The sequence below is a fragment of the Oryctolagus cuniculus genome, chromosome 10 (assembly GCF_051225735.1).
Source record: "Oryctolagus cuniculus isolate XC-2025 breed Fujian yellow rabbit chromosome 10, ASM5122573v1, whole genome shotgun sequence".
Taxonomy (NCBI): Eukaryota; Metazoa; Chordata; class Mammalia; order Lagomorpha; family Leporidae; genus Oryctolagus; species Oryctolagus cuniculus.
The window spans coordinates 55,230,508-55,302,596 of record NC_142876.1 but is presented as its reverse complement, the minus strand read 5'-3'; the positions used below and the strand labels follow the sequence as shown (position 1 = coordinate 55,302,596).

The 72,089-nt window shown below is 43.4% G+C and overlaps 1 long non-coding RNA gene across 2 annotated transcripts; it reads right to left on the bottom strand.

Annotated features, from left to right (window-relative positions):
* Positions 1–17,641: 17,641 nt before the first annotated feature.
* On the bottom strand, positions 17,642–65,730 carry LOC127492307 (uncharacterized). Of its 2 annotated transcripts, XR_011379198.2 has the most exons (5): positions 65,330–65,730; positions 24,884–25,189; positions 23,766–23,909; positions 21,319–23,543; positions 17,642–20,380 (listed from the first exon to the last, which is right to left on the bottom strand). It is a non-coding gene; the product is annotated as an uncharacterized LOC127492307 (long non-coding RNA). The 2 variants fall into 2 exon arrangements; XR_016214113.1 differs by lacking the exon at positions 21,319–23,543 and having other exon boundaries at positions 17,648–20,380; positions 65,330–65,716.
* Between the last annotated feature and the right edge of the window lie 6,359 nt (positions 65,731–72,089).

The following is a 72,089-nucleotide window of genomic DNA, read 5'->3' as shown; positions in this document are numbered from 1 at the left end:
AGGGGGAGGAAGGGTTAGAGCGTGGTGGGGGAGTATCACTATATTCCTAAATCTGTATATATGAAATATATGAAGCTTGTATAACTTAAATAAAATTTTAAAAAATAAAAAGCAGGCTTCTTTTTTCTTTTTACAGACAGAGTAGACAGTGAGAGAGAGAGACAGAGACAGAGAGAAAGGTCTTCCTTTGCCATTGGTTCACCCTTCAATGGCCGCCGCGGCCAGCACGCTGTGGCTGGTGCACCGCACTGATCCGAAGGCAGGAGCCAGGTGCTTCTCCTGGTCTCCCATGGGGTGCAGGGCCCAAGCACTTGGGTCATCCTCCACTGCACTCCCTGGCCACAGCAGAGAGCTGGCCTGGAAGAGGGGCAACCAGGACAGAATCCGGCGCTCGGACCGGGACTAGAACCTGGTGTGCTGGCGCTGCAAGGCGGAGGATTAGCCTATTGAGCCACGGCGCCAGCCCAAAAGCAGGTTTCTTTTGTGTTTCTCTCTCCCCATCTGTCTCTCTACCTTTCGAATAAGTAAAAATTAATTTAAAAATGAAATGTATGCATCTTTATAATATGCATTTTCCAAACAGTTTGCAAGTATCCCTTGTATGCACTACCATTTCCTATCCCGAGCCACAAATTGCATCTGTATACATTGTAGAATCAACTTTTCCTGTGTACTAAATGTGCAGACTTCTCAATAGGGGTTGGTTAATTACTCTATGTGTGTGTTCTTAGGATTCAGCCATCAACTTCACTCACTGGCCCAGTGGGTGAATATGGAGGATTCTTTCTCCAAGAAAAAGAGAGACAAATTCATGGATGGCCTGACGCTTAAGCACTGGGGTTAGCTTCTGATGTGACGCCAGTTCCTTCTGACGTCAGGATCTCCCTGTGACGTGCTCGGGGAAGGGCTGGCTGAGCTGGAGCTTCTCTCCAATATGGGGTGACTTGAATAAAAGCAGCTTTGATATTTACACAATAGAATTCGGAACATGGTCTCTGGCACCACTGATTGGGCAATGTGCATTTGAATTTCCAGAACGGTTCTTGTCTCCTACAGACAACAACTCTAAGCAGAGGCTAGCAATGTGCACAGATAGGAGCAGGGTTCATTTAACAGTGAGGGAATAAACAGTTCTCATGCGAGTGTGGGCCACCCCACACAAACACGAGGGCGACTGTGAAAGAGAAAACATGAGGGCAGTAGCTCTGTGTGGGCCATGGCGAACAGAGAGCTCCCCCCTGTTCCCCACCTGTTCTTATGAGGTCGGGGGTGGCACCCCAATCAGATATACAAATAGGGTGGTGTCTTAGCATGCACCCTGGATGAGACAGGTGCATTCTGGGAAGGTGGGGCTAGCAAGCTGTCAGTTAAAGAGGCAATCACTACTTTGTAGGCTAACAAGAATTCCAGCTTACCAAAAGTTTAATCAACTTCCTAGTTACACCATATCATAACTAATGAGATGACAATACACAAGAGAGTGTATTATAAAAGCTCATGGAAATGAAATTGAAAGATAAGTTATTTTGGTGCAAATGATTTTTGAAATCCATGCATACAAGCATCATCAAAAAGTTCAGGAAAATTTATATTATGAAAAAAACTAATTTTGTGCCAAAATAAGCTTATCTTTTAATTCCATTTTCCATAAATATGTTGAAGTACCCTATATATTAGTGCAAATATTACAAAGGCAACATACACTCAGCCTCATTACTCCACAGGGACAGTATTGCTGCCTATGTGTATAACTTTGCACTTGAGGGTAAGTCTGTTCTGTGCTCCCTGGGAGCTATGAACAAATAGAGAGTAACACCCAACTCCAGAGAAAGTTCTGGTTAGGGGTGGAGTCTCAAACAGTCTTCCCCATTTTGCTAGCAGCAGGATGCTATGAATGGATTTTCTTCCCCAGAGCATTTCACAACCATTTAAAAAGGGAGGTTAAATAGGTTTGAGCCTTAGCAAATTTGTTGCTCTAATCATTGTGTAGTTATTTGTGAAACTCAGATATTACTGTGCTCTATTATTCTGCTTTCTCTACCCTACGTGGCTCTTCAAACAAAAATGTTCAGCCAGGTTCTTACCCTTTGGTTCTCACTCAATGTAAGGCATATTTTTAAAAATTTATTTGAAAAGCAAAGTGACAGAAAGAAAAGAAGGGAGGGATGAAGGAGGGAAGGGAGAAAGAAAGAGATCTTCTATCCACTGGTTCACTCCCCAAATGGCCAAGAACCTTGAGCTCCATCCAGGCCTCCCATGAGGGTGGCAAGGGCCCAAGTCTTGGGCCATCTTCTGTTGCTTTTCTAGGCATATTAGCAGAGAGTTGGATCAGAAGCTGAGCAGCTGGAGCGCCAACTGGCACTCTGATGTGGGATGCCAGCGTTGCAAGTGGAGGCTGAACCCACTGCGCCACAATGCTAGCCCTACAAGGCATATTTTTGAAGGCTGATGTATCTTCAGAAAGGCGGCTGATGTATTAAGATGGGGCTTCAGTAGTTGGCACCATTACACCAACTACTAGTTCTCTACATTTAAAAGGCAACATTACTTTTCTGAGGTGTGTTATTTAGGCTTGTCACTTCCCACACTGTGTCTGTAGTCTTTGCCTGCTCTTGGCTGACACAGCTTCACCCCAGACATAAGGGAGCACACTTCAGCCAAGTACAGCAGCCTCAGAGAGCAGCCAGTGAGTTTGTTCTTCGGAAGCAACCTTCTGAAATGCTTCCTTAGAGAAGGCTAGAGCCGCTCAAGTTCTCTCCTGCTGGGTTATCAAAATCCCCTGGGTGGACATGGAACACCAGCAGCAGAGCCTTGGATGTGACCCTTGCTTAGAGGAATTATAGACTCTCATTCTTAAGGTCAATTAAGTAGACCCAGTGAAAGTCTACCATCTTCCTTTTGGACATCTTGGTTGTGAAGGACAGATGTGTGCTTGGGTAAGAGAGAAAGACCATAGCAGAACTAAATCTTCTACCAGCCCAAAGGGAGTTTTTCTAAAGAAGCAGTGAGAATCTCTGGGAATTCACCAATCTCTTCCAGTTTGTACAGTGGCAGTTACTCTCAGAAGTGACTTAGGATGAGTATCTCATTTAAGCCCACAAGTGTGTTGGTTATACCAATACAAACATTCAAGCCCTTGGTGCCTTTTGTTTGTAAATTCCATGTGCACTTTATGTCCCCCAGAGCAGATAAACAAGATGTGTTCACTAACTAGTGTCAGAAACCTCTCAGCCCCAAATGTCTGGAAAGCCCCATGTTCTGTTTGTTATAATACACACACATCAGCCATAGGGATGTGTAATAGCACAGGACAATAAAATCCCTTCATGTTTTCTGTTTGAGGGAAATCCTGCCTGGTTGCACGAGGGTCATAAACATTACTAATGTGTTTTCTCATGGCTCTAGGCCATCTCACAGGCCCTGTGCAGTGGTATTGCACGCAGCCCGTAATCACAAACAAATGTATTCCACAAGCAGATGAGCTGTTATATGAGAAAGTGTGAGAGGTTAGAGCTGGAGCCTTGGTGTCAGCTATGAAGCAGGTCCCTCCGCAGTGGAAGACCCCTGAGGCCATGCAAATGGAAATGACAGTGCCTGGAAGGAAGCCGCCAAGAGGGATGAGGTCACCGCAATGAGGATCCAGCTCCCCTTGGAGTGGGAAAGGAGAAAAAGCTTCAACTATGGGGCTATTTGCACTGAGAATGGGCATGGAATTCGTGGGTCAGGTGGGGTGAGGTGTGGGAATCCCATAAGGAGGAGACTGGTGACATCAGAGGGTGTCCCAGCAGCAGAGGTGACTGCACATGGAGACAGCCATCCTGGCGCCGGCCCTATATCAGTGGGGGAGCTGGGCTGTCTCTCTCCACCCATGCCTACCCCATCAGTGGAACAGGAGGCTGGCAGGAGGAGGCGGGCAGGCAGCTCAGGGCCCAGGGGTGCCGTCCCCCACACGTCTGGCTTGGAAGGACATTCATGGTGCTTTCAGGCCCCAAGTCTCCTGGTTGAGAGAAATTCTCATGAAGAAGTTGATGTGTTTTGTCTCAGTCTCCACAAAGGAATGTTTGAGCTGTGAACAGTGACATTTTCTCCAAGTGAGTTCGTGTGAAAAATAGGAATGTTTTCTGGAATTCCTAGAGGAGGGGGAAAAAAATCCCATCGGGCCAATCATACAGTCAGACTCGCAGTGGCTGTGCCCAGCAGAGTGGACACGCACAGGTGTCCGTCCTGGCTCTGGCACTCCCAGACTGTGAGCCCTGCACACCTGCGTCCTCCTGGAAAAAACGGGAAAGTAATGCCTGCTTTAAGACTTGTTGTCAAAATCAATCTCACTTTCTTCCCTTCTCTTACAGCAACAGTTTCCAGGTCTCCCCAAATTTCTCTTCCGAGTTCCAGAGGAAACCCACATCCTTCAAGATCTTCAAACTCCAATGTCCATACTGCTTTCACCAACCTCACAGACATGCCTGTATTTTTATTTTATTTTATAAATATTTATTTATTTGAAAGGGAGGGAGGGAGAGAGAGAGAGAGAGGGAGGGAATCTTTCATTTGCTCGTTCATTCCTCAAATGGCCGCAATGGCCAGGGCTGGACCAGGCTGAAGGTGGTCTGGTTCTCCCACCTGGGTGTCAGGGGCCCAGATACTTGGGCCATCTTCTGCTGCTTTTCCCAGGCCATTAGCAGTGCAGCAGTGGCCAGAAAACTTAGCTATTTCCCTGATTCCTTCCCCGTCATCACCACTTTCACACCAAATAACTCCCCAAGTTCTTTTGACTCCTGCTCTTTCAAAGCTTCCTAGTTATCTCCATCCCTAACCCACGACTGATCATTACGAGTCTCCTTTCTCTACTCATGGCTCCTCCTCCCAACCTGCTCCCCATAGTCCATCTGGAGAGCTCTTTGGGAAGCGTAGGTCTGTCGGGTCCACTACCAGCTGACCTGGCTTCCCCCTGCCCTTGGGATATTTCTCGTCCTGGTTTGCCAAGCTCTTCCGCTGCTCCTTTCCTGCCACCTGACCCGTCTGGAATGCTCTGAGCTGCTGGAATCCCGGAATCTCCCTCTACCAACCTCTGCAGCTCCTTGGCATTTAAGCTCTCTCTGGCCATGCTGGACTGTTGACTTCCTCTTATCTCTGATCCTTTGCCAAGACTGTGCTCTGCCTGGAAGTGGCTTTCCTCTCCCTGTCTCCCTTCCCTTATGTAATTCTTCCTCACCCTTCCTGTCCCAATTCAGATATTACCCCTCATGAAGTCTTCCCTGTGCCCAAAGGCTGGGTGCCACACCTGGGATGCCACAGTACTTTACCATCTCCATCACATAAGCACGACGAACTCATCACACTGGGACACACGTGGGCCCTGCACGTCTCCTCTACTACGTAGCCAACTCTTTGAGGACAAGAATTGGGAGCTATAGTCATTGTATCTTCAGTGGCAGAGTCCAGGTCACTCACTAACTATGGAGGAAGGAGGAAGGAATGGGATGTAAAGCAGCGAACACACAGTCAGCCATTTATCAACAAATGTTAGTCTCCACTGTGTGCATATCTACTTTTATAACCGGCCACATAATTCATTTTTTACACTCCTCAAAGCGGTAAAGTCCCTTCATATCCAGATACACTCAATCTTGAGAGCCAGCCACATGTTCCCAAAGCTCAGCAGGCTCTGTCACTTCCAGAAGCCTCAACACTTAACCTGACACCTCCAGGACGTATCTAAGGAAGCCCACCTGTTTGCTCCAAGTCTCACCCATCTCTCTGTAAAAGTAACATAGTAGAAACCAGCACTTGTCCCTGCATTGTCAAGAGGCCCCCTGTTTTTGGTAGTGCTCCAGCAGACAGCAAGCACCAAGAGGCAGGGGACATGGTCTTGTTCATGGCGCAACCTCAGGCCAGTGCCTGGTACAGCAAAGCTGCTTAGAAGACACCTGTTGAGAAAGCACGTGGGCACATGCTACTTTCTCTTCCAGAGCAGCTCCTTTGGGGCCGGCATTGCTGGTGTGAGCTCTACACGGTCAGAATCGCTACCTGTGTGTTTGCATTTGCCTATCTAGACTCGGAGCTCTGGGATGCAGGAATCCCTGAATCTCCCTCTACCAAGCCTAGTAGCTCCTGACTCATAAAAGATACCCAGTGAATGTGTATTCAGCAGTACTGAACCACTGTGTCCAGACACGTGGATAGCTGCTTAGGTTCAACATGGCTACTCATCTCTCTGCCGAGAACAGTAAAGTGTTTCGTGTGTGTTTGTCCTTTTCCTTAAGCAAACTATCATAGCAGTGGGTAGGTAAGAAATAGTCATAGCCACACTGTAAAATTGAGAAACCTGAAAGGGCCACAAAAATCCAGTGGTTTGTCCAGGGTCCAATGGAAAACTCTCTGCCAAAGATCTTATGTGTGGCCCCAAGCTTCTTTCACTGGCCTTGCTTATGATCCCCAGCCTACAATGGCCTTAAGTCCTACTGGTCAGGTATGGTTACTGCCAGTTCATGTACAGACCATCTCTACTTTCTAGACTGTGTTGCAGTGCTGTCTTTAAAATAATACTAAGTCTATCTCAAAACAATTCTTGCTTTCCTTTTCCTTTTTTTTAAAGATTTATTTATTTATTTGAAAGTCAGAGTTACAGAGAGGCAGGGGGGAGAGAGAGAGAGAGAGAGAGAGAGGCAGTGAGGGAGGGAAAGAGAGAGGTTTTCCATCTGCTGGTTCGCTCCCCAGATGGCTTCAACAGCCGGAGCTGGGCTGATCGAAAGCCAGGAGCCAGGAGCTTCCTCAGGTTTCCTATGTGGGTGCAGGGGCCCAAGGACTTGGGCCATCTTCTCTGCTTTCCCAGGCCATAGCAGAGAGCTGGATCAGAAGTGGAGCAGCCAGGTCTTGAATGGGCGCGCTGTGGGATGCTGGCACTGCAGGCGGCAGTTTTACCCACTATGCCACAGTGCTGGCCCCCCACAAGCCTCGCTTTTCTAAAGTTAAGGGCAAAACAGGAGGCATGACCAACAATAAACCATCACAAAACTTGTACTGTTCTTTGTTTTTTAATCCTCTTCCTGAAGTGGGACTTGGAACTCATCTTCTGGTTGAAGAGTTCCACGGTTTCTAAGTGCAGTAGTCCAGTCTCAACCACAAGCAGACCTGGGCACTTCTGAGGGCCACTCTAGGGAGCCCTTCTTGTGGATGTACCTACGTGTGCTTGTTTAAGCCTTGTGCTAGAAACATAAAATCAATCACAATGAAGGCGCCACGGACTGGGTGAACTGGAAAGGATTTTATTTCTAGTACTTAAATTGATTTATTTGTCTGTTTGTTTATCCAACAGTGCCTTCGACTTATCCCTGTTGCAGCAGTTTAAAGGATTTAGGAAGCCCATCCGAAAATGTCTTGAACACGATTGGATGGAGACCTTGGTGCCCTTCCTCCCCTCTACTCTTGTCCTCTTCCTCTTCTTTTCTTTCCTACTCAGAATCACAGACAGAAATCTTGCAAGAAAAAGTATTCCAGCCAATTTAGCAAAAATGTTTCTGCTCCGATTTTCTTGGGCTCTCAAAATACAAAAAGCTAACAGCAGGGTTTGTGCAAAGAAGAAAAAAAAAAAAGGAGAGCTATGCTCCGAATGAGTGCTGGCTGAGTTCATCAAGAAAACATTTTGGTTTCAATTACTACTTGAAAAGTAAAGTAAAATAGTAAACATACCAAAAATCACACAAACACAAAAGGAAGCGCAACATTAATACACAAGCAGACGAGGAAACATCTGCAATCACCAGACCTCAGCAGGTAGCAGATGGTTCTACACCGGCAGCCGGCAGCCGCAGCCGACCAGCTTGCTCCAATTTGAGGGAGAGGGAGGGGGAGGGCCTGAAGGGAAGGGAAGGGAAGGGAAGGGAAGGGAAGGGAAGGGAAGGGAAGGGAAGGGAATTTGCCAATTTTCAGGTCAATCTCACCCCTATCCCTAGGTAGATTCTAACTAAACAATAAAGATTCCCACTCCTGCTAGATATAAATGGGATTGATTCCAAGGGCTACAACACCGTCTGCCTCTCTCTTTAATTCTACACTGGTGTTACTTTTTTTAGTTTGCTCTCTATAGTATTCACATTTGCTTTAAAAATTTGATAGCTAATATTTAGCTTTGTAAGAAAACAAACTGTCTTCCAAAGTGGTTGTACTTTTTTGCATTCCCACCAACAATGAATGAGCATTCTTATTGTTCCACATCCTTGCCAGCACTGGGAACTTGTCAGTGTTCTGGATTTTCATCATTCTATAGGTGTGTGGTTGTATCTCTGAAGATCATCTTTTCATATGCTTATTTACCATCTGTATATCTTTGGTGTATGCCTTTTCAGGTCTTTTCCTTCCTAAAAACTGGGTTATTTATTTTCTTACTGCTGAGGTGTAGAGTTATTTGTATATTTTAGGTGCAAGTCCTTTATCAGATATGTGTTTCACGAATATTTTCTCAGTCTGTGATTTCTCTTTGCAGTCCCTTAGTCTTTTTTACTTTTGAGGGATAGTTTTGAAGGAAATAAAACTCTAGATGAGTGGCTTTTTTCTTTCAGGGGTTTAATATTTCCCTTCACTTTCTTCTTGTATGGTTTCTGACAAGAAGCCCAGTGACATCATTTTGCTTATTCCACTGCAGGTCAGCTGTTTCGTTGTTCTAGTTCCTTTCAAGATTTTTTTCTCTTTGTCTTTAGTTTTGTGCAGCTTGAATACGATTTGCCAGTGTGTATAGTGTTTGATGTTTATCCTACTCCGTGTTCTCTGAGCTCCCGTACAGGTCTGTAGTGTGGTGTCTGTTCTTGACCATGCTTACTTTCATTATTCCCCTCTCCTTCACTCCCTTCTTCTCCTTCTAGGACCCAATTAGGCATGTTTTGCCTCTTGAAATCATCTACAGTTCTTGAATAATTGATTCATTTTTTCCCTTTGCATTTCAGTTTGGGAAGTTTATTATCATATCTTCAAGGGCACTTCGTTTTCCCTGTCATGTTCAGCCTATCGATGAACTCCTGAAGGAATTCTTTGTTATTTCTAGCATTTCTTATTTATTCTTTGAGTTTTCACCTCTCTGCTTACATTACTCATCTGTTCGTACATGTTGCCAACATTTGACCTACTAATGATAGTTATTTTTAATTTCCTAATAATTCCAATATGTGTGTCATATCTAAGTCTGGTTCTGTTGCTAGCTTGGTTTCTTCAGTCTGCATTTTCTTACTTTGTAACTCTCTATTGAATTCCTGATATGATGGCTCAGGGAGTGGTGGGAAGTTTTATGTTAATTTGGCAGGCAGTTGGGTTGTGTTTAATGTTACTGTAGCTATAGGTGCTACAGACTTCAGATCCTCTTATATTCTTGTTTTTAGAAAATACCCATATCGGATGTTTTCAGTTTTGTCCCTAGTTTTGAGCTTGGTTTGGCACAAAATGTCCACTGAGAAAATGAAGAACAACCAGCAAAGGAAAATGATAAAAGAAGAGCCAATGACATAAAAGAAAAGCAAGTATCATGCCTAAAAGTCAAGTAAAGAAAGTGCTTTAAACAGAAGGGATGATCCATATGTCAACCGTTCAGATAATTCAGCTACAGTGAACCCAAGAACTGACCCCTGAATTTAGCAATGGAGGGCACCGGTGACCCTGACAATCACAGTCCCTTGGTCATACAGGGTCTTTCTTTAAGCAAGAAAAAAAATAATTGCATATAATTCTAAGTTAAAAAATACGGAAATGGGATCGATGTCAGAAAGCTGACATCTGTTTTACAAGTTCTGTGAGCAGTCATGGCGCCATATTAGCCTAGTCTCACCTCCTAGTGAAACCATAGCTCATGGATTATGGTTCAAGTTTGTTGGTGAGCTCAGAACAAGGTCCATCCATTCATCATGCAACCCTGAAGCAGTGCCCAAAATGACTTAGGTTTTCCCAGTATGAAAATAAATAGAATGATCACCATTCAACTGAAACAGCAAAGCCTGGGAGAGGCTGGGCTGTGGGAACAATGCTGGCACTGGGCTTTCTGAAAAGGAAAACACATTCCACAACTACCTTTAAGCCTGTGAAAATGGAATTTTTTTAATAGAGAAAAAGAAGAACACTGATGGAAATTCAAAGGGTGGGTGAGGTGGCTCAGCATAATTAATGAGGCTCTGTTCAGTAGATGAGGTTCTGGTAAGAGCGGACATTCCTCAATGGCATCATCACTTGCCACCATTTGGAAATCAGGAAGTGTTTTACAGGGAGTGAATAAATGAAATGAATCAACGAATAGGATTTATTAGTTTCCTTTCAGTAGCTTGCCCTGACTAATCTAACCACATTCTAGTCATTGTTTCTTGTTCCTCTGGCCCTCCAACTCAACTCTAAGTTCCTTGAAGACTGTAACTTGAGATTTATTTCTATATAGTCCCTACCACACTTAGTTCAGTCATAGAGAGCTAAGTTTTAATATATACTTATTGAATGAGGAAGAAATGTTAAAAAAAGAAACTTCTAACTTGAATTAAGTCAGGGAAACAAATTTAAATATTCAAGACAAAGAAATAAGGGAAACAACTCAAATAAAGCATGCAGAATTCAGATTACGATGGTTTTGTTGCATTAAATGAACAGTTGGTAAGAGTCTCCTGATGCTTTGGTATCCAATGTTCTTATCAAAAGACTTCCAGCCAATAATCAGAAACCTGGATCTGCTGTTGACAATCACTGGCTTCCAGTGACTCTAGTGATGCAACCTTATCCCACCAAGGGCCCCATGTCACTTTTTCTTTGTGTGAAGGTTTCAGTTGTTCTCTCATTACACATACTTTGGGGTGTTTCAGAGAGGTGATGCAACTACAGCCTTCCCCTACGCAACTTGACTCTGTGTACACCAACACAAGAAATCTTATTTGGCTTCCTTCCTTTTTGGCTCACCAAAAAAGTGGTGGAGGTGGTGGGGGAGGAGGGCATAAGTTTACATCAGTGTTTACATCTATAACTAAAAACCAACAAAGACTCTGAGAGACTTGAAGATTGTCAATCCTAGTGAAAGATGGCTTCACCCATGTTGTTTACTCACACTTCAGATACATGTTCATTCTCTCTGTGATCCACAGAAAGAGATTGATAATAACACGGTTACAAAGGGAAAGCAAAATGTTCGATACTAACCTAAGCAATACTACGCAATCTTCTCTCGAATTAGTAAGACAAACATCGTGCACTTTGAGACAATAGAGATGTGTATGTGGAAATAGCACGTTGCTCTTTTCCGTTCTCCCTGCTGCCCTGCTATCAGTAACTGGACACTTGAGGTTCCAGCAGGCTTCCAAAATAAACTTGCTCTTTAGAGTTTTCCAACAACGAGGGGCAAACCTCAGAAGGCTCAGAGACTCGGTCTAAGTGGGGAATTTAGGTCCCAGTGCCAATTTTCTGTGCCTCTGATTTACTGAGCTTAAGTTTGCACAACGGCCGTTTCTTGTCCGCTTCATGCTGGTGGCAGGAAATTACACACAAAACAAACACGTTTTTCTCGACACCCTCTCATCCATTCAACTCCTGGTCGTTTCTACTGCTTTGCCTATGCCTGGATTCAAAAGCTGAAAATAAGGAGCCTGAGGTTCAGATTTGCAAAGAGGAATTTGGAAGCACATGCTATGCACTTGCCTTGAGCCATGACACAGCCAGTCCTTCTTTGTCCCTCTTGGGGCTGGAAGCCTCCTCACCATGAAAGGAGGAGGGATTTCCCATTCTTATCCTTTGCAATGAGAGAAAAAGCCATAAACAGGGGTCATAAAAGATGTTTTCAGACTCACACTGTAAAATAAAATTCAAAAGGCCAAGTGCAAAGCGGGCAGTTGGTGGTCTTCTGGGTATTTGGATGCACGACTGGGCCCTTAAAGCAGTGTTGCAGGACAGTTTGTGATTCCCACTGCACCGGCACATTCGCGCGGCAGGAGAACAGAGCAGGCATTGTGTGCACACCCACACCGCACATCTACAGAGGTGAGTCCTCACCAGCAGGCGGAGAGCAAAGTGAGGAATCAGGGCTTGGATCATGATTCCAGCTTCTAAGTCACATCAGCACACTGCTTGGGGGTGAACTCTCCAGACATATAGATTGTTTCTTTTTATTTAGCTAAATGTTTTGGAAGTTACTGTCGAATTGTAAAAGTAGAATTTATACCTGGGTTCAAATTCTGATCTTGCCACAATCAATGGGCAAGTGATGTGATCTTTTTAAGCATGATTCTCCTCAACTATGTTCCTCTTTAATAAACAAAAAAGAAATAAATGCTTTTTTATAAAAGAAAGAAAAAGGGGGGGGAGTAACAGTACTATTCCTACAATGGTTGTAGGATTTAAAAGAATAATCAATGCAGGGCCGGTGTTGTGGTGTAGTAGGTAAAGCCGCCGTCTACAGTGACAGCATCCCACATGGGTACTGGTTCAAGTCCTGGCTGCTCCATTTCTGATCCAGCTCTCTGCTATGGCCTGGGATAGCTGTAGAAGATGGCCCAGGTCCTTGTGCCCCTGTATCTGCCTGGGAGTCCCAGAAGAAGCTCCTGGCTCCTGGCTTTGGATCAATGCTGCTCTGGCCATTGCGGCCATTTAGGGAGTGAACCAGTGGATGGAAGACCTCTTTCCCTCTCCCTCTCCCTCTCCCTCTCCTTCTCCCTCTCCCTCTCCCTCTCTCTCCCTGCCTCTGCTTTTTGTCACTCTGCCTTTTAAATAAAATAAATAAATCTCTTTTTTAAAAAAATAATAATTAATGCAAAGTAGAGAGCCTAATAAGTGCTCAGTAGGCTATGTATTTAATTGTAGATAAGAAAAATAGTATGTTTTCATTGTAGACAATGCATCGAAATATAAAGAAAACAGCCGCCACCCATAAATCTACCTTCCCAATGTAATCACTAACCACTACGGTGTATTTTCTGCCTTTGCAGATAGTGTTGCATGATGTATTTCTTTGTTAGGATGCTTTTCAAAGATTCAAGAATTAAAAGGTTAAATGTAATGAATACCCATATAACTTCTCTCTAGAGTCACTAATTATTTGTACTCTGCCATCTTTGCTGTATCTGTGTGTATGGGGGGTGTAGATTTTCCTACCAATGCCTTATGCTTTTCTGTGTTCTTATATTTCGCCTGCTTTGGATTCTCCTTGGTACTACTTCTAATTACAAAATCCAGGGAGTCTATGAGCAGGAGTCCATATGTACGTATTTTTTGCTTATATATTTGATTTTTTTATTCTTTTATTTATTTTTTGACAGGCAGAGTTAGACAGTGTGAGAGAGAAAGAGAGAGAGAGAGAGACAGAGAGAGAGGTCTTCCTTCCATTGGTTCACCCCCAAAATGGCCACTACGGCCGGCACGCTGCACTGATCCGAAGCCAGGAGCCAGGTGCTTCCTCCTGGTCTCCCATGTGGGTGCAGTTGTAAGTTGTAAGAAAGTAAGTTGTATTTATTATAACATTTTAGCCCTAAATATTTTTCTATGACTTTCCTAAAAACCAGGGCATTCTCCCACATAACCACAATGCCATAATCACAATAAAATATTAGTGATTATACCCAAATATCACTTAATATCCACTTCATACTCAAGTATTCTTATCTGTCCCCATGATGACTTTTCACTGTTCCCCCTCCCCAAATCAATCCAAGCATTGCGTTCAGTTATGCCCCTCTTAGTCTAGAACAAGCATCCCACCAATTTCAAGTTACTCTAAATATACTTTGTAATGATGCATACATTCCAGGGGAGGCACAGTCATAGCAGTCTCGGCTTAGACAAACACACGGTTTCCTCTGTTTTTCTACAAAACCAGGCTAAGATGAGACCTTAGTGCGTTAGCTTCTTTCACCTTTCCTGGGCCCTTCTGCTTCTTTACGAGAAGAAAAACAGTGAAACCCTTCCTTCATTTTAGCAGACAACGTTCCAGAAAGGTTTGACCCACTGCTGCCTCCCAGAGCACCCGAGCAGGCCCGGGGAAGGGGAAGCTGGGGCTCAGGCCGCCCTCCTCATCCAGGCTCCCTTCCCACAGGACATTTCCCGGCCCACCTGCGCGAGTTTCCCGGCTGCTTCCCTGTGCTTACTTCCTCAACTGGCTCCGCTCACTGAGGAACAAGGAATCTCTCACTGAAGAGGCTACAGTTTTCTTCTCAAATGGTGAAACTCAATGGAACTGTGTGCTTTCTGTATTATACAATTTCATAAAATCATAGCATAAAACGTCTGGCTCTTTCAATCCTTGCCAACACAATTCACATTATAATTCAATACTATCCTACGTACAGTAAATATTGTCATTAGTTTAAAACTGATGAGAATCTATCCCTCAGGGAACTCTTCTTATTTTAAAATAAAATAACCCAAACAGCCAATATTTGGTGGGTGGCTAAGTAAGTGTGGCAAACATCTATGATAGTTCAAGCTGTAGACATTAAAAACAGGTTCTTAAAGAGTTTTAATAACATGGGAAATACTTGTTAAATAAAGTGGGTGAAAATAATTGCTAGAAATTCAGAATGCTAAATATAGCACACACACACACACACACACACAACTAGAAAGATTTAGTTAAAGCTGCACTATGGGTGGCCAAAATTGCTTTTCTTAAGTATTTTTTTTCCTTCTGATCAAAACACAACAATGAAAAATGGAGCTTTGGAAAAATAGTATTCAAACATCCATGGCCCCTGCTTTACCAAACTACAAAAGAGCAAAATTTTAACACCAGACAATGTCTAACTTTTCAATCTGATTTTGTAGCATGAATTTGTGCTACTTTAATATAGAAAGACTCTGGCAAAAATCAGCCCACGAACCAACCAACCAATAGATAAATCTTTCATAATTCCCCACTTCCTTCTGAAGATGTTCAGGCATATCCTATTACCACAGCATTTATAATTATTCCATTTTTTCTTTACAGGCCCCTTGACAAAACTTATCAACACTTCTATTTAATCTGATGACATGCGTGCCAGTTGCCAAGCACGTAACAAACACCAGGTTATTCCACTGTCTTCATTCCGAGCAGAAATTGAAGCATACTTGCGAAGTATTGCCTGAACCCAGCGGCATACTCAGCACCGCACGGAGCAGCGGGCACTGTGGACCTGCGCCCCGAGCTGCAGACCCTCACAGCTAATGACCTGCGATCTACAGACTCATCTTTCCTCGAACCGCATGACTAACCTCCTGGACCCAAAGCCGAAGGAATTTATGGTTTTTCCAAGGAACATGATATTTGCTCTGACAGTTTTACATAGCTTCATCCTGAAGGCAGACAAAGAGCTGAGGTTTCGTCTTCGTTCGCCTTTCCTGGGATCAGGCCCTCTGATGGAAGGGGATCACTGGGAATCCATCCCTGGGCCTGGAGGTGTCAGAGGCAGAAACCAGATACACGAGAGTCCTGCTCGTGGGCCTCTGGGAAAATTTCTAACCGGCACTGCCCTCATCTGCCAGTCTCGGTTCCCCGTCTGTCTCCGAGGTTAGCACAATGCTGACGCCCCAGCATGGCCTGTAGCTAGCAGGGCTGGAGGCGTGGTCAACAGCCAGCGAGTGCCTCCTGCCCTGAGCCTTGGCAGGTCTCTGGATGCCCACCACTGCTCCTGCCTATCACCTGCACCCCTACCACTTCAATTTTATTTATTTGAGAGGCAGAGAGGGAGAGGCAGAGGGACAGACAGACAGGGAGCTCCTCTCTGCTGATACACCCCCCAAATGACCCCAACTGTTGGGGCTGGGCCAGGGTGGGAGCCTAAGCTGCCAATTAGTCGATACATCACGGCTGCCTCCCCAGTTCTGCCCTGGCAAGAGTTGGAATCAGGAGCTGGAGCTGAGAATAGAAGCCAGGCATTCCAATGCGGGATGTAGGCATCTTAATGGCTAGGCTAAATGCCCCTGCCATTCTAAAGTTACCGTCTCACATTCCATTCTTCTCCTCCATCCTGCAAGGGGATCTTCGCTTCTCTGACAGCTCCAATATCATCACTCCTTTTGAGCAGAGTTTTTATAAGCAATAGATAACACTAGACCCGGTGCATCTTAACCAGTTTCTACAAAGTGAAAGACAGACAGGAAACGTTATAAAAATCGGTGTTGTGAAATGGAACCAGACACAGTAAGTAGTAACCAGTAGGCACATTTAGTGGCCTAAAGGCTTGGTATCCCAAAGGACTGCTTTTTAAAAAGATTTTTGGAGACACAAACAGACAGAAGGAGAGTTCCCATGTGCTGATTCACCCCCCAAATGCTGCAAACACCCCTGTCTTCGAGAACTCAATCCAAGTCTCCCACAGGCCGCAGGAACTGAGTCTCTTGAAGTACTGCTGCCTTCCAGGGTCTGCAATAGCAGGGGGCTGGAGTCAGTACAGCTGGATACTGAGCCCAGGCGTTCCAATACAGGGCATAAACATCTTAACCAGTATTCTAATTGCTAGGCCAAACACTTGTCCCAAAATGGATTTCCCGAGGAATTGTTCATGGATTTTTTTTTGAGACAGAGATGTAGCCTTTTATAATGAGGTGGTAGCCATGCAGCAAAATGAGAAGAGGCATCTAGCTGTGGCCCCTAAGTACCTTCTAGAGCAGAGATACGATTTCTAGGATATCTATGAGTATGATGCAATCGGCTGTGGCTAGTGCGGCTAAGTGTCGGAGCTTCTCCATCAAGGCGCACCTGGCATGTTCGGAGACCCAGAAGAGGTTCAGAGGCTGGAAGGTGTGTGCGCAGGGAGGCAGGGAGGTGGGGGATGGCTGGAACAGGAAGGGCTGTTGTGAAAGGAAGAAGAAAGAGGCAAGCAGGGAAGGTTCACAAAGGGCCTTCCAGGGCCTGTTGAAGAGCTGGAAGTCGATCACGTGTTTAAGCAGAATTGCTGCGTTAACTGGATTCATGCTCTAGGAAAACTTCTCGCTGAAGCACAGAGAATGGGTTGAAGGGGGCAGAGTGGAGGCACAAAGGCCAGCTGCAGTGTTCAAGAACAGCATCTCAGGGGCCCAGATGAGGGTAAGGACCAGGAGGCTGAGAGGCATGTGTGGACTTGGGAGGCAGACAGGACCTGGTGATTGAGCAGTTTAGGGAACCAGTAAGGGAGAGAAGAGCCCAGGAGGACTGTCAGGTTCTGGTCAAGGTATCCCCACAAGGGCAGCCCTGAGTCAACATGGGAACCCTGGAGGAGCGGCACTTTAGGGATGGGGATCGCCTACTTGGTCAGGAAGTGCTGAGTTCCAAACACCTTTGGAAAATCTCCACAAGGGTTTTACCAGGCAGCTGGCTACCTCGCTCTGAAGGTCTGCCTTCCGTGCGTGGGGGCAGGAGCTGCCAGCACACACACTGTGAGTGATGCTGGAGGTGTCCACTGAGCAGAGACCCAAGGACACACCCGTGTATGTGACTTTTCTGTTAGTGTCAACTCATCCCACAGTCCCGCCCCAGGAGCACATTCTAGAAGAAGGCAGCATGTCACACTGGGGTTTGGGGGGGGGATTCCCAGGGTGGGGGGGAATAATCCTGAGGGTGATCTTCATTCCTGAGCACTTTAGCACCCACCAGGCCATGTGCTGTTATATACCCTTGCGCTATTGGATTTCACCTAATTCTGATAATCCTAGGTAACTATTATACTCCCCACCTTGGCAGCAAAAAGAGCTGGAACCTGGAGAGGCTCTGTAAATACACGGTAGCGGTAGGCATAGCATTCAGCTGTTAAGAACTTGAAGTGTGCAGTGGAAGAACTTCATCATTAATTTCATTTTAATTCAATTTTATTTCATTTTGAATAATGTTAATGCAAGTTCAGATTTAGTTTTTGGGAACCGTTTCAGTATGTATGGATTCACAAGAGAATGTGAATACGTTTTTGAAATCAGAATAAGTATTTCCAGTGAAAAATTAGCATTGGAATTGAGATGTGCCATATGTGTAAAATACATATCGGATTTTGACGACAGTGTGGAAAAAAAGAATATAAAACATCTTGTTAGTAACGTTTTATATTGATTACGTGTTGAAATAATACGCTGGCCAGATCAGGTTAAATAAAACATTATTAAATTAATCTCACCTGTTTTACAAGCTTTTTTTTTTTTTTTTCTTATATGGCTACTGGAAAACTTTAAATTCGCTACGCTGCTGGCTGCAGGTGTGTACCCCAGGCTGGGCGGCCGCCGGAGCAGCCCCTGGACAGGCCTTGGCATGGCAGGGCGGGGGAGGCGCGTCCTTGGGAGAGCGCGCGCACGCGCGCGTTCGTGCCGCTCGGCCGCTGCGGGATCGAGGCTCCCCAGGTGCCCACAACCAGCGGGCTTTCCTGTTTGCCTTTTTGAACTCTGTTTTCTCTGAGCCTTGGAGAGCCAGGGGCTGTGATGTCACTGTATAAACAGAGGGAAGGGCGGGGGCGAAAGTTGCCCTGGAGCGAGGCCGGCGGAGGAGGAGGGCTGGCGGGAGGATGGGGGTGGGGAGGGAGTTTTTTTTTTTAAAGGTGGCTGGGGCTACAGGGCGTGGGGGTAGCCTCCGATAAGGAAGGAGAATGGGACCGCCCGACCCTACGGTGGGGGCTGGGCGGGGGCCGGGGCTGCCAGGGCAGGGGCCTTGCAAAAACTATGGGACGCCCAGAGCTAATTCCCCTGATTAAAAATGCATTAGTTTGGAGGTGTCAGGGACACGCAGCTGTTTTCAAGGAAAGCCTGGCTCCACGCGGTCCTCCGCGGCCCGGCCGCCCGGCGGCTCCATCCCGGGCCGGACGTCAGCGAGCGCGCAGCCCGCCGACGCTTGTCCTCGCCGTGACAGGGCCCTGGCCAATGTCCTGCTGCTGCGGGTCGTGGTAATTTACATCCTCTCTGTGTACATTAACTTATCTGCAGCCGCGCTGGCTGCGCCCCTTCAGTCAGCCTGTCTCCGGCGCGGCCTGGGAGACTTCCCCGGCCCCGCGACCCAGCGAGCGCCCGGGGGCGCCGGGGGAGCGCGCCCGCCGCGCCCCGCAGCCCTGGGAACCGCAGCAGACTCCCAGTTCGGCCCCGGCCCGGGCGGTGCGCGCCGCGGGGCCTGGCGCTGGGGGCCCAGGCGGGGGCCGCTCGGGCTGCAAGCGAAAGAAACACTTAGTGGCTAATTCATGACTCATGACTCATGGGCAGGCTCCTCTTCAGTGACAGCCGGGACAGTTCCTGGTTATTTGTAGCCCCCCGGCTTCCATTTCGCTGTAATTAAGCAGTCATTGGAGGGTCATTTCGTAGCGGTTATAGGTTTCCCTGTTTTAATCATGCTTGAAGTTCCAGGGGGGCAACAGGGAGTGGAAGGGGAGGCTGGGAAGGAGGCGTGGAGGGCAAGAGGGTAATGGTCTCTGAGAAGGCGTGCACTTTGCATAAGTCTTTCGGTGACAGGCCCGGGTGTGCAGGCTGCAGACGCCGACCTGCCGGCCGGGCGCGCGCGCGGGCCGGGTCCTCTTCCGTGACACCGGCGGTCTTCCCCGAGAAGGGCTCTGGCCGTTGTGCAGTCAGATGTTGGATTTTCTTCCTTCCCCCTCTGGCACCACACTAATCATTCTCTTTAATCACTGTAGCTTTTTAATGAGGCCAAGTAGGTATTTATGGAGCCGTCTGTTCTCTAAACGCTAATGCTTGATAAGTCATTTATAACTTATGGGGGGAGGGGGGAGGCTGCTTTGCAAGGACCAAACCCAGAAGAAAGGAAGTGAGAATAAAGCCGAGACGAGTTCGCTTGGAAAAATCCACCGTATCGCCAACTCCTAGACGGTCCCAAGCCCTCGTGGGAAATGTTCAATCCATCAGGCGTAAGAACAAGGAACAAGCAGAGTCTGTCCCAACTTTCGTGAAAATTTTCTGGCTGTCATTCTTGATTTTTTTCATTCCCTCTACTTTGTTTTTTTCCTTCGGCTGGTTCATGTCTTCTTTAGATAGCATTTGAAGCTTCCACTCCAAGGCCAGTTCTACAAAGTTCTTTAAAGAACATTTGGAGAGCACACGGGTGCAAAATGCAAAGTCTGGGAAGCCATAAAAGACAGCAACACGAGATGCTGTCACTGCTAAGGGGAGGTGCCCCAGGAAGCAGCTGCTGAAGATGTGCTTAGAGCTGCAGTGTGGGGCAGCCTTGCCTGCAAGAGGGCAAAGGAGAGAGAAAACCTGTGCAGGGACGAGCAGGAGAGAGCAAGGACGGGATCCAGGCACACACCGCGGACCAGAGCGAATGGACGCATCAGCCAGCACGGGATGTTTAACGTGCGGGAAAGAGACTGAGAACTTCGCCACCAACAAAGGCAGGGAAGTGCTGATACATGCTGCAACCCGGAGAACTTGAAAACGGGAAGCCAGTTACAAAAGACCACGTATTATATGATTCCATCCACGGGGAATGGCCACAGAGGCAAGTCTGTGGAGAAAGGAAGTAGATTAGTGGTTCCCTTGTACTGCCGGTGGAGCAGGGGGTTGGGAGAGGAGGGAGTGACTGCTAGAATTGATGACAGCAATGGTTCTACAACTCTGAATATATAAAGCCTATACCCATGGACTTAGCCACTTTAAATGGGTGAATCATAGGGTGTGTGAATTACATCTCAATGAAGCGGTTACCAAAAAAGGTTTTCATAAAGTTAAATAGACGCAAACCCCTGTAAAGAGCTATTAAAAAAATTCTCTTGCTGCGTATGCTGCTTCCTTCTCCATCACAGTGTAAGCCAGCAGGTGATGTCCCTGAGGATGGCTGAGACAGGGCCTCTGCCTGGTTCTCTGTTTGGCCCACAACAATGATGCACATGGAAAGAACTCAACATGAAATTTGCAGAGAGGAGCATGCAAATAGCCAGACTGGCGTCGTTCCCACGTGCACCACACTCAGCCTACCCTCTCTGCGCTGTATCTTCTGGCTTTCCACAGTACCTGTTGTTTAGGTTTTTATTAGCATTACTCATATAGCCAGTCACAGAAACTAATAACACAATTTTGATAATTTTGTGCCATGCACTGTGCATATATTTACCTCTAATCCTTATAAAACCCAGCAATGTAAACCAACTGAACCCAGGTCTGTCTGGCTCCCAAGGCTTCAATCTGTTATAAACATTGCCTGCTAAGAATACTAAGCATGAAGGCAAAGAAGCGCATTGACACACATGCATAGCAAATCAGCCCAACTCACGTACAGAAGGGACCAAAGTACCCTCTGGTACCAAAGTCTGGTTTCTGTGTTGAAATTGAAAGAAGTGTCCAGAAACATCATAAACACCTTACTCAAATTACTATGAATTTTCTTTAAAATGATAGCTTTATAATAACCTTGGATTATACATGCAACAACTATGAAAGGCTTACCTTGTACATAGCACTAAGTCAATCCCTGGGAAGGGTGCCCGAAACAATTCACGTGGGAGCTTATGCTTGCATCTGCCATGAATACCACTGTGCCTTGTTTAAAAGAACAAATGAGTACCTAATAGGTTTGTCTAAGTAGTACACAGAAGGTCTGGATAAACATGAGCTGAAAAGTTCTGGTTTCCCAAGACTTCTTCCTAAAAGTAGAAACATTTTTATGAAATATTAAGGAAAAGACCCAGCCCATGCGTAAAGGGCTGCCTAAGTGGCCCCGCAAAAGTAGCTGGGGAGGAACACAAAGGCGAGGACGTCCAAACGATCTGAACACCACTGTGGTGTGTGCTTGGCCTTCAGCATGCTTCCTGGTGTTCGTTCAATGGTTAATGTTTCCACGATTCCAGATGCACAGCCCAACAAGACTCCCAGTTCCCAACTCATCTCATGAATGTTAGTTAGTTTATTAAGCTTCTATCTGTACTAATTATCACAAACACAAAGCCCTCCAATTAAAAGTTCTATTTTCTCCAATTTTGCTTAAGAATTTTGTCTCTAGGTTTACAATAGCCCACTTTTTATAGTTGGAAAAACCAAGTCCTTCCTGAAGCTATTTATTCAAACTGCTCTTAAAGATTCATGACAACATCAAGAAAAAAAAAATCTCAGCAAAGTTCTTCCTCCAACTGTTAGATGCACCTTTTCCCTCTCCTTCCCCAAACTGGTGAGAGGTGTTTGTACCTTCTGCTAAACAAACAAATAAAAAAACCTATCTATCTATCAATCCAATCTATGTCATTTATATATATATAAATTGCTCTGTGCTAAGTCTGGAAAGGAGGTACAATTCAACTCCTAAGTGTGGAAAAACAATCCATAGTTCTCCCTCTCTTTTTCATACGGGAGATTCCAGAAGTAAAGTGCCAAACACTTAGGCTGATGGGCTTCAAGAAATTTACTCGGGACTTTGGAATGTGCCTAGGTACCACTGTGTCTAGGGAACACACATCCATCCCTAAGCATATGTGGTTGTCACCCTCTAGTGGATGATCTATGATAATAGCTGGCAGCTTCCTGTGGGGCACAAGAGCCAATGTCATCCAAGAATGACCTATCTTGAAGAGGTAGATGACAGATAAGACTGCACAGAACTCTTGGGTCCTGAACGTGTACTTCCTAGGAAAATATGTGTTCGTGGGCTGTTTGCTCAGGCTGCAGCTCTCTGCTGCTTTTGAGTCTATGTTTGTGTTTCCTACTAGTGTTGGAGATTTTCAAGAACAATGCGTATTTCCTTGAGGGAGACTTCTCCTAAGCTGAGACTTTTTCCTAGGTAATTTATTCCCAGAGATTGTTTGCATCCAGATTGGGCTAGAATGCTTTCTTTATCTGCAGACCTACTGAGTACTTTCCCAAATTGAATGACTTAAGCTGGCTAGGGAAGTTGTGGAACAATAAATACTGTCTCGGTAGTCACCGTTGTGTAAGAAGCCTAAATATAGATACTTGGAGACTCTGTGATAGAATTTTAGAGGTAAAAATGGAAATCCTTAAGGCTTCAAGTCTCAACACCAAGCACTAGATCGGAAATGATGACATCCTAAAAATGATATCTGTCATGGAATTCATTAGTATTAGAAGAAACAAACTAGAGTGACATGATTTTCCTCTCCCCGTTCTGTTAAGTCACTGAAGAACTACACTTTTCAAACCGACTGGTACTGAACTGCTGCCTCACAGAGTTTCCAGGAGGGAAGGGTGGTAGCACAGGAAATGCCCCATATTCTCAGAAGCCTACACTGTGGGTGCTTGCATTTGCTCTGGGAGAACTTAGTGAAAGAATCCATTTCTTTGGAAGACGCATATGATTTCTTGAAGATCTGTTTATAGATGGAGGAGTTGTTTATAGGTAGAGGAGTTGAATGTTTGCAGTCAGGGATGACCTTGGTTCTAAAGCTGAGGTTGAAGGGGAATTAGAGCCTGGAGAAACGAAATGCCCCTTATTCACTTATTCTTGGTAGCTGAAGAAGCTGAGGCAAGGCAAGGTTAGGCAGAGTTCGCATAGCGCGGGAGCCACACGGCTTGCATCACACAGGAGCCCAGCTCTCTGCAGCTCTCCTGGGCCCTGCTCTTCAGTCTGCATCACCGTTGTCTCCTGGTTGGAATTTTCTTAGTAATGATGATGAGGAAATCAGGTTCCCAGCCCTATTCATAGCAGCATGTACTCCATTTGGCTAAAAAGAAAAGTTTTCTTGTAATAAAATACGTAATAGAAAACATATTTTAACCATTTTACACGTACAGTTCTGTGGTATTAAATACATTCACACTGCTATGCAACCATCGCTCAGCCCTTGGCAACCACCCTTGCACCGTCTGTCTCGATTCATTTGCCTGCTCTAGGAACCTCACATAACTGGAACCATACAGTATTTGATCTTTTGCTTATGACTTACTTCTCTTAGCATCATGTCCTCAAGGTTCATCCATGTTGTAGCTTGTGTCAGAATTTCCTTCACTTTAAAGGCTGAACAATATTCCATTGTGTGTATGCATACACACATTACATACTGTTTTTTTCCATTCATCCATTGACGAACCTTTGGGAAAATATTTTTAAAATTCATAACAAAAACAATACAAACATTTAAGATATAAAAGTACTTCTGTAAGAGGCTTGTTGTCATTTTTTTAAAAAAAAAAAGACTACAGGAATTGCTAAAGGATCATGATTCTGTGCAGAGTTATTTTAAATTAAAGCCATAGAACGTAGTTTGCTTATCTTCATATTCTCTACCACTGCTGCCCACCTCATCCCAACACCACATAGGGTCACCTGTGGCAGGCCAGATTTTCAAGTCAGACACAGGGAAAATCAAATGCTATCTCCCTTGTTATGGATTTTCCTTTTTCTTAAAATTAATTGATTTTATTTAGTAGATAGTGAACTGATTATTTCAGTAAAGCTAACATACCCATCTCTTCACCGTTACCATTTGTGTGTGTGTGCATGTGTGTGTGTGTGTGCGTGTTGAGTGCAATAAGAACATTTAAGTTCTGCTCTCTTGGCAAACTTCATGTAAACAATACAGTATTATTAACCATAGCCACCACGCTGTACAGTAGATGTCCAAAACTTCTTCATCCTACATAACTGAAACTTTGTATGCTTTGACAATACCATCCAATTCTCTTCCCATTCCTACCCATGATAACCATTTTCTGTGCTCTGATCCTGTGAATGCAACTTTTTAATATTCTCTATATAACTGAGGTCATGTCATTTTTTAAACAGAAAACAAAAAAAACTTTCCATTGATTATTCCAGAGAGGATACGAACATTCCTGGCAACTATCTGGTAGAAAGAGTATTCTTCTGGAAGAACAATGTATGAGCCAGCCTTTTTGTATTAACAAAGGCTCTTAGTTTAAAGAAGCTGAGCTAATTCTAACCAGTTGAGCCCAAAAGAAGTTTATTGAAAGAATATTGTGCAGCTCACGGTATTGCTGGGTGGATGGAGAATCAGGTTTGAAGCTTCCAGAAACAGTGCCCAAAAACATGCTCAAAACCAACCTGGGCTGGTGCCACGGCTCAATAGGCTAATCCTCTGCCTGCTGCGCCGGCGCTCCAGGTTCTAGTCCCGGTCAGGGCGCCGGATTCTGTCCTGGTCACTCCTCTTCCTGTGCAGCTCTCTGCTGTGGACCGGGAGTGCAGTGGAGGATGGCCCAAGTGCTTGGGCCCTGCACCTGCATGGGAGACCAGGAAAAAGCACTTGGCTCCTGGCTTCGGATCAGCGCCAGCTGCAGCAGCCATTGGGGGTTGAACCAATGGAAGGAAGACCTTTCTCTCTGTCTCTCTCTCTCTCACTGTCCACTTTGCCTGTCAAAAAAACAAAAACAAAAACAAACAAAAAAACGACCTGAGTAAGAAAATACCATGAAAAGGTGCAACAGACAGTGGGGCTCTTGCATGCATGGGTGTGAAGAGGTAAGTACAGCCAACCACCACTTCCCTCTTCTGCTCCATCTGAACTCTGCACCTGCTGCTGCTTTCCAAACCTGGATGCCTGGAGCACCACCTCAAAGGCCTCCCTGAAGTTGTAAGACAGGTCCCACACAAGTGTAGCCACTAGTGGGGCATGATCGCATGCCTGCGCCCGGGTACAAAGTGGCTGGGAAGTTTTGAGTTTTCTGCCTGGTGTAGAAGAGATGATGGGAAGTGTGTTCAAAAGGCACGAGGCAGCCCCTACTGAAAGTAAAAAACTATGAATATGTTCTCCCTAAGAACTGTAAGGTCAAGGAGCAGATAAAATCCTATCCAGAATAGTTAGAATAAGCAATTATTTTAAAACATCACTTACTCCCGGTGTGGAGAAAGTAGAAGGAACTGGTAAGGGTTTAGATTCGGCCACCACTGCGCAATAAACTTAGAAAGCATCATCAGAGGACTTCTTCCTCTAGAAACAGACTGAGCCTGGATAAGGAAAAGCAGAGTTCAGCAAGAACTGATAGTGGCTGAAATGTTTAAGGACCAAGCCATACCTTCTACTTAAATGTTTGAATTATTGTTCTTGTATTAATTCTTCTACACTCAGATAGTAAAAGTTAAGTATGTTGTCTCATAAAGTATCAAGTTGAAACAAAGCTCAAAAAATAAAAATAAATGAAAGTGCATTTATGTTGGAAAAGCAGAAGCTACAAATCAAATGTTAAAGCCTTTATTTGTATTTTCACATTTCATTGACTGACCCTTCGATACTCAACCAAACACCACCAGGCAAACAGACATATACCTGGAAGGAAATGTCCAAAGGGCTGGAGCTGCTGACTCTGACCTACTGGAGGTGACAAATAGGAAGGAAATCATGTGCATTGCCTTGAAACAAAACTTGGAATAAGCTATCAGAGTAAAAGCCTAGTTTCATCTGAGAAATTGTTTTTCCCCCAAAATGACCTCAAAAGAGCCAATTTCTAAGTATCACAGGTTGTCATAATTTTTTAAAAAGAACACTTTTATGAAAATCTATATTCAGAAAATGATCAGGAAATACCATTCATGACAGTTAAAGTCAAGAGCTAATCCCATATCAAAGAAATCCGTAATATATATATGTAATTTTCCGCTAGCATTAGTCCTTGAATTTTTCAATTATGTGATGCATGTTAGAAAAAAAGTGCTCATTAAATACACTAAATTTGATGGAGAGGCAAAATTTTAAATCTGTATTTCAAATATTCCTTGTACATTATTTGATTATGTGAACTGATTTGGTTATAAAAATGCTATTTAGCAGAAATTTTCTTCCTTTAAGTGGTTAAGGGCAATATATAAATTACACTTCTTAAGAGATTTATAATCTAATAAGTGCACCACAGGAAAAAAAAAGGAAAGTATAGTGAATTTTACTGACTTGTCCAAAGCAGAAAATGAAAATCATAGCTGGATTAGAAGAATCTATCCTGAAATAAATTTTCCAGATCATCTTATCCATGGTTGACAAATACATAGGGTACAAATAGACACTTTCGCAGTTTCTATCCAAGGCAGACAAGTAATCAATCTCAGTAATTTCTAACTGAGCTGAAACATACATAGTCTCAGAACTCTTTTTTTTTTAAAGATTAATTTATTTATTTGAAAGTCAGAGTTACACACAGAGAGAAGGAGAGGCAGAGAGAGAGAGAGAGAGAGAGAGGTCTTCTATCTGTTGGTTCACTCCCCAGTTGGTTGCAATGGCCGGAGCTGTGCCAATCCCAAGCCAGGAGTTTCTTCTGGGTCTCCCACACGGGTGCAGGGGCCCAAGGACTTGGGCCATCCTCTAATGCTTTCCCAGGCCCTAGCAGAGAACTGGATGGGAAGTGGAACAGCCAGGTCTCAAACTGGCACCCATATGGGATGCTGGCACTGCAGGCAGTGGCTTTATCAGCTACGCCACAGCACCGGCCCCTCAGAATTCTTAAAACAGACTGGAACTTTTAGAAGAGAGAGTCCAGTGGTGGTTACAGAGGCTGTGGGGAGGGATAGACAATGAGAGGGGAGAAGCTGATCAATGGGAACAAAGTCTCAGATGGGAGGAATAAATTCTGGGATTCTAATGCACATCACGGTTGCTATAGTTAACAATAATGTATTGTATTTCAAAGCAGCTAAATGATGATTTTAAATGTTCTCCTCACAAAGAAATGATAAATATTTGAGGTGATGGGTATGCTATTTACCTGCCTGGATCACCCCACAAGGTAGACATTTAGTGGATGCATCCTGAGCAGCTCAGCCCTCTCGGCAGCATTTTCAGTTGTTTGTTCTGGTATTTAATCCTGCATTTTAAATAATGTGCTCATACTTATATTTATCCATTTATCCATTATGTATTAATGGTTGACAGACATCTGGACTCTTCTACACACCCCTTCCCTCCCTTGCCACTCTTCTCATTTTAAAGTTCATGGGTTAATCCCATAATGAGTGTTTTCATCGTTACAACTACGAAAATATTCTTGATTATATTGCTAGATCTTCCAGTAAAGTAGTGCTCTGCAAGTTAATTTTCTTCCTTGTAAAACCTCTTTTGTTTTAGAGTGAGCAGTTTCCTCATTCTCATTTACTTGGTTTTCTTGCCGCTTACTTGGTTTTCTTTGCCGCTGCAGCCCAGTTTTCCCACTCGGGCAGCTCTGAGAAAGGCCTCTCAGTACAAATTTCCACGTAGGAGTAGCCCCATCCGTTTCCTTTTGCCAGAGACCTCCCTCCTGCACCTGCTCTGGTTCCCAGGGCTGCTCCCTGGGTCTCCGCACAGCAGGTTTCTTGGTGTGATCCCCTGCATCTCTGCAGTGCTAGATTCCCTCTCCCCGGGACTCCATGTCTGTCTGCCTTTTTTTTTTTTTTTTTTTCCCTTCTCCCTTATTTTGGTGTAGCAGCCTTCAAGAATTCCCCGGGACAGAATCCATGGAAGGTAACTTTTTCTGAGACTGTCCCTGTCTGAAATTACCTTTATTCAACTCTCACACTTTGATTGATAGTTTTCACAGGGTATCAAATTTAAGCTAAAATGTTATTTTTACTGAGAACATGGAGTCATTACTCATTGTCTCCAACTTCCAGGGGTGTTATTGGAAAGCTCATTCCTGATCTCTTGTGAGTGACCCTTTTCTCTACTTTTGACTTTTATATTACTTTTGTTTTCTGTATTCTACAGTTTCACAACGATGTGCTATCGTTTTGACACTTGAAAGGTCTCTGTTGTTCAGTCATAGGAAAAATTGTGTATAAAGATAATTCATACCTACGTTTGTTCTTTCCTTCCATAATGCTTACCGGTGAGATACAGGGTTGATTCTTTACTGTTCTCATCTTCTCTCTTTCGTTTTTCAACTCTGTTTCATTTCTGCTTTTCAGAAGAGTTTTGTCAGCTGATCTCTAGACATTTTTAACAATTTAAAAAAATTTCTGTTTAATTGATGGGAATTTTTATTCTTTTTATATCATCCTAGTCTGTTTCATGGATATGATAGCACCAAGAATACTGTAGTTTGATTTTAAGAAATTTTCCTCTTTTCTTGCAATGCCTCTGTTTCTTCCAAGCTCTTTAGCTTTGCTGTTTATTTTGGACTCCATCTCCTACTGCAGGCTTTCTTAAACCACCAGTTGCTGCTAACCATCAAATTCTATTTAAGAACGAAACACTAGATGCCTGATTAGGAGTTGGTGGTGGGTAGCAACTGGGCGACACTACCCTTGTCAGGTACTCCCATGCATCTCTAGCTCCAGGTCCCTCGTCTGGGTGATTCAGTGTCCCAGAGAAGAGTATTGCAGCTTTACCTGCGGATGCAGGACTGGCTGCTCTATGAGCTTGGGTGGGAAAGAGGATTGAGGAGTGGATTTTCATGTCATCCCTTGTTCTCCCTGTCTTTAGCCCATCCCCTGCTCTGTGCTAATTGACCTCCGTTTCAGTGGCTACAGGACTCAGCCTCTGTAGGAGCTAAGTCTCCTATTTCCTGTTGAGGGTGGGAGAATGGGCATCCAACTGCATCAACTGGGAGAAGGAATTCTGGGCCCTATAGCTCTTATGTGGATTTTTAACCGATTGCTACCGGAGGATGATTTTTGAGTGAAGAAGGGAGAAAAAGTTGTAGCTTGGTTATGTTGACAAGGGAGAACTTGCCGGCAAGTTGTTGAGCATCCTGTGCTCAAGCAAGGTGGCTTAAACAACAGAATTGTCTGGCCGTGCCATGCTGGAGGCTAAGCTGATATCAAGATGTCTGTCTTGGGCTGTGAGGGAGAACCTGGCCCATGCCCGTGCCCATGCCCAGCATCTGGTGATTGCTGGCTATCTTTGTCTTCTCTGGCATCTGTCGCATCATTCAGATCCTTGCATTCATCTTCACATGGTGTTCCCCCTGTGTGCATTCCTGAGTCCAAATTGTCCTCTTAAATTTTTTTCTCGGATTAAGGTCCTAAACTTAAGACTTGAAACCATCAAACTACATAGGGGAAACACTGCAAGACATTGGCCTAGGCAAAGACTTCTTAGACAATACCCCCACAGCACAGGCAATGAAAGCAAAAGCAGACAAATGAGAGTACATCAAGCTAAGAAGCTTCTGCATAGAAGAGGAAACAATTCACAAAGTGAGGAGACAACCAGCAGAATGGGAGAAAATATCTGCACACTATGCATCTGATAAAGGATTAATATCCAGAATATCTAAGAAGTCCAAGAAACTCAACAATAACAACAAAACCAATCCAGTTAAGAAATGGATAAAAGATATGAATAGGCATTTTTCAAAGGAAGACATCGAAATGGCCAATAAACACATGAAAAAAATGCTCATGATCACTAGCCATCAGGGAAATGCAAATAAAAACAATGATGCATCACCTCACTCCAATTAGAATGGCTATTGTCCAAAAATAAAAAAATAACAAATGCTGGTGAGGATATAGAGGAAAGGGTACCATAATACATTGTTTATGGGAATACAAATTGGTATAATCATTATGGAGATTCCTCACAAAACTAAAAATATGTCTACCATATGACCCAGTCATTCCTTGGGGTAGACCCAAAACAAGTTAAATCAGTTTATGAAGGAAGAACTTGCACTCCCATGCATGTAGCAGTTCAGTTCACAATAGCAAAAAGTATGGAATCAACCTAAATGTCCATCAGCTGATGACTAGATAAAGAAAATGTGATATATATATATATATATATGAATATTACTCAGCCATAGAAAGAATGAAACCCTGACTTTGCAACAAATTAGATAGAACTAGAGATCTTTATGCTAAATGAAATAAGCCAGACCCAGAAAGACAAATATCATGTTTCCTCCTTACAGAGACAATAAAAATTGTGTGGATGTCATATCATTTGGTATATAGTTACAAATACTGCTTCACTGAAGCTTACCATGCATATGATAATATACCCTTCTTTCCCCACATTATGATCATTATCCTGAATCTCTCACTTTGAAACATTAATATCTATTTTCAAGAAAATTAGTATATATGTGTATAATTTCTACATATTAAGTGAATGTGGCAAAATGTCAAAAATTATTCAATGTTTTGGCCGGTACCATGGCTCACTAGGCTAATCCTCCACCTGAGGTGCCAGCACTATGGGTTCTAGTCCAAGTTGGGGCGCTGGTTCTGTCCTGGTTGCTCCTCTTCCAGTCCAGCTCTCTGCTGTGGCCCGGGAAGGCAGTGGAGGATGGCCCAAGTCCTTGGACCCTGCACCCGTATGGGAGACCAGGAAAAGCACCTGGCTGCTGGCTTCGGATCGGTGTAGCACGCCGGTTGTAGCGGCCATTTGAGGGGTGAACCAACGGAAGGAAGACCTTTCTCTCTCTCTCTCTCACTGTCTAACTCTACCCGTCAAAAAATTATTCAATTTTTAAAAGATTTATTATTTTATTTATCTGAAAGGCAGAGTTACAGAGAAAGGAGGAAGTGAGAGAGATAGAAAGGTATCTTCTATCCACTGGCTCAACCTCCAAATGGCTGCAACAGCTGGAGCTGGGCCAGACCAAAGCCAGCAACCAGGAATTTCATCTGGGTCTCCTGAATGCATGAGACCAAGCACTTGGGCCATCCTCTATTGCTTTCCCAGGACTTGAACCAGCATCCATATGGGATGCCAACATCCAGGCTGCAGCCTTATCTGCTATGCCACAGTGCTGACCAGAGCTGGGAATTAACCCAGGAACTCTGATGTGGGATGTGGGCATCTCAACCAGAGTGTTAACCACTAGGGAAGTGCCTGCCTCTAAGTTCCCCCTTTTTATAAGTACACAAATCATATGGGATTACAAGCCCGCCCTAACTCAGTAGAACCTCATCTTAATTAGATCTTCAAGAGCCCTGTGTCCAAATAAGATCATAAGCAGAGGTACTAGGATTTGAGATTTTCAACTTAACTTTTTGGAGGACACAATTTAACTCATAATACATTCCATATTTGATGTCCTCTGATTAGAGTGACCCAATACCCCCCCCCCTTTTTTTAGAACAGTCTAGGTTCACACATTGTCCCTGCTTAGTTATTAACAGTGTTTTCCACTCAGGTGGAATGTCCAGGAATGTCCAACAATGATGTGTTCACCTACATATATGATCCTTCTACTTGTAGGAAATTCTCAACACAAAGGACTTTATTATCATTCCCAGTGGATTCTGGACACAAATATATGGGATCTTATTTTCACATTTTCTGTTTTGATTTTGTAGAGAAAGTTGCATATATGTGTACATGTGTTTGTTATTTCTCTTATGAAAAATATGACTATATAGGTATGTATAAATATATAACATGTATATATATAATAAATCATATATATGGCTTTAAAACACACAAAAATTTTGTTGTGATAAAATAGCAGGGTGTATAGCACAATATTGAGCCTTTAAAACAATTTCTTTACAAAAATGAAAGAAGAAACCAAACATAGTTTTAGGTTGCTAACAATAAACAAACTTCCAGCAGCTCAAGAAAATTGGAAACTCAGAACTCCCAGGGTTCATGGAGGCTCTGAATTTGGCCAAATCAACTGCTTTGAACCCATATTTGTTATGGGACTGGGGACTGCTCAGTTCTTTCCATGGCAACGGGCTGTGCTGTCATAAACACTACAGGATGGTCTTCAGATGATCCAGCAGTTGCTGGATTACAAGAGAGATAAGATCTTATTAAAAATACAAAAGTTGGAGCTCACACACTGGAATATGGAGATGTATTGACAAGAGGATTTGCATTATATACAAACAGTTCTTTCTCACTTGACCTCATAAAGAAAAGGCCCTGTTAGGTGAAAAGCAATATGGGTGAATGTTGGCCTTCCCGAAACAGTTCTTACACAAATTACCTACCAACAGAAAGGTCACAAGGAGAGGGAAAAGCAGATGTAAGTGCCCTCAGAAGTGTGATCTGTGCCTGTATTCAAGAGCACCACTCCACCACAAGGGTATTTCTTGGTTAAGAACTCTGTTTTTCGTGGAAAGATAAAGCTTGTAGAATTCTATTCTAATTAGAAAGCACATCATCATCTTATGAAATTTAGACTTACACTAAACATATACAGTAAAGTCACGTATGATTTTAGGTCACTCGAGAAGTTCTAGACTGGAATTGTGCTGGATATGGAGTTTGATATCTTCCCTATCTCACATGGCATTATGTCATGCGCTTGATCCCATGTCATTAAAAACGCTTGAAACATGACACAGAATGAATGCCCAATAGTTCATCATATGGATGCACCATAGTTTATTTAACCATTTTCATATTGTGGGTGGAGGTTGCTTCTAAGTAACCTAGTTGGTGAATATTAAAAGTAATGTAGTAATGAGCTTCTTATAAATACATCTTCATTCGTATTTCCTATCATCTTATTAAAATACGTTGCTAGGACCAAAGCTTTAAGGAAAAAATTGTGAGCACTTTTATGATTCTCTCACTAAAAACAGCTTTTTCACAGTTTTTTTCTATTCTTACTTATACACATTCCCACATGCAATTTATTTTAAATTTTCTCCTTTTCAAAAGCAGGTTTTTTTAGAATTTTTATTTGGATTACATTAAACCCATACATTTAAATGGAAAGAATTGACATTTTTACAATTCTCGGGAACTTCATATATATATAAAATATGTATCTCCATTTATTCAAATATTCTTTTATATCTCCCAATAAACGTTTTGTAGTTTTTTTTTCACATTGTTCTCACACATTACTTGGACTTTTACATTTTGTTGCTATGTGAATTCAATCTTCTTGTCACTGTACTGTTTAATCAGAGATTGCTAGAGTGTAAGAAATATGGGTAGTTACTAACTTTAGAAATATTATATTATAATCTTCAATTTATTAATCTATCTCATTCTGTAAATGAAGTTTCGAGTTGGCTGGTATGTGTGTGCATGTAAGTGTATGTGTGATGTGGTATATAATCATACCAGCTAGAAAGTCTTATATGTTGGCTTTTTCTTCCCCTGCCTTCTTCTTGAGTTCTTGGCTCTTACATTGGCCAAATTTTTCAGAGCCCTTGTCTAATGAATGTCATAAATGGCATCTTTGATTGGTACCTACTGGAGATGAGAATAACTTCTTCCATATTCTACTGTTAAATACAACATGAGTTCTTAAGTGTAAGACTGGAATAGGGTAATGCATATCTAAAAGGGCTGTGGGGGTTACAGAATAAGTGGAGCAGAGGAGCTATGAGACAATAGAACTCGCTGGGGACAGGGACAAACTGGAGAGTGCTCCGTGCAGGGATGGGGACCTTTTTCCTGCCAAGGGTCATTTGAATATTGATAACATCACTCACAAACCATATAAAATTATCAACTGAAAAATTTGCCTGCTGTTGATTTATTGAATTTTGAGTCCTGCCTGCAGTTGCTTTGGCAGGGCCAGACTGAATGATTTTGCAGGCCTCACAAGGCCCATGCTCTAGGAGTTCTCCACCCTTGTAAGGGACCTGCACAGCAGATACTTGGCTTATGTCTGTCACACCATATGAAAATGTGGGCCTATTGTTATTAGATCTTCTAGTTTTCCAAATTGGAAACCCTACTCTTACTTTCTCTCTCCCTCCGTCTCTGTCTCTTTTGTACATAACAGAAAACATCTGATTTTCACATGCCACGTCAGGCAGTCCTCCAGGGGGTGGCCTCAACTATCTCTTCCAAAGCTTTCCAGACAATTGCTCCTCACTGCAAATGGACTCTTCTGATTGATTGATGCTCTTCCTTGCCTTTGATCAATGTGGCGATGTCATGCTCTCCCAGGTCAGTCTTAAGCCACACCAGATGAGAGACAGACACTCTTTGCGTGAACAGGAGTGTTCTTTTTGCTCTGCCCGTGAGACCCTTATTCTACTGGTGGCAGGGTATGGAAGGCAGGGGTGTAGTCAACATCGAAAGTGACCACTTTTTAGGAACGCAGTGATTATAGCCTAAGTTCAAGAGAAAGTCTGAAGATGTTGTAATTCTTATTTATGCTCCAAATATCTAATGATAAATTTAGTATGTCCAGCCAATGATTTTGCCTCCATATTCTAACAGCTGGAATTTGTGGTGATCTTCACCGAAGCACAGTAGCAACCTTTGAGAGTCACGGAAGCCTATAGCATGGTGGCCTATCCAGCATCATGAGCAAAGAGGCAGCCAATGCTGAATAACGGCAGTAGGGACTGCAGAGGCAAGACCTGTTTTGTATCAGTGCAATTTCTGATAACCCTGGCATTTTAAATAGTGACAGAGTTTGTGGAAGAAAATATCGAATCAGCCAGTTAGTGCAGTTGTCAGTAGCATCACAAAGGAGTAGCTTCTGGGCTTGCACAGCAGGAGACAATGCCTGGACTGATGGAAAATCTTCATATGCACTGACAGCAGCATGAACATAAAGGGAGGCATCTCTTATTTACCTGTTATTCTAAGTCTCCACCAGTAACTCAGGTCCCTCACTGGGGCCCACACATTCGGGAATATTTAATCAAATTGCTTATACACATCTACCTAAGGTCCCACATACCACAGAGTTGCCTTGCCTGACCATATGTGTGTGAGTCTATTTTTCGACTCCAGTCTATTCCATCAGTTTAGATGTCTCTCCTTTCACCAACATTACATTGCCTTAATCACTACAGCTTTATAATAAGTCTTGACAACTGGACATGTAAGACCTTTAGCTTCAGTCTTCTCTGAAATTCTCTTGGATCTTCTTGAGTCTGAATTTTCATATACAGTTTACATTGGTCACACAACCCCACTAACCTGTTGATAAATTGATTTGGATTTTGTTGAGCCTATAGGATGGTTTGAGGGTTATTGCTATTTTTATTTTATTGAGAATTCCAATTAATCAACTCAATTTAGTCCCATCTTCATTATTATTCCATTTAGTACAGCCTTCTTTAAATCTCCTCAACAACATCACACAGGATTTGGTAGAGAAATCTTTCACATTTTATTCTAAATTTCTTTCTGGGTCTCCTGGGCTTAGTCTTCCTCTCTATTTTGTTTACCTGCTAGTATTTCCTAAGACTCTGTCTTCAGCTCCCTTTCCTGCTTCCGATTCACTCTCTTCTAAGTGGTCCCATCTATTCCTGGAGTTTGACATAGCTTCTCCCCAATTTACCCTTACTATACTTCCCACTTCTCTTCTGAATTCCGCAATATTCATGGTCTACTTAGATATTTGCACCATAATGCTCCACAAGCATTTCCAATTTTATAAGACCCAATGAATCCCCGACTCCCCATATAAGCACACGCCCCAAATCTCTGATCTAACATGAATCAACTTCATCTCAAAAACGTGCTCAATTCAGAAAGCCGTGAGTCACTCCTGAGACCCTCCCCTTCCTTCATTTCCATAGCTGATTCATGAGCAAGTTCTGTCAGTTTTACTTTTCAGGTAAGTAGAATTTGTAAGAAAGTAGAAAATCTCAATGTAAAATCAATAAATTAGATAAAATCGTTGAATGCTTACACCCTGGAAACAGAAAATACATGTTTTCTCAAGACTTCGTGGAGGGGCTGGTGCTGTGGCATAGCAGGTTAAGCCACCGTCTGCAGTGCCAGCATCCCATATGGGCACCGGTTTGAGACTCAGCTACTCCACTTCCGATCCAGCTCTCTGCTGTGGTCTGGGATACAGTGGAGGATGGCCCAAGCCCTTGGGCCCCTGCACTCACATGGGAGACCTGGAAGAAGATCCTGGCTCCTGGCTTCGAATCAGCTCAGCGCAGGCCATTGCGGCCAATTGGGGAGTGAACCAGCGGATGGAAGACCTCTCTCTCTCTCTGCCTCTCCTTTTCTCTCTGTGTAACTCTGACTTTCAAATAAATAAATAGATCTTTAAAAAAATACTTCATGGAAACTTCACAAAATTAACCCTATATTAAACCACAATTCAAAAAATAGAAATCACATTGAGAATTTCTAATATAATGTAATAAATTGAAAATTAATACAAGAAAAAAAAACAGACTCTAACATCTAAAAGAAATTAACTCTCCATAAACAACTTCTGGAGAGAAAATAAAATCAAATGTGAATTTTCTAGAAATACAGAAAATAATAATGAAAATACCATATGTCTAAATCAACGGATTATACCTAAGAGAGTGTTGACAGGAAAAACTTCAAATACTTATACTAATAAATAAGACAAAAAATGACAAATTAAATATTCAAATGAAGAAGTTAGAAAACAAGCTGTAGCCCAAGAAAACAAATGGAAAGAATTACAAAAAATAAAAACAGAGTTAAAGATGTAATAAGCATAAAAAGGCTAAAGCAATTAAACCCAGCTGCTGGTCCTTTGCAAATAGAAATAAAATGGATAGCCTGTTAGTTAATCTAGTCAAGATAAATGGAAGAAAGTACAAATGCCAAATTAAAATTATAAAGATGAAAATAACCACCAATTAGATCAAATTAAAATAATCCAAAGAAATTGGCCATGCCTAAGAAAATACATTTGAGAAAACGAGGGCATGATGTTTTCTAGAGAAATGTAATTTATGAAAACTGTCACTGGATGAGATAGAAGACAGGATTCAAACAAACAAGTACCATGGAAGCAAAGGAAGCTGTGAGAGAATCTATCCTCCCTTCCACTGCCCTCCCAATTCCTCACCTGAGAAAGCAGCAGGTCCAGGTAGTTTCAGAGGGAAGTTTTTCCAAGGTTTTAGGAAACAAATCGCTTTGGGGCTGGCACTGTGGTGCAGCGGGTAAATGCCCTGGCCTGAAGTGCCAGCATCCCTTATGGGCGCCGGTTCAAGACCCAGCTGCTCCACTTCCAATCCAGCTCTCTGCTGTGGCCTGGGAAAGCAGTAGAAGATGACCCAAGTCCTTGGGCCCCTGCACCCATGTGGGAGACCTGGAAGAAGCTCCTGGCTCCTGGCTCCTGGCTCCTGACTTCGGATCTGCATAGCGGCCAATTTGGGAGTGAACCAATGGATGGAATACCTCTCTCTCTCTCTCTGCCTCTCCTCTGTGTAACTCTGCCTTTCAGATAAATAAATAAATCTTTAAAAAGGAAAAAAAGAAACAAATCACTTCAATGCTATGGAAATGGTTCCAGAACTTAGATATATATGAGGAACACTTCTAAATTACTTTTAAAATGAAGCATAATCTCCATATCAAAAACTGACAAAAATGGAGCACACACACATATACACACTCAGCTGCAGACTGACCCCAGGTGTATCAATGGAGAAATCATAAACAAAATGTTTGCAAATAAATTCCAGTTTCCACTGTACAGGAAATACAACATAAAGCAGTATGACATGTCCCAGGAATGAAAAGATATTTCAGTATTGGGAAATCTGTCAATTCAATTAGCAACATTCACAGATCAAAAGAGGAATGTATAATCATCTTCAGAGGTACTGCCAAGCTATTGAAATTGCTATAACAACAGCTGGAATTCTCATACACAGCTGGTGAGAGCACACATTTGTATAGCCACTCTGGGAAATTGACAGTATCTGCAAAACTGAATGTATGCATACCTCATTACCTCTTAGATATATGCCACATGGAAATGCATACATGTGTTCACCAAAGAACCTTCCTAACAACTGGAAGGTGAGAACAACCAGCATTCATCAACAGTGGGATGGATAAATAAATTATTGTCTATACAACTGACTACAAATGCAATTAGAATGCACACACCACATGGGTTGATCTCATGAACAAAATGTTGAGCAAGCATCTATATCTAATCTATATATCTATATATATATCTATATCTGTATCTATACTGCATGATTCCATTTATACAGAATGTAAAACTTGACACAGCTTATCTATGGCATCAGAAGTCAGGATAATGGTTACTCTTGGAGAGGCTGTTGGCCCATGGTGGGTGTATGGGAGCCTCAGGAATACAGGGAATGCTTTAAAAAAAAAAAAAAAACAGGTTGTTAGTTACACAGATGTATTCATTTTATGAACCACAAGACCAACGACTTGAGAATTTTCCAATGTCTATTTCTCTACTTCAAGACAAACGTTTACACTTTTCAAAAAGGATACCTTGGGCCCCTGGTGTGCAGATAAGATCATCCCTTTCCTTCTGCTCCCTCCTCCCACCAACCATAGACACGGGTCAAAAGAAGACCTGCCATTCCGAAGCAGGACGCTGGCTAGGTGTGGCAAGGCTGCCACCTGTCCTCACTCTCCCTGCATCTCCCAGAATGGCCTCTGGAGCAGTTCCACCATGCCTTCGCTGGTGTTTACATCCATCTTCATGAGAAGCTCAGGACCCCCTTGCCACCCGCCACCCCCTGAACTCCAACCCTTTGTTCTGACCCCATAGCTCATCCCTCTCCAAATGCTGCAACCTTGTCACTGTTCCCTCTCTAACTCTCAGATGGTCTTCAGCAAAACCCTCAAATCTCAGCTTCTCTGAAAGTTGCCTCCAACTTCCTGCTCCCCCAGTCCCTGCCCTGGTCCTGAGGCCAGTGTAGTCCCCTCGCGTTGGGGACATCGCCTCACCTGCTCTAGGCAGGGTAGGGGTTTTCTGCACTCGAGTTGCCGTTTGGGGCCACCCTTCCCTGAAGCTCCTGGTATGCCACGTGTTCAGGCTGTGACACCTTTCTTGTCGCTGACGCATTCACCTACCAGTCCTGGGTCACTCCCCTTATCTTGGCGCTTTCTCTTTTGCCCCACTGTCACTTGCTCCAACACACCTTCTGTATTCTTGGTGTTTCAAGGCACACCGGGATGATCCTTGCAACATCGTGGTCACTTTGTTTCTTCGCCTGCCCTCATCTCCGCGGTCTTCTCTGGCCCTCGGGGTAACACCTACGGCTCTGCAATGATCCCAGTGGGTCCGTGCTGCTGGCACAGTGTCAAAGGCAGCGCCTCTCTGACCACTAGCGTCAGTCTTTTCGGCTCACTCCACCTATTACTTTGACTTCAGCATTTTTTTCCCACCCCTTTCCACGGAGACCTAGTAAACACTATCATTATCGTTCAGTCTCTCATTGTGACGGTTAAGTTTTCGTGTTAACTTGACTGGGCCAAAAGATGCCCAGCTAGCTGATAAGCGTTATTTCTGGGTGTGTCTGTGAGGGTGTTTCCAGAAGCGCCGAGCATTTGGGTCGGTAGACTGTAAAGATCTCCCCGATCAATGCGGGCAGGCATTGTCCAACCCAGAGAGGATGCCAAGGCGGAGAAAGGGCAAATCCACTCCCTACTTGGGCTAAGATGTCCGGCTCCTCCCTCTCTTGAACGCTGGCACTCCTGGTTCTGGGCCTTTGGACTCAGATCAGGATTTACACCATCCCCTTGGTCCCGCCCCCACTGCCTGGTCCCCCTTGCCTGCAGCTTGCCGATAGTAGGCAGTGGGACTTCTTGGTCTCCATAAACACGTGATTCAATTGCTACATAAATCTCCCATTATACATATCTATCTACCGCTATGCACCTCCTTAAGAACGTTTCGGTCAACAATAGACTACATATACAAGAACCATGGTCCCATAAGTTTACAATGGAACTGAAAAATTCCTGTTGCCTAGTGATGGCAGCCATCCTAAGGCTGCAGTACAATGCAGTACTCCTGTGTTCATGGTGATGCTGGCCTACCCACACCTACTGCACTGCCGGTCCTATAAAAGAACAGCACATACAATTATGTACAGGACATATGACTTGATAGTGGTAATAAACTACTGTGCTACTTTTTTATGTATTTACTATACTGTACTTTTTATTGTTATTTTAGAGTAAACTCCTTCTACTTATCAAAAGCATTTACTCTAAGACAGTATTCCTTGCTACACCTGCAGTGGCCTCATACGCCTTTGTTTGCGGAGTCTTTTCATTGCATCATTTCTAGTGTGCTTAATTTAATCTCCTGTAGTTTCGTTCAGCATGGCCCTATTGTTCATCACGGCCCTAGGAGCAACAGGCTGTCCTGTCTAGATTGTGTAAATACGCTATGACGTTCATCCAACGGCGAAATTGCCTAACAACACATTTCTCAGGATGTATTACAGTCATTAAGAGATGCACGACATGCATGTATTTTGTTTCTCTGGAGAACCCTGACTAGTACACTCTTTTTCTTATCTTCTTCCTTTCACAACCTAAATTCTTTGACCCATAACTATAACCAAACTCTTTCACACTCTTGTCCTTATTTCACTTCGTAGTATTAACACCCATACTTAAAATAGAATCTGAATTCTTAACAAAAAAAAAAAAGCAGGTACAGATTTCATACAGATGAGATTAAGTAAAAACACTGCAATCCTGTGTTTGAACTGGATTTCTTATTATAAACATGGTATCATAAAGCTATTTTTTAAAGATTTATTTTTTATTTATTTGAAAGACAGAGTTACAGAGAGAAGTAGAGACAGAGAGAGAGAGGTCTTCCATCTGCTGGTTCACTTCCCAGATGGCCGCAACGGCCAGAGCTGCACCGATCCAAATCCAGGAGCCAGGAGCTTCTTCCGGGTCTCCCACATGGATGCAGGGGCCCAAGGACTTGGGCCATCTTCCACTGCTATCCCAGGCTATAGCAGAGAGCTGGATTGGAAGAGGAGCAGCTGGGACTAAAGCTCGCGCCCATATGGGATATCGGTGCTTCAGGCCAGGGCTTTAACTCGCTGCACCACAGCGCTGGCCCCAGTATCATTAAACTTTGGAATACACACAAACACATTTCCCAGCACTATGCACTATTGGCCAACCCAATAGCAACGAATACCCCTAATGTCCAGATTGTAATTTCTAAAACTAATTTCCCACTAAAAGTAACAACCACTTCTTAGAGAAATATCCATTTCCAGTGAGGGCCTGAAATGTGCAATGTAGTCCTGGAGTATGGTCTCCTATGCAAAGAAGCTACCAGTGACTTCTATCATGTCTGTAGAACTCAGGAGTCGTTTCAAAAGTTTCTGCTGGCCAGCATTTGAGCAGCAATAAATAAGAATTCAACAGACTAAAACACATAAAATATGTTTCAAGTCCATACATTCATAATGATACCAAACAAAAAAGAACAACTCTCATTGGTCACTTTTGATGATGTTAAGAGCCAACTGGTTATTTTGAAAAACTCTACAGGAGGGGGAAAGAATTAGGTGCTTATTCCTTCCTTTCCTTTTTTCCTTTCTTTCTTTCTTTCTTTCTTTTCTTTTCTTTTCTTTTCTTTTCTTTTCTCTTCTTTTCTTTTCTTTTCTCTTCTCTTTTTTTTTTTGACAGGCAGAGTTAGACAGTGAGAGAGAGAGAGAGACAGAGAGAAAGGTCTTCCTTTTTCCATTGGTTCACCCCCCAAGTGGCCACTATGGCACTGTGCCAATCCAAAGCCAGGAGCCAGGTGCTTCCTCCTGGTCTCCCATGTGGGTGCAAGGCCCAAGGACCTGGGCCATCCTCCACTGCCTTTCCGGGCCACAGCAGAGAACTGGACTGGAAGAGGAGCAACCAGGACAGAATCCGGCACCCCAACTGGGACTAGAACCCAGGGTGCCAGTGCCACAGATGGAGGAGTAGCCTAGTGAGCCACGGCGCTGGCCTATTCCTCCCTTTCTCATATGAATATACTTCAGGTGACTGTAGCACAGGATACATAGCATTAATGAGGTAAGTATCTGTTTAGGAGTATCCTGACTAATAACTGGAAAAAAGATCCTCATTTTGTGAGCCCTAATGAATCAACAGATCTGGGAAATAATTATCCATGGTTTCCAATACCACAAAAGAAAAAAAAATCACATTATTTAGTCTGTCATTCTCTCCCCCAAACAAATCAAATGTTGACTTTTATCACATCCCTAGGTCTACTACCAACTTTCAGTAAATAAGGAAGAATAAAGGAATATGATAGCCCCAAGGGAAGCCAATCAGTAAAATCTACACTGTGAGAACCGTTACAGAATAAATGATCCAATTTCTTCAACAAAGATTTGCAAGGGGGAGAAAAAACCCTAGAGCACAAATCTACAGATGGCAAGAGCCTGCAGAGACATAGCACACAATTGTGGTGGATGCATTTCATTTAGATGTTAATTAAAAAACAATGTAGGGGGAAAAAAAACGTGTACATTGATTGCATACTTGAAAGTATCAAAAGTAGTAGAGTATTTTTTTTTAATCTTTTATTTAATGAATATAAATTTCCAAAGTACGACTCATGTGTTACAATGGCTTCCCCCCCATACCGTCCCTCCCACCCACAACCCTCCCCTTTCCCACTCCCTCTCCCCTTCCATTCACATCAAGATTCATTTTCGATTATCTTAATATACAGAAGATCAGCTTAGTATACCTTAAGTAAGGATTTCAACAGTTTGCTCCCACACAGAAACATAAAGTGAAAAATAATAGATGATTTTTTTTAAATGATGATGAAATCAGATCAGACCTATTGTCATGTTTAATCCCAGTGAGAGTCAAGTTGGGAATTGATAATTTCTTTCTTTCTTTTTTTTTTTTTTTTTACAGAAGATCAGTTTAGTGTACATTAAGTAAAGATTTCAGTCGTTTGCACCCCCATAGAAACACAAAGTGAAATATACTGTTTGAGTACTCGTTATAGCATTAAGCCTCAGTGTACAGCACGTTAAGGACAGAGATCCTACATGAGGAGTAAGTGCACAGTGACTCCTGTTGTTGACTTTACCAATTGACACTCCTGTTTATGGCATCAGTAATCTCCCTATGCACCCGTTATGAGTTTCCAAGGCTATGGTAGCCCCTTGAGTTCTCCGACTCTTATCTTGTTTAGACACGGTCATAGTCAAAGTGGAGGTTCTCTCCTCCCTTCAGAGAAAGGCACCTCCCTCTTTGAAGACCTGTTCTTTCCACTGGGATCTCACTCACAGAGATCTTTTTGCCAGAGTGTCTTGGCTTTCCATGCCTGAAATACTCTCATGGGCTTTTCAGCCAGATCCGAGTGCCTTTAGGGCTGATTCTGAGGCCAGAGTGCTATTTAGGACATCCACCATTCTATGAGTCTGCTGAGTATCTCACTTCCCATGTTGGATCACTCTCCCCTTTATTTATTCTATCGGTTGGTGTTAGCAGATACTAGACTTGTTTATGTGCTCCCTTTGACTCTTAGTCCTTTCATTATGATCAATTGTGAACTGAAATTGATCACTTGGAGTAGTGAGATGGCATTGGCACATGCCACCTTGATGGGATTGAATTGGAATCCCCTGGTATGTTTCCAACTCTACCAATTGGGGCAAGTCAGCCCGAGCATGCCCCAAATTATACATCTCTTCCCTCTCTTATTCCCACTCTTATGTTTAACAGGGATCACATTTCAGTTAATTTTCAACACTTAAGAATAACTGTGTGATAATTACAGAATTAAACCAGTCATATTAAGTAGAACAGACAAAAAAAAAATACTATGAGGGATAATGTATTTTGCAAACTATGCAACAGATAAAGGGTTAATAACCAGAATCTACAAAGAGATCAAGAAACTCCACAAAAACAAAACCAACAACCCACTTAAGAGATGGGCCAAGGACTTCAATAGACATTTTTCAAAAGAGGAAATCCAAATGGCCAACAGGCACATGAAAAAATGTTCAAGGTCACTAGCAATCAGGGAAATGCAAATCAAAACCACAATGAGGTTTCACCTCACCCCGGTTAGAATGGCTCACATACAGAAATCTACCAACAACAGATGCTGGCGAGGATGTGGGGAAAAAGGGACACTAACCCACTGTTGGTGGGAATGCAAACTGGTCAAGCCACTATGGAAATCAGTCTGGAGATTCCTCAGAAACCTGAATATAACCCTACCGTTCGACCCAGCCATCCCACTCCTTGGAATTTACCCAAAGGAGTTTAAATTGATAAACAAAAAAGCGGTCTGCAGCCTAATGTTTATTGCAGCACAATTCACAATAGCCAAGACCTGGAACCAACCTAAATGCCCATCAACGGTAGACTGGATAAAGAAATTATGGGATATGTATTCTTTAGAGTACTATACCGCAGTAAGAAACAACGAAATCCAGTCATTTGCAACAAAATGGAGGAATCTGGAACACATCATGCTGAGTGAAGTAAGCCAGTCCCAAAGGGACAAATACCATATGTTCTCCCTGATCGGTGACAACTGACTGAACACCAAAAAGGAAACCTCCTGAAGTGAAATGGACACTATGAGAAATGGTGACTTGATCAGCATAGCCCTGACTGCTAATGGACAACTTAATACATTATCCCTCATAGTATTTTTTTTTTGTCTGTTCTAAGTAGTAGAGTATTTTAAGATACAAAACGTCATTATAGTTGCTTTTGTTTTAAGCTACTGTCTTCAAATATTTCTAGATATAATGATGAGAAGTCTCAGTGTGCTTCATGATAACCTGGGCCACAGAGGGGAGTGAGTTGGGGAATGGATGAAATTAAATTGGTTACGAGTTGAAAATTGTTGAGGCTGAGTAACAGATACAAGCAGCTTCATTATCTTATTATCTTCACTTGTGATTTGTTTAAAATTTTCCTATAATAAAATGCTTTAAATAGTTACAATGGAAGAAAGGAGCCTCTACAACTGTAATAAAAACCTGGAGTTGGTAATATGTATATGAAAAAAAACCTCTAAAACATTCCTGAAAGATGCAATAGAAGACTCTAGTAAATGTAAAAGCATACCATTGAGTAGTCAATCGCATCACATACAGATGATTTTCCCAACCTTAGCCCATCCCCAAAGTATAGTCTAAGAATATTGAAATCACAATAAAATACAGAAATGTTCTTCCATGCCAGATAAATCAATTCATGCAAAAAAGAAAAGAAAAGAAAACTAGGAAATTGGGACTGGAGGAATAGCAATTAGGGGACAAGCACTACTGGATATTAATATTCTTTTTTTCCAAAGATTTATTTAATTTTTTAAAATGCAGAGTTACAGATAAAGAAGAAGAGACAGAGAGATCTACCATCCACTGGTTCAATCCCCAAATGGCTGTAGTGGTCAGGCTGGGTTGGGCTGAAACCAGGATCCAGAAGCTTCATCTGGATCTCTCACATGGGTGCAGGGGTCCAAGTATGTGGGCCATCTTCTGCTACTTTCCCAGCTGCCTTAGCAGGGTGCTGGATGGCAAGTGGAGCATCTGGAACTTGAACCTCCACTGTATGGGATGCCAGCATTGCAGGCAGTGGTTTACCCTGCTAACACCACATCACCAGCCCCTAAGTTAATATTCTGATACTAGTGCAAGAATAGATATAAGTGAAGGAGCAAATAGAATTCACAAATAGATCTAAACCCATAAGGTAATATGACATAGAATGTGAGTGGCATTTTAAACCATAAAGAAAAGCTGTATTATTCCATAATAGCATTGAGTTATTGGGTAATCAGCTGAAAAAGAGAATTGAACTTGAATCTCTATGACTAAGATTCTAGGTATGATACAATCCATCTATGAACTGGCCTATATAAATGATAGACACAGTACAAAGAAAAGCCAAAATATTTTTATAAAGAAAGGTCAAGGGGCCAGCATTGTGGCATAGCAGGTAAAGCCACCACCTGCAGTGCCAGCATCCCATATAGGCTCTGGTTTGAGTTCCAGCTGCTTCACTTCTGATCCAGTTCTCTGCTATGGTCTGGGAAAGCAGGAGAAGATGGCCCAAGTCCTTGGGCTCCTGCACCCACGTGGGAGACCCAGAAGAAGCTCCTGCCTCCTGGCTTCGGATATACTCAGTTCTTGCTATTGTGGCCATCTGGGGAGTGAACCAGCAGATGAAAGACCTCTCTCTCTCTCTCTCTCTCTGCCTCTGCCTCTCTGTAACTCTGCCTTTCAAATAAATTAATAAATCTTAAAAAAATAAATAAAAAGGTCAAAGTTGGGACCGGTGCTGTGGTACAGCGAATTAAAATGTGATCTGCCCTGCTGGCATCCCATATGGGTGCTGGTTCATGTCCCAGCTGCTGCACTTCTGATCTAGCTCCCTGCTGATGCACCTGGGAAGGCAACAGAGGATGGCTCAAGTCCTAGGGCCCCTAGACCCATGTGGGAGACCCAGAAGAAGCTCCTGGCTCCTGGCTTCTGCCTGGCTCAGCCTGGGTCAGGTCGTTGTGGTCATCTAGGGGTAAGCCAACAAATGGAGATGTCTTCTCTCTCTCTCTAACTCTGCTTTTCAAATAAACAAATAAATACATCTTTTTTTGAAGAAAAGACAAAGTCAAAAAACAAATCAGAAAACAATTGTAGCTCATGTCACAATTTCCTTAATCTATAAATAGATCTTTTCAACAACAACAACAAAAAATATTTCAATAGGAAAACAGTTTTAAGAATATATATTAACAGTCAATCTGTAGAAAATACAGATCCACTGTTGATGGGAATGTAAACTGGTGCAGCCATTGTGGAAGACAGTATGGAGATAACTTACAAATCTGAATATAGACCTACCATATGACCCAGCAATCTCACTCCCAGGAATGTACCCAAACGAAAAGAAATCAGCATATGTTCATTGCAGCTCAATTTACAATGGAATCAACCCAGATGCCCATCAACTGACGACTGGATAAAGAAATTATGGTATATATATACTATGGAGTACTACTCAGCTGTAAAAAAAAAGGTTTTGTTCCCCAACAAAATGGATGCAACTGGAAACCATTATACTTAGTGAAATAAGCCAGTCCCAAAAAAGATATCATGTGTTTTCCCTGATCTGGGGTAACTAACAGAGTACCTAAAATGTAATATATGGGAGTGAAATGGATATTTTGAGATGTAGTGATTGTTTATAGCCCTTGTCTCTACTACTGAGGAACAGTGTTTTTTCTTCATATTATTCTTGAACTTGGTACTTAGTGTAGGGTTAACCTTATGAGTATAAGGTATTTTGAAAATCAATCCATGTAAAAATTAAGAGTGGGAATTGGAGAGGGAGGAGGAGGAAGGGTTGGAGCATGGGCGGGAGGGAGGGTAGGGTGGGAAGTATCACTATGTTCCTAAATCCATACACATGAAATAGAAGACATCTGTATACCTTACATAACATTTAAAATATATAAAGAAAATGCAGATGATACTTTAATATGTGAAAATACACTTAAGCTCACCAGAGCAAATTCATAACACACTAAGTTCTCACAGGTATGAGGAAATAGGCTCTCATGTTCTTAGTGTGAGCGTAAACCTCATCAAAACTGTTTCTTAGGGAAATTTGGAAACATTTCCACATTTTAAAATAGGATTTTTGCTATAGATACACTTGCACTATTGAAATGAGGGATATTCAGGTTTATTTATTGAAATAGTATTTGTCACAGCAAAATACTGAAGCTGTCACAGCATGCTCACAGCAGGGACTGGTAACAAGTGATGGTACACACAGACGGTGGAATACTACACCACAGTTACAAAGGGGCAGTCTTCATATACCACATACAAGGATCTTCTAGTACACACAATACCCAAAACAAAATAATTCTGAAAAAAAGGCAAAGTATAGACTAGTACTCATAATATACAGCATTTAGTAAAAAGGAGAGAAAAGCAGACAAGAATATATTTCTCCTCTTTTTACATTTAGTAAATTTTACTAAGTGAAAAGGGAAGAAAAGGGATACAATAAACTGGTAAGTGAGGTTGCCTTTGGATTTTATAGCTGGAGTATATATTAATGATACATAAATAAATAAAATTAAGCCACTTTCACATGGTTTTCCAGGTATTAGTTTTTGTGAGTTCATTTATGTGAAAGTCTTTGTATTTTTAAAGTTCTACCCAAAAGCAATTTAAAGAAGGAGATTTTATTTGGTAACTACTGGGAATGAAATTGCTCTCATGATTTCTTTTTCAAATTTTTCATGATTGATTTAAAACAAGGCTACTGACTGAGTTCTTGGTTTTTGGCTTCACCCTGACCCAGCTCTGGCTGTTGCAGGCATTTAGGGAGTGGACTGACTGATGGAAGAGATATGTCTCTCTCTCTCTCTCTCTCTCTCTTTCTCTCTCTCACTCCCTCCCTCTCTCTCTCTCTCTCTCAAATAAATAAATCCACAGAAAAGGGGGAAAGACAGGAGCTATATATATTGAAAGCTTAGAGTACCACGTTAAGCATACGACATGTACTGTACTCTTTGTTCTCGCACAGTTCTGTGAGAATCCAATTATGTCCTCTGTTTTACATAAGGTTGGATCAATAAGAAATAAAACAAAAAAGGTCCTTCCATTATTCTAGGCTGGACTAGTATTGGAAGCCAGTTCTAATAGACCAACTCACTACGTTATCCATTAAAAAGGTGAACTACAGATTGCTATGAAATCCATTTTTTCACTCGTAATCATACACAGTAAGAGAGTGAAAAGGAGATATATACATGTATTCAACAAAATACTGGTGAATTTGAATAATACATCTCTAAGACTATAACTGAGGTAGAATTAAATATACTCATGCACTATTCTCTCTGGGAGGGAAGGGTAAATGTCAAATGGTAGTTTTTAGCTAGACAGAGGATTTGTCGGTTTTCAATTGATCACACACTTCGTGAGAAATTTAGAGCAGTGTGACATTACAGCAGCTCTGATTGGGAATCTCTGCAGGAGAAAATGGAGGCAGGGAAAGAACCAGAGAGATGGCATTAAATGACTCAAAGGAGAGGAAGTGGTTTCTCTCCCACTCTTCCTAAGGAGACTCTTCCTAATGACAGTGGGCGGTACAAAAACAAGAAGGAAATGAGTCTATATGAAGACGGGAGTCTGAGACAGCAGGGGAGGCACGGGGAGTTTCAGTCCCCCATTATTTCTGCCCTCTCTCTGCCAGGGGGCATGACTTTATGTTCATGAATTTCTACTGTAGGAGGTGGAGCAGTGCAAATCAAAGCAGGAGCTAATGCAACCACACAGGCCTGCAAGGAAAGTGACTTGTGTGCCCAGGCTGTCAGCAACAGCCAGCAGCCTCTCAGCCTCTCATTGTGTGCCCCTCTGCTGCTTCCCCAGCTGCGCCAGTTCTTTTTTTTTTTTTTTTTTTTGACAGGCAACAGGCAGAGTGGACAGTGAGAGAGAGAGACAGAGAGAAAGGTCTTCCTTTGCCGTTGGTTCACCCTCCAATGGCCGCCACGGCCGGCGCACTGCGCTGATCCGATGGCAGGAGCCAGGAGCCAGGTACTTTTCCTGGTCTCCCATGGGGTGCAGGGCCCAAGCACCTGGGCCATCCTCCACTGCACTCCCTGGCCACAGCAGAGAGCTGGACTGGAAGAGGGGCAACCGGGACAGAATCCGGCGCCCCGACCGGGACTAGAACCCGGTGTGCCGGCGCCGCTAGGCGGAGGATTAGCCTAGTGAGCCGCAGCGCCGGCCATGCGCCAGTTCTTAGAAGCAAAGTGTGTGTGTGTGTGTGTGTGTGTGTGAACACACTAAGGGGCGATGTAAACTTCAGCTTTAGCTTCTTCTCAGAAAGCTCTGCTTTGACTATTAGGATAATTCTTAGAGGATGCAGAGGGAGAGATTTATTGGCCGGGACAACCCAAGTGGAAGAAAAAACAAAAGTTAAAAACTCTTTGATTATAATAATATAAGTTGATATTTTTATGATCCTCCATTGTAAATAACTTGTGCTAGGCCCTGCAGAATTGAATTACAAAGAATTTTAGGCTTAACAGATTTCATGGAGAAGTCGCCCCTGTTTTCAACTATATCTGTGCATTAAGACGTGTGCTTTCAGTGCCTGTTCTGTTCCTGGCACTAGTACTAAGGGGGTTATAAAGAAGAATAAGACAAAGAACACGTAATTCAGTGAGTGGTATTCAGGCAAATAATGTTACAATATAGTAGAATAAGAGTACATGAGTGATATAAACTGAAGATTACCACAATACCCAAACCTGTGCATCACCAGAAGCAAAAAGAAAAGAGAAACACCACTATCCAATTCCATGTAAAATTCCAGGTGAGCCAGTGGAAGCTGGAGATTAGTTCTCGCCACTACTTGTGATGTGGGGACCAACATATACGACAGAAAATAGATTTCCAATGCTCTACCAGAACAATCACTTAATGTTGCGGAAGATAAGTACTTAGAATACCACAGGTTCAGAGCATAGGTCTCTCATTGTGAAAAGTACAAGTATTAAAGCTGATGAATGAATGAGTGGATGTCGCTCCCCGTCTTCGTGGGGGAACGACACAGGACCCTGCGCTGTTCTTTTGTCTGCTCGGCCCTCCCCGGGTTTGCTGCTGGTTCTTCCCGGGTTGGCTACTATCCCTTCCACCTCCGTGGAAGGGCAGTTCCCCCTGGCCACATTCCCCACTTCCGCAGGGGAGCGGCACACCGCCGGCCAGCTCTCTCGGGGGCTGCACAGGTGTTCCCCTTAGATGTTCCTCGTGCATGCCGTCTCTCTCCTCCTTTATAGTCCTCCTCCGCCAATCCTAACTCGGCTGCCCACACGCCGAGTACGCTGCTCTCCTCCAATCAGGAGCAGGTCCTGCAGCTTGTCAAGTTGGTGAGAGGCAGCTGGGTAGAAGCTGTTGCCTCCTCTCCCAGCGCCATATTGTGGGAGAGCAGATGCATAGAATAAGTCTTAATTCCAGTAACTCAGTCCAGTCCGGGTTGCTCCCCACAAGTGGATAGTCATTTATTTTTACATTATTAAATTTGCATGAAGGGGCAGGCGTTTAGCACAGCAGTTAAGTCACTGCTTGGGATGCACATTCCACCCAGCTCCCCATGCTTCTGATCCCGCTTCCTGCTGATACACATCCTGGGAGGCAGCGAAGGACTACTCAAATACTTGGGTTCCTGACACCCACATGGGAGACTAGGATGGAGTTTCAGGCTCCTAACTCCTTCCCTGACAATCTGCTGCACCCCAGGCACATTATCAAGGCGCTGGATCTGAAGTGGAGAAGCCAGGAATTGAACTGGCACTCCAGTATGAGATGGGGGCATCCCAAGTGGTGGCTTAATCTGCTATGAAACAACACCAGCCCCTACATAAAAAGTTCGACCAACAATAATAGCAGAAATTTTAAAGATTTGCAATAATAGGACAAATAAAACAAGCTAAAGCTTCAAGGATTAAAGACACAATGACAGCCCAGAGCACCTCATTTCTTTGTTCCAAAGGTGCAGTAATTTAGATGACACTAAGCACCTTCACCTGGGTTAACGTGAGAGAAAGAGAACACTCCTGAGAACACAAATGAAAAGCTTAGCAACATCAAATCGTGCTGTATCATCTGAAAATTTGCCATTGAGGCTTCCACCAAGGAAAAAATTGTGAGTTCAATCCCTAAATGATGTGAACAGTTAGACAATCTATCCCAAGATATTGAGTCACACAGTTAATAATGAAGGTCTGATTGTAAGCCCAAAACTGGGGAAACACCAACTCCTGATTCCAACCTTTATTCACCTGAGCCTTGACCCTTCCACTCATGAGCTATCATTTCAAAACCCACTTAGCCAACAATAACTACATCAGCAAGCAGAAACTCCAACAATGTTCTCCATATCGACCCAAAGATTGTGCGTACAAAAAATCTAAGTCTTAGTTCCCAGAAGCCCAAATCCTAGCTCTGCTGTTTTACCCTCAATGAGCCCTTGGGAAATTAACTAAGCCCACTCACTTTAGCATAAGTGTCTTCACTTGTGAAACAGCAACAATAAACTGGTAACACAGGGATACTTCAAAAAGCTCATGGAGAAATGGAATTAAAAGTAAGTTTATTTTTGGAGCAAAAGGTTTTTAACCCCAAGCATAGTGTTTTTTTCTTTAAAAAGATTTATTTATTTATTTATGTATTTATTTATTTGAAACTCAGAATTGCAGAGAGTGAGGGAGAGACAGGGAGGGAGAAATCTTCCATCTGCTGGTTCACACCCCAGAAGGGTGCAAAGGCCAGGGCTGGACCAAGCCAAAGCCAGGAGCTAGGAGCCAGGAGTTTCTTCTGGGTTTTCCACGTGGATGCAGGGGCCCAAACACTCGGGCCAGCTTCTGCTGCTTTTCCAGGCCATTAGCAGGGAGCTGGATCAGAAGTAGAGCAGCTGGGCCAGCACCGTGGCTCACTTGGTTAATCCTCCGCCTTGAGGTGCCGGCATCCCATATGTGCGCCGGGTTCTAGTCCCGGTTGCTTCTCTTCCAGTCCAGCTCTACTGTGGCCCGGGAAGGCAGTGGAGGATGGCCCAAATGCTTGGGCCCTGCACCTGCATGGAGACCAGGAGAAAGCACCTGGCTCCTGGCTTCAGATCGGCGCAGTGCACCGGCCGTAGCAGCCATTTGGGGGCTGAACCAACGGAAAAGGAAGACCTTTCTTTCTGTCTCTCTCTCTCTCTAACTCTACCTGTCAAAAAAAAAAAAAAATCCAGCTTCCTGCTTATGGTTCAAGTCCTGGCTTCCCCACTTTTGATCCAGCTCTTTGCTATGGCCTGGGAAAACCGTAGAAGCTGGCCCAAGTTCTTGGGCCCTTGCACCTGCGCGGGAGACCCAGAGGAAGCTCTAGGTTCCTGTCTTCAGATTGGCCCAGCTGCTCCAGCCATTGCAACCATTTGGGTACTGAACCAGCAGATGGAAGATCTCTCTCTCTCTCTCTCTCTCTCTCTCTCTCTCCCTCTGCCTTTCAAATAAATAAACAAATCTAAGAAAAAAAAAACAGCTGAAGGTTGGTCTGATTGCATCCAAGCCCCACACAGCACCTGTCTGATGCAGATCTGACCTTCAAATCAAACAGGCCAAAGTCAAAATTAGTCTCAGACAGGGCTGGTGCCATCGTTCACTTGGTTAATCCTCCGCCTGTGGCGCCAGCATCCCCTATGGGCGCCAGATTCTGTCCCGGTTGCTCCTCTTCCAGTCCAGCTCTCTGCTGTGGCCCGGGAAGGCAGTGGAGGATGGCTCAAGTGCTTGGGCTCCTGCACCGCATGGGAGACCAGGAGGAAGCACCTGGCTCCTGGCTTCGGATCTGCACAGCTCTGGCCGTAGCAGCCATTTGTGGGTTGAACCAATGGAAGGAAGACCTTTCTCTCTGTCTCTCTCTCTCTCACTGTCTAACTCTGTCACGTAAAAAAAAAAAAAGTAGAGCATCCAAGACTCGAGCTGGCTGGCACCCATATGGGATGCTGGAGATGCAGGTGGCAGCTTAACCTGCCACAGCACCATCCCCAACATAGTTTTTTCAAAATACCTATCATTTTTTCAAAATACCACAAACATTTTGAATGCATGGATTTCAAAATTTTCTGAATGAAAATAAACTTATCTTCTCAACCCATTTCCAGGAACTTTTAGAAGTCCCTGCATACATTTCAGAAAGCAGTGCCTATGCTGTCCTAGTCTCCAGATCCGACCATCTTTTTCAACCCTCATCCATCTTCATCTCTCCGGACCTATTATCCCTTCCTGCTGCTTTAAAACATTAGCTCTCGGCCTTGCCCGCAAATTGTCATCACCTGGAGAGCTTTAAAAACTGCAGATTCTTGGGCCCCAGCCCCAGTGGTTCTGATGTAATTGGTATGGGCTGCAGCCTGGGAACTGGAATGTTTATGTCTCCCCAGAAGATTCTAATGGGGCCAAGGCTGGGCAGCCCTGCTTTAGAATCATTGCTTGCCATATTCCTGAGACACAGAGCTCCTCTGCATTTGTTCAAAGCTCTCCATCGCTCCTTGGTACTGTCACTAGCAGCTTTTCTATCACTCTGATGCTTCTGTCTACCACCTACAAACATGACTCTCGTATCTGTATCTGAGCCCTTGCCAGCTAACTCCAGCTCCCCAAATCGGCCTCTCGTAATTTCCACATTGGGATTAAAAGTCCATTCAGTTTCACAGTCATGACTCCAAACCAGATACGTGGATGAGCCTGGACTCCATTCTTCTTTCTGCTGCTTCTGCCCCATCCAGCCAAGGCCAGGCTGCTTCCTTTCCTCTCCTTTGATGTCATTCCAGCCTGGCTTTTTCAATTCCATATCCACTTACTTTGATTTGTTCCAAAGGACTAGAAGAGAGTCTGGCACTCCATCATTATTTGTTGAATAAATTGGTCAATTTCAACTATAGCCAGCAATGGAGATACCCACGAGTTACTCATAAATTGGGTAACTGCTATCGAAGTTAAGAGTCCCTTGGCAGGACACTATCAAGCCCTTTCTTGGCCTTCTGGTTATTTCATATCCAAATGGATTTAGAAAATGTGAAAGCCTTAAATTTATTTATTTGGGAGAACAAGAGACAGAGATAGACAGACACAGAGAGTCTTCCAATTTGCTGGTTCACTCCCCCAAATGCCAACAACAGCTATGGCCGTGGTAGGCTTTCTTTTTTCTTTTTTTTTTCTTTTTTTTTTTTTTTTTTTGACAGGCAGAGTGGACAGTGAGAGAGAGAGACAGAGAGAAAGGTATTCCTTTCTATTGGTTCATCCCACAAATGGCTGCTGCAGCCAGCGTGCTGCGCCGATCCGAAGCCAGGAAGCAGGTGCTTCCTCCTGGTCTCCCATGCAGGTGCAGGGCCCAAGCACTTGGGCCATCCTCCACTGCCCTCCTGGGCCACAGCAGAGAGCTGGACTGGAAGAGGAGCAACCGGGACAGAACCAGCGCCCCAACCGGGACTAGAACCCGGAGTACTGGCACCGCAGGTGGAGGATTAGCCTAGTGAGCGGTGGCGCCAGCTGTGGTAGGCTTTTGATACAGTGGTTAAGCTTCTGCTTGGAACCCTTGCATCCCATATCAGAATGTCTGGTTCTGCTTGTGACCCAGCTTCCTGCTAATGCACACTACGGGAGGCAGCAGGTGATGGCTCAAATAAGTGGGTCCTGACACCCACATGGGAGACCTGGATTGAATTCAGGCCTCTGCATTAGCCTGGCCTACCCCTGGCTATAGCAAGCATTTGGGGAGTGAACCAGCAAATAGAAGATCTGTGTGTGTGTGTATGTGTGTGTGTGTGTGTGTTGGTCTTTGCTTCTCCTTCTTTCTCTCCTCTGTCTTCCAAATAAAAATAATTTTTTAAAAAATATGGAAATCCCTCATCCACTCACTGTGCAGTCCTGACACAAACTGTACAAGGTTACAAGGGACGACGCTGACCGAGGGGCTGGGGAGAGCCCAGTGGGCCACACTGACTTCTTTAGGGCTTCTCAGCACCACGGATGCAGCAAGCAATCCTTCTTCCCTGAGATTAACCTGGCCCACAGCCACAGTAAACACCCAATCTCCCTTACAGGGAGGGAAGATTAAATATCTGATTAAAATTTTTGGCTGCTAATTTATTGAACTTGGATGGAGAGCCGCTTGGGAGTCACATGACTTGCCTTTTGTGTCTGCCATTGTTGTTCCCCACAACAGAAAGAGGTCACTGTGCAGTTGAGAAGCGAGGCCCTGCGTGGGCAGATGGGGGCCAGAAGGCTGAGGGGGTGCTCTCGGGCCATCTTGGAAAACTAGGGGCCAGTTCTTTCCCAGTTGGTTCAGGAAAGTTCACAGAGGACTTTGGCTGTTTCTGTTTCAATCAGTTAACTCTGTCCTTGCCACTGTGTACATTTGGTCCATTTCATCCACCCCCGCCTATTGTTCTGAGCCGCCCAGCAAAATGATGTCATGGGCAGTTTAAGAGGATGCACGAAGTCTTCAAAGCTGAATGATTTCAATATATTTTACTCCATGTACTCGCACGGCTGGCTGGCTGTGAAAACCACACCGCACAGAACTCTGGGAGGCAGCTACAGGATGAATTTCTCTCCCTTCCTCCTGCCCCATTCCATTCTGTCACCACCCACTCACCTGCCACTCCCACCCCTCATCTCCATCCTCAACTGGGCAGAAGCCAGACCAGTGGAGGAGGAGGAAGTTAATGGAAAGGGAAGCCAGAGGAGTGGAAGGTCACAGAGAGTTTCCCAGGAAAATCAGGGGTGTGAGATTTCCAGGAAAACCCAAGGTCACCTTCACTGTCCTCTGTGTGATAAATTCAGTAGTTTGGTAGAGCCGCCAGTCATGGCAATGCCCCCGGAGAGGAAAAAGGTGACAGAAACCACAAGTGACTTGCCTCAACTTGCAAACTGCAGCAAGAGTGCAACTGCACCATACTGCCACACAATGAGATGTGTGGAGCACAATTAAAATGAAGTTTCAAACAGGATAATAACAAGTGTGTGTGCAGGGTTTTTCCACTTATACAGTTTACACTCCTTTTCAGGGACTCTGTGTGTGTCAATCACAAAAACCTGGTGGGACAATTACTCCATTTTACCACCTGGGAAGGAAACATGAGGAAGAGAAATTTTTCACTTACCCAAGGTCACCAACTTGTCAAGGCCAGGACTCAAGTTCAAACCCAGTATACTTCCCAGCACTCCACTTTGAGCTCTGTTCGGGATCCTAGCTTCCATTCCTTGTCTTTGTTCTTTTTAGAAATAGTTGTACTATCAAGTCTGTAGTACAACTCCATCTCATGGGGCTTCCAGAAATTTCCTTTGCCTCCACATGGATGACATAGGGCTGAGCCTATTTCTGCTCAACCACCCATGGCTTTGCATGGGTATAAAATGAGTCATTTTATGCAGCTCCAGATTGGCCTTTGCCACATCAGTTTAAGGAGGTTGGGCATTGTCCAGTCATTTTTATATAATCTAGGAACACTGTCATTAGAGTGTTGAGGTAAGAAAATGGACCCAGAAGCAGACACATGATTTTCCAAGGTCATCTTCTACAAGCACATAGGCAGGAGTTCTTCATCTGGGTCCACAGGCAAAATAGGGGATCTGTTGAATCAGGAGGGGAGGGAATTACATCTTTACTTCCATTAACCTTTAATCAAAATTTATCTTTTCCTTCAATTATGAGTGTAGACAACATACCACACCAGTGTTACAGTATATCTGTGACCTTGTCACCAATAGAAACCACAAATTCCTCAAGTCCCACTTCAGTGGTAGCAGATATCTAGAATCATGACTACTTGGAATTATATACCGAGATTGTGAAATTATGGTATTGGAATTATTGGTATCATGGTGTTAGTTGTGCTGCTAGATCTTGTTATTTATTGCTTTACTGAAGAAGCACACATATTTTCATATCACACATTTCTTTCCTGACCACTTTGCTAATGCATGCCCCTACCTGCATAGGAGAAACTCAACTCCTTTCAAGATTCTTTTTTCCACTTGGCCCTACTTATTTCTTGAAGTCCCTGGGAACGTTTCAGACATTCCTGTGAATCAGTCTAGACTGAGTAATGACCGCTATCCCTCAGCCTGACACAGGGCTCCAGGTCTCTTTCCTGCTGCCTTTGCAGCCCCAGGTCACCACGGCCACAGCCACTGCACACTCCTGCTGATCTCTGCCTCCTCTGCTTGATGGCTGAAGCCCTGGGTGCTGGTCTTAATGCTCTGTGGCACTTGACTACTCGGCAGTTGGCTACAAAGGGCAAAGCTGCCCTCTCTTCTCTCAGGTCCCGTTGCTAGAGAGTGTCAGGGCAGGGCTCTGTGGCCTCAAAGGTGATGAAACTCGGATCATTAGCCACACCCTCTCTCACACACTCTCCTGACTCCAAGATGCATGCATGCAGGAGCAGGTTCAAAAACAAGCAAGCTGGCCATGCTCAAAACTGCATCTTCTGCAACTCCTGCTCGTTGCTGAGCCAGACGCCTCCTTCCTCAGGATGAATCCTTCTGAGGGGTCTGTAGATGCCTCTGCAATCCCTGCAGCCATCCTCTACACTCCCTATTTTGTTTTCCAGACAGGCCAGGGAATATCAAGACCCCTTTGAGGATCCAGATTGACCTCTTACTGGGAATTTCCTTGGTTCCTGGAAAAACCCCAGAACCTAACTGGAGAGTGGATGGGAAAAGATGATCTTAACTGCACACCTCACACCCTTCCCATCTCAGCCTGGCCTCTGCAGAGATCTTGAGTGTGTTTGGAAGAACCAGTCTGCATCTTCGGATGCTCTCAAGGAAACCAAGTTGCGTGAGGCAGTTAGAAGATCCCTGCTCTGGCTTTCTGGGCTTCCAGGAGGGCCTTGGCATTGTGGTGAGGTGAAAGGACTTTGAGATTAGCGTAAGCTGGGCTTCAGCAACACCTGTGACACCTACTAACTGTGAGGCTTAGAGCAGGATCTCTCTGAGGATAATTTCTTATGCAGAGATGGGGAAATAGTCATTTTAACCCTGAGGGTTTTCTTGAGGGACTAAGTAGAATATCTAAAACAAATCACCTGGTGCAATGCCTTGCCTGTGGTTGGCACTTGGTACACTGCAGTTCTTAGTTTTAACATTCTTTTTAAACTTATGCCAGGGTAGACCATTTTTTATGTAAGAAGCACTAAGGAAAAGATTTCTGCAATTGCATAAAAAGCTTATGAATTAGAAAAATATATCCAGTATTGTGGCGTAGCAGTGTAAAGCTACCTCCTGCGATGCCAGGATTCTGTGTGGGTGCTGTTGCTCCCCCATTCGCGGAGGAACGACACAGGACCCTGCGCTGTTCTTTTGTCTGCTCGGCCCTTCCTGGGTTTGCTGCTGGTTCTTCCCGGGTTGGCTGCCGATCCTTCCACCTCCATGGAAGGGCAACTCCCCCTGCCACTTTCCCCACTTCCGCAGGGGAGCGGCACACCGCCGGCTGGCTCTCTCAGGGGCTGCTCAGATGTTATCCGGATGTTCCTTTTAGATGTTCCTGGTGCATGTTGTCTCTCTCCTCCTTTATAGTCCTCTTCCACCAATCCCAACTCTGCTACCCACACGCCGAGTATGTTGCTCTCCTCCAATCAGGAGCAGGATCAGCTCCTGCAGGTTATTGGTCGAACTGGAGGCAGCTGTGTAAAAGTTGTTTACTCCTCTCCCAGCACCATATTGTGGGAGAGCAGATGCATAGAATAAGTCTTAATTCCAGTAACTTAGTCTAGTCCGAGTTGCTCCCCACAGGTGCCAGTTCGTGTTCCTGTCAGTTGTTCCACTTCCAATCCAGCTCCCTGTTAATGGCCTAGGAAATGCAATGGAAGATGGCCTACATGTTTGGGCCTCTTCACCTACACAGGAGACCTGGAGGAAGTTCCTGGTTCCTAGGTTTGGACTGGCCTAGCACTGGCTGTTGCAGTCCTTTGGGGAGTGAGTCAGTGGATGGAAGATCCCTCTCTGTCTCACCTCTCTCTGTAGCTCTGACTTTCAAAATAAATACACAAATCTTTAAAAAAGAAAGAAAGGAAGGAAGGAAGGAATGACGGATATATCCTTGCTACTCATTGAGTCCTAAGAAGGAAATCTAAGTGATATGAAATTGTTTACATTATGAAATAAGAGAAGATTTTATTGAATAGTCTGTAAAGAAAAAATCAAAACTATGCCTTCTGCAATTCAGAAAAGGAAAGAAGAGGGGTGGGTGTTTGGCGTAGTTGTTACAAGGTCACTTGGGTATCTGGGTTCAAGTACTGGATCCACTTCCAACTCCAGTTTCCTGCTAAAGCACACCTTGGGAGGCAGCAGGTGATAGCTCATGTATTAATATCCCAGCAACCTATGTTGGGGAATGGGATTGAATTCCAGGTTCTTGGACCAATCCTGGCTGTTGTGAACATTTCAGGAGTGAACCTGTAAATGAGGGATCTTTGTCTCTCTGTCTCTCGCTCTTTCTCTGTCCTTCAAATAAAAATGAATTTTAAAAAAGATTTTAAAAGAAGTGGGCAAGAGATCTCACATTATTCAATTATTCAAGTAACTATAACCAGTTATAACCCAAGCAATGGGTCCAGATATTTGCTGTCATCTCTATAGACCACATTATGACAAGGATGCTGGACCATCTATATTAGATCTGTAGATAACAACAAATGCCATTCTTTATTCTGCCACCTTCCTGTATGATTCAGGAATAAGTATATACTTTCCACACAAATCCAGCTCTATGCTTCAGGTCCCATGCCTCTCAAACTTTATCTTAGACATGAGTGACCTGGATGACTCCGAATGATGCGTGCAGGCTCCTCTTCCTGGGTTCTGCCCAAGGCCAGAAGAATTCCTGAACCTGTGCACCAGGAGAGAAGCAGTGCTGCGTGTTGTTTAGGTATGCAGACACCTGCTGTACACGGCATTGCTGCTGCCCTTTTACCAGCTTCCAAGGCAGCTTTCTCATGGTTTGCTTTGATTGTGAATTCCTGGAAATTCTGAGCAATGTTCTACTTAAAGCTAGCAAACCCTACCTCTAACAGAGAACTGGGATGAAAGGGTGGGCAGGAGGACTGATGAAAAGAAGGCAATTCTCCCTTCTGCTGCCCCATGTGATTTGATTCTGTGACCTTTAAAGTCTGAAAAAGAAAATCAGTTGATTCATAAACAACCAGGGACTAAAATACTTCTAGTTTCCTTTCATTGTATTTCTGGGAACAAACCAATTATGTTCAGAACTCTGGGTGATCGGAAGATTACAGTTTTAAAAAGTTGGTTCTGAAATCACAGTGAGTTTTCTGGGCTGTTCACTTTGGTGTGTGCAGGTTCAGTTTTTGTTACTCAATCACAAAGGAAAGGAAGATGTTCATCTCTAAAGAAGGAAGCCAGTCAGTGACCAAGGCTGCCCGTCAATCACCAAAGACAGACAAAAGGCCTGGCTTCCCACACTTCACCTCTGAGATATTTCCCGAACGCAAAAGGCAGAAGGCGAGCTGCAGACTCAGACCTGCTGTGGGCCTTAGTATTCAATCTCAGATGGCTGAAGTATGCCTTACGATTCAACGGAGGGGGGTTGTGATGTTGAGATAATAAACAAAACCTGTAAAATCCTTAAATAAATTGAGAAGGAGCCCAGAGTTGCTATCGTCATAATACCTTGCACTTGCACAGCATTCACGATGTCCAAAGCATCTTCAGAAACTGTATGTATTTAGATTGATTTCTCGCATAAGCCAAACAATTACTATTAATATTTACCCCAATATCTCATAACTTTGGAGATGAAAAGCTGCCATCACTGATGTTCCTTCTAGGGGGAAAAAGTAGGTATTCTGAAAACAAACAAGGAAAGACTTTAGATCGCCTTCCCACAAGAGAGAAATTGTCTCAATACATGTTGCAGGTTATCAAAGACACTCTATCAAACACATGAACAAATTACTGATGAGTAACTGTTCTTACATACTTTAAAAAAATTCCAATGTGTTATATAAACAAACTTGAAATATAAGCCATAAGATCTTTTAATATATACTTTCTCCCTCCTTTTTTTGTGTTCTGTTAAACTGAGGACCCAAATTATAGTCACCAGGTGTGATGACAGAAACAGCATATTCCCACATGCCTGTCATTTTATCTCATCTGCCAAGAAACTGAAAACCCAAGTCCATCCTCTGGAACAATGAGTGCTTGTCACTTAAATATCTCTAACGATTTCTTTGATTTAGGAAAAAAAGTTTTTGTCGCATTTTTAGTTGTTTTACACTGTAACGTGTATCAGCTGACAGTGTAAAATGTATGCAGCATAAATCTCAAATAAGTGATAATGGGGCTGGGGGGTTGACACAGCAGTTAAGTCACCACTTGAGATGCCCACATGCTATATTGGAGTGCCTGATTGGACTCCTGGCTTAAGATCCAGCTTCCTGGCTGGTGCCGTGGTTCACTTGGCTAATCCTCCGCCTGCGGTGCTGGCACCCTGGGTTCTAGTCCCGGTTGGGGTGCCGGATTCTGTCCTGGTTGCTCCTCTTCCAGTCCAGCTCTCTGCTGTGGCCCGGGAAGGCAGTGGAGGATGGCCCAAGTGCTTGGGCCCTCTACCTGCATGGAAGACCAGGAGGAAGAACCTGGCTCCTGGCTCCTGGCTTCGGATCGGTGCAGCACGCCGGCCTTAACGGCCATTTGTGGGGTGAACCAATGGAAAAGGAAAACCTTTCTCTCTGTCTTTCTCTCTCTGTCTAACCCTGCCTTTCCAAAAAAAAAAAAAAAAAATCCAGCTTCCTGCTAATGCATACCCTGGGAGAATGCCACCCACATGGGAGACCCAGATTGAATCCCAGCCTTCTGGCTTTGGCCTGGCCCAGTTTTGGTTGTTGGAAGCATTTAGGGAGTGAATCAGTGGCTAGAAGATCTCTTTGTCTCTCTCTGCCTTTCAAATTAAAAAATGAAAATAGACAAACACAAGAATTTTTTAAATGGTAACACAGGGCAATAAAACTGCCCAAGAATAGTATTATTTTTTAGACAAAAGTTTGGATTGACAAGCTAAATAAATAAAACAAAACAAATAAGAGTTTCTATCAGCTTACAACAATTTTGTGGTTTAATTTTTTCATCTGTAAGGAGTGGAGCAGGCTTCTCTGAGAAGCAATGGACCAGGAGCCCAGCCTTTCTGTGCTCATAAACCACCTGCAACTTTAAGTGAAACATTTAACCTCTGAATAGTGCCCATAAAACGGAGAATAAAACCACCTTATCCGGATCAATTTGTTTATAGTTATTTTATTTCTTAAGATCTATGGCCCTTTCATCAGAGTCTTTAACTCAAACAATCATTTGGATGAGCTCAAATTCAAACCACAAAAATGTGTCTAAAAACATTTTTAACAGTCAAAGCTCCACGTGGATTTTGCACTGATGCTAGAGAGAAACTGAAGCAAATCAGTCTTTCTGTCAGACTCTCAAACAGTTGCTAATCTCAGTAAGTAACCCCTGTGCTTGCTGTAGTGGGGCATGAGGAAAGAGAGCAGGCTGCTACCAGACTGACATAGAAAGAAGACTGGTCACTGCTCTCACACCAAGGTTAATTTCCATGGAAGGCTCTTTCACATTCCTCCTTTGTGTATTTCCTAGGTCAGCATAAGTAGAACCCACACACTTTATTTGGACCTTCTCAATGTCTTGGGCTGAAATGCTATGTCCTTACATGAGATTCTTACCCAATTTCTTAGCTCCTGGGGGCAGAACCTGTTTCTCACTCCTCCTTCTATTCTCCATGACACTCGGCTTGGTGTCTCACCTGACACAAGGGCATAGAAAAGATGGACCTGAACTGACCTGACTTTTTCATTATTCAGCTGATAATTTAGCTCTTGCTAAATATATCTTCTAACTGACAGCCAAAGCACTGAGAGGATTTTTGTTTACAACTTAAAATAAGAATACTTAAAGTAGTGATTCCTAGCCCTTCTATGTCATGTAAGGACGGATGAGAAATACCAAATGTCACTTAAAACAATGTAGGGGCAGGCATGGTGGTGCAGTGGGTTAAGCCACAACTTGGGAAGCCTGTATCCAATATCAGAGTGGTTGGGTTTGAGTTCTGCCTCCACTTCCCACCCAGTTTCGTGCTAATGTGCATCCTGGCATGCAGTTGATGATTCAGGTACATGGGTCCTGCTCCCCACAGGGGAGACCCAGATTGAGTTCCTTGCCCCTGGCTTTGACCTGGCTGAGTATTGGCAGTTGAAAGCATTTGGGAAGTGAACCAGTGGGTGAAAGATCTCTCTCTCTCTCTCTCTCTCTCTCTCCCTCCATCTCTTTAAAATAAACAATTATAAACAATAAGTGAACTTTAAAAAATACTGTAAATTATGCTCCATTTCTCTGTTGTTTCCATCTCGTTTGGAGTTCATCTGCAAGTACACATCAGCAAGAGAAAGGCCGGCACTGCAAAGCTTCAGCTTCATTTTGCAAACTCAGAGTTTGAATATTCAGGTCAATTGTTCATTCATATTTGTAGTGTGGATTATTTTTTTGAGAATCACTTTTTAATAGCTTCGTTGTATTCTTAGAGCTTTGACTTGGGGATTTTTGATACACAGCTGAAGTATAAGGTGAAGGAGAATGGGAAAAGATGGAATTATCCTTACAAATAAGAAAAGTGGTGCACATAGAAGATACGCAATCTGCTCGGGATCTGTGCAGGGTGTCTGTGGGGAGGCACAGAACTCAGGAAACTCGACACAGAGGGGGAAGGTCCCAGTAGCTAGTTTTTCCTGTGGCTTGTTACCTCATCAATAACCAAATGTCTGCCCATCTGCCATAGTATCTCCTTAAACTTTGACAAGAGATAATTATTTTGATGCCTCAGAGGAAAACTCCCTTGCTTTTCACAGGAACCACACTCAGTGAAATCAGTGAAATCCAGCGAGAAAGCCATGCGCTCTGGTTATGAAACACGAGAGCTCCCTCTACAGCAGTTCCCAGCAAAAGTGCCCTCCAGCTGCCCATCTGTTTCTGGGACCCACTGAAGTCAAGAAACCAAATAAAAACAAAAACAAACTGAAAGGAAGCTCCTTGGCTGCTTTCCCATGCTGGGATGGGAATGAGAAGGTGGCTACTCCATTTGCCAAGCAGAGAAGAGTGATGAAAGGTGAGTTATTGTGTAAGAGAATGTAGTACATGTAATAAGATTATTCCTTGTATTCTATATAATGTCTTTCAGTAATAGCAATGACCAGTTTAGCTCATTTCAAGTTATTCATAAGCATGAATTTTCTTTAAGGTGGGAAAGGAACAGCAGAAGGAATGTCATGGGGAGGAGAGAAAAATACTAGAGTTCAGCACCCAGCTGGCCTTCCCAGCACACCCCACAAGCACGTCCTACCGCATTCTTCTGGGCTGGCCAGATGAGGAGCGTCAAGGGCATCAAAGGAAGGAGAAATGAGGAGTTGCCTGAATTTGTGTTGATGGGTGCCTTGCACAGAGTGAGGATGAAATGTAAGACTCAAAGGCTAAGGCAGATGAGGAATTATATTCCTGAGGAAGCCGTGCAGCCTGGGAGCTGTGCAATGTCATTGGCAGGTAGCCCATTACCTTTAAGAAAATGTGAAGTATGTGCCGTGCAGACAAAGGCGACGCACTGTAAACACAGCTCGATAACTCTCTCGCCTGGGAGAGAGAGGGGTTTGTGTTTACCTTTCAGAGACGCTGGGTCACCCTGTCTCACGCTGGAAGAAGGAAATGTCTCTCACACCCTAAAATCTTGAGTGCATACCACATACCACAAAACTGGAGGGTGGCCGGGAATGGGCACACGGTCGCTAAAAGGTGACTAATTCAGCAGAAGCATTTGTGCGGTGATGTGGGTGATGTGTTCTGATGGCCTCCAGCAGTTAACTTCTGTCCTTTTTCCAGGAGTCAGAGTTCACTCCTCTATTAAGAGATAGATATACTATCAGAATCAGACTCTTTTTTTAAGTCTTCAAATCAAAATTGAAAGATGGTTGCAAACTTTCTATCTGACCCCAATGTGCTCCCCAACTAAATCTTGACAACCTCAAGTGCTAACTGTCTAAAGCTGTTAATCAGAATGCCACAAAAAAATACCAGTTGGGCACGGATGGAGACAGGAATATGTCTGAGGTGGTGTAAGTTTCTGTGGTGTCCTTTTTAACTGAAAGAGAGTGCAAGAGAGAAAATAAACTAAGAATTGAAAATGAATGGGCACCAGCACCGTGGCGTAGCAGGTAAAGCCTCTTCCGGGTCTCCCACATGGGCACAGGGGCCCAAGGACTTCGGCCATCCTCCACTGCTTTCCCAGGCCATAGCAGAGTGCTGGATCCGAAGAGGAGCAGCCAGGACTAGAGCTGGCACCCATATGGGATGCCGGCACTTCAGGCCAGGACTTTAACCCGCTGCACCACAGCACTGGCCCCAACTCTGACTTTCAAATAAATAAATAAATCTTAAAAAAAAAAAAAAAGAAAATGAATGGACAATTTGGTAGAAGCAGCACCAGTTCAATACTGTAAGATTTTTTTAAAAAAAGATGGATGATTTCGAAAGATGAAAATATACAACTGCCCCCTAAAACTCCCTTGGATATGGCTACACTTGATCCAGTGAATATTTCTTCCTTAACAAAGTCATCACACAGTCTGCCACATACTGGGGTTACTGGTGCACATGTCTGTCTATCCTGTTGGAGTGCCAGGACTTAAGCAGGAGCACACTTGGTCTACTTACTTTGTATGTTCCACAGTGCTAAGGACAGTGCTTTTCACAGAGTAGAGCATTTTCTGAATTAAACCATAATCTGTTTATGGGATGAATCAAACTAGCTCACAATGGCTGACAACAAGAACACATGAACACCTGAGAAACTGGAGAAGACAGGAATGGGGGATAGCATGTATAAGGAATCTCTCACCAAAAGCCTGGTCTTGTCTCTGGGTGCTGTCACCAATGACCTCCTTGTTAGCACAAGGGTCCAATAGTTTGGATGATTTGTAGGAAGCTAAGCTGTGTTTCAGCTCAACTCCAGCCTGAGATTAGAGTTCTAGGGAGAGAACCAAGTGCATATAAATGGAATCCAAGTCTTGGAGGATGTCAGAGAGGAAATTTTCAAATCCTTTCCTGGACAACTCAAGCTGTTCAAGCTAGCACACAATAATTTTAGTCTTCTTAATAAACCTGCTTTCCCTGTTAAAACAAAACAAAACACCATGATCTTCAAGAAAGGAAAAAGAGCCTAAATGGGACAAGAATAAAGACAAAGCACCTGAAGGAGTTAGGAGCTGTTGGGAATAGATATGTTCTCTCTGGAAATCTAACTTCCAAACCAAGTCTTGAGAAAGAGAGCACTTCAGAGAGAACCCAAGTCCTCGAGGGAGGAGAGAGAAGAAATCTGGATGAAAACACAATCCCAAAAAGAAAATGGTGTCTGTTGATATATCATAGCATTATCCATCCATTTATACAATAACTTTCTACCACCACCACTCTTGTCATAGGTGTGTGCACGCACATGTGCACACCCCCCCCCCCACACTTACCTATGATGCATCGTAAACCATGTTCAAGGAGGCCCTTCAAGCCCATGGCGTCTGGCAAAGGGGGCAGCTGCAGGGCACAGGGGAGGAGCTATAGTGATGGTTGCAGACCACAGTGGTGGTGGAGACCACTTTGGAAAACCCCAAGAAGACAGGACATTGCCAGCAGATATCTAACTAGAGAGACATATCTTTAATTGATTAATATTTATCAATGAACAAAATACAGTTGTCAGTGCACAGAATTTTATTCAAAGCTAACTCAGCTGAGACGCAGCCCTTCTCTGTCATAAAGGAAATCCGTGGGAACTACACCATCTCCAGGATTGGGCAAACGAGTGTCTCCACTAGCTATGGGGTTGATCTGGTCTCTTGGACAAAGCTTAGTTAAATCCACAAGGCCATCTGCCCACCTCACTGGCAGTGCCTTGGATGAGGCCTCACACACAGAAATAACCAGCTAACAATCTGTCAGACTGAAGTTTGAAAAGGAAATGAAGGAAGGAAAACAACAAAACAGAAACATAAGTAAAAGCAGGAAAAAAGACCATCAATTCAAGGAGTTACAGTTGGTTCATTGGTGTGGTGAGCTGAAGAAATTAAGAGACGACCACTATTGTCATATTTTTAAAAAGAACTATTATGAAGAAATGTTGAATAATTATCTTAACTCTCCAAAGAGCATAGAAACAAAGAAAATACACTTAAATTGCAAAAAGAGGAACTTCATTTAGACATAAAGAAGGCGTGTCAGTGAGGGAAATGTAACCTGTCCCTAGGGTGTGTATAGCATCCAGCCCTGCAGGTGTCTCGGGAGGCAATTACTGTGTTTCTTAGATTAGGTATAGACCTACCAAAGGCAAGAAGTTAAACCAGAGACCACTTCTACTCCCTTCTCGATCTCTGAGTCTATTCAATTTTCTGTGGCTTATCTTCTAAATGTGCTTGTAAGAACCTGCCCTCTTGCTAGCACCTTCTTGTAAATGTGATGTCTATCTGGGTTTATCCCAGCTAAATAAACTGAATTCAATAAAATCCATCCTGGGTTATCCTGTGGGAGAGTTATTACTCCACTAACATGCTACTGTTGCTACTGTTACCTAATGCTTTCACTTCTCCTTGAGGCTGGAATTACACTACGTTGTTGTATATCTAAGATAAGAGGCTGTCTGGAGTCTGTTCAGTGTTATCGCAGAACAGGCAGTGACTTTTTTATTGAAGGCACTACATGAGTACCACTGCACTGATGCAGGTTTTAGTGAAACTTATTCAGAGACTGTGTCTGTATCTGCACACCCACATGTGCATGCACGCACACACACACACTCAAAGACTGTGCTACACTGGAAACAAAGGCATCTCACCTCCCATAATTAGCCGACAATCTGCAATAATCGGTCACATTGGTTTGTCCTGTGTTACATTAATGTAGCTGGAAGGTGAGAGAGAGAACAATACAGTGGAAGCTGGCTGTCTCTCTGTGCTGACCCAGCCTCTGCCCAATGTCCTGCCACTTCAGATTGTTAAGTATGCAGTAATTCCCAATCATGGGCGTCCCCAGATATCACAGGGTTAAAAATGGGAAGTCTGAAATTCACTGACTGTTTACAGCCCTTGTCTCTTGCATTGAGGAACAATGATTACTTTTTTTTCTTCATACTATTTGTTAAACTCTTTTATTTAGTGTAGGGTTAACTATACAATCTTTAAGTAAGCTGAAAATAGATATTTGTAAAAATTAAGAAGGAGAATGTGAGAGGGAGGAGGAAGAAGGGTTGGAGCTTAAGTGGGAGGGAAGGGGGATGGTTAAGGGAGAAGTATCACTGTGTTACTAAATTTGTATATATGAAACACATGAAACTTACATAACTTAAATAAAATTTAAAAAATGGGAACTTTTGTGAAATGGACACTATGGGAAACGGTGACTTGATCAGCATAGCCCTGACTGTTAATGAACAACTTAATACATTATCCCTCTTAGTAGTTTTTTTGTCTGTTCTACTTAATATGACTGGTTTAATTCTGTAATTAATACACAGTTATTCTTAAGTGTTAAAAATTAACTGAAATGTGATCCCTGTTAAACATAAGAGTGGGAATAAGAGAGGAAAGAGATGTATAATTTGGGACATGCTCAAGCTGACTTGCCCCAAATGGTAGAGTTAAAAACATACCAGGGGATTCCAATTCAATCCCATCAAGGTGGCATGTACCAATGCCATCTCACTATTCCAAGTGATCAATTTCAGTTCACAATTGATCATAATGAAAGGACTAAGAGTCAAAGGGAGCACATAAACAAGTCTAGTACCTGCTAACACTAACCGATAGAATAAATAAAGGGGAGAGTGATCCAACATGGGAAGTGAGATACTCAGCAGACTCATAGAATGGCAGATGTCCTAAATAGCACTCTGGCCTCAGAATCAGCCCTAAAGGCATTCGGATCTGGCTGAAAAGCCCATGAGAGTATTTCAGGCATGGAAAGCCAAGACACTCTGGCAAAAGATCTCTGCGAGTGAGATCCCAGTGGAAAGAACAGGTCTTCAAAGAAGGAGGTACCTTTCTCTGAAGGGAGGAGAGAACCTCCACTTTGACTATGACCTTGTCTAAACAAGATAAGAGTCGGAGAACTCAGAGGGCTTCCATAGCATTGGAAACTCATGACTGGAGCATAGGGAGATTACTGATGCCATAGACAGGAGTGTCAATTGGTAAAGTCAACAACAGGAGTCACTGTGCACTTACTCCTCATGTAGGATCTCTGTCCTTAATGTGCTGTGTATTGAGATTTAATGCTATAACGAGTACCCAAACAATATATTTCACTTTGTGTTTCTATGGGGGTGCAAACTGTTGAAATCTTTACTTAATGTATACTAAACTGATCCTCTGTAAAAAAAAAAAAAATTATCAACTCCCAACTTGACTCTCACTGGGATTAACATGACAATAGGTCTGATCTGATTTCATCATCATTAAAAAAACTCATCTATTATTTTTCACTTTATGTTTCTGTGTGGGAGCAAACTGTTGAAATCCTTACTTAATGTATACTAAGCTGATCTTCTGTATATTAAGATAATCGAAAATGAATCTTGATGTGAATGGAAGGGGAGAGGGAGTGGGAAAGGGGAGGGTTGTGGGTGGGAGGGACGGTATGGGGGGGAAGCCATTGTAATCCATAAATCGTACTTTGGAAATTTATATTCATTAAATAAAAAAAATGGGAACTTTTGACAGAATATTAATGTTTCAATTAGCTTAAGGAAATTTACATTTCCTACAAAAGCTGTGAGGGGCTAAATCTGCTTCTTTGGTTTTGTATTATGTGAACTCCTTGATTATCTCATACTGATCAGAAACTTTTACCAGTATCATACATGCCTTTGATGAATCAATTATTGGGGGGAAATTAAGTCTTCCTTAAAAACAGAAGTTTAATAGGGAAAAATGTTTCAAATCATAGAATCCAAAATAGGTTGAGTACTTCAAGCATGAAAGCAGCCTAAGATAAAGGAGAACCCTGACTGGAGACAAGGGTTCCGGCCCTGCTCTGCCAGTTACTAAGAGAAAACATACCCAGGCGACAACAGAAGATAGCTCAGCCCTAGCAACAGAAGACAGCCCAGCCATAGCAACTGAAGACAACCCAGCCATAGCAACAGGAGACAGCCCAGTCTTAGCAAAAGAGGATAGTCCAGCCCTAAGCAACAGAAGAAAGCTCAGCCCCTGCAACAGAAGACAACTCACTCTTAGCAACAAAGCGCAACCCAGTCCTAGCAACGGAAGACAGACCAACCATAGCAACAGAAGACAACTCAGTCCTAGCAATAGAAGACAGCCCAGTCTTAGCAACAGAAGATAGTCCAGCCCTTGCAATAGATAACAGTCCAGCACTAACAACAGAAGACAGCCCAAACCTAGCAACAGAAGATGGCCCAGCCATAGCAATAGGAGACAGCTCAGTCCTAGATAGAGCCCACTTCTGAAATCAGTAGAAAGCCTAGCCCTCGCAACAGAGGTTGCTAAACAGAAGGTAAATGGTTGTGGGATAGCCAAACCATTGAATACTATCCAGTGAACAAAAGGAACACACTATTCAAAATCAAACTTGGATAAATCTTAAGGGAATGACATTGAGTGAAAAAAGCCAATCTTAAAAGTCTATCTACTGTGTAATTCATTTATATAAATGTTCTTGAGTTGTTTAGAAGTGGCAAAATATATAACTTTCATGAATAACTAGACATTTAAATACTGAGATTTTGATAATGTTAAGAAATTATACTTTAGTTATGATGGCATCTTTATGTTTTAAGTTCTAATATTTGGAGGACACCTATTGAAATATTTGTGAATGAAATATGATGTCTGGAATTGCTCCAAAATAATATGGAGAGTGGATGGGAGGAGGGCATGATTAGCCAATGATACATGGTTGTTGGGGCTAGAAATGGGTTCATAGTGGTTGATTATACTATTCTGTCTACTTTTGTATGTGTTCAAAAGCCTCTACTCATACTACTACTATTATTTGTTGTTGTTGTTGTTGTTATGAAAAGAACTTGAAAAAATTTGAAAAACTGA